The following is a 69,961-nucleotide window of genomic DNA, read 5'->3' as shown; positions in this document are numbered from 1 at the left end:
CAGACAATTTGCCACTCATTCTCCTAGCAATTCTCAACACTATGAAGGAAGATTTGCAGAGCACACCTGCAGAATTAGTTTTTGGTTCAGCACTGATTTTACTGGGACAATTCTGCAAAAACAATACAGGCATTTCCCCAACGACAACGTTTGTAATGGATTTAAAACATAAAATGTCACTATTAAAATTCACCCCAACCAAAAAGCCAGACACGAACATTTTCATTCCAAGCAATATTCACACCTGTAAATACGTTTTTATCAAGAACGATGCAGTCAAAACATCACTCTGTCCAAATTATTCCGGACTTTATCTAGTTCTCGACAGAAGTGAAAAGTACTTTACCATTTTAAAAAGAGATAAAAAGACACTATTACAATAGACAGACTTAAACCTGCATTCATAGACGAACAATTACACATTTCTCCTACTCCAATACAAGAACACACACTCACAAACTGACAAAGAAATTATAAAAAACAACACACCACAAACAACAACAATAACAGGTCGAAAAGTTCATTGGCAAAAACATTTCAAACAATACATAACTTATTAAAAAAAAAAACATATATACATAAAAGAAACAAGAATGAAATACGTTTCTCTTGTATATATATATATATTTTTTTCTCCTCAGGAGGGGAAGTTTTGTTCGAACATGCTTTTTACCTCACATACACACACTCACATGTACGCACGCACATATGCACAGACACGCACATATATTCACGTTCACGTATATACACTCACATTCATGTGCGTACACACACACACACACTAACATGCACACGTACGCACACATGGGCAACGTCACTTCCCTTTAAAGGAAATCCAGACATGCGCAGTCAGAACACTGACCCCAGTATAAAAGCCAACAACAACGTTCAACTTCCTCTTTCTTCCCTTTTGCCTTGCTTTGTCAACCAGACAATTTCGCGTCCACAGCTTGTGGCCTGAAGACACTTCCAAGTGGCTGACTGCTACCATGCACGTGCGGCTTTACTGAGGTCAGCCCTCTTTCTTTTTCTACATGCTGGACTGTCATTTCTCTTTCCCCTACTTTATTCCTTTTTTCCATGCATGTAATCGTCAACAATTGAACTGAACACGTCTTCCACCTAAACCATTTGTTTTCAACAGAAAATAAACGACATGTTTATTTTATTCAGCAATTGAGTTTATTTCCTTCTTTCTATTCATTTCATTATTTTCTTTTGTAGTGAGTTAGGATTATTATCGGGTACAATTGAATACGCGTTTCAAACAAATATGATGGAAATAAAATAATAGCATATATAACGTAAAATAATAGCATATATAACGTAAAATAATAGCATATATAACGTAAAATAATAGCCTATATAACGTAAAAGGTGAAAAGCGGAAAAACTGAAAAGGAAATGTGCAGTTGTGAGTACAGCTTTGGGAAAGAATTTAAGTCATATTCACCGTAAGGATTTGTTGAAATAAGTTTAACCGCCGTGAAGGAAAACCATCAATAAATTAACGAATGGTAGAGTTTCAGGTTTAATTCAATAAATCTAATAATTTATATGTTTTTTTTTTTTTAAATATATGCAATAATTGGAATTGGACATGCAATAAGTCTGGATTTATAACACGGTGGAAATGATTTTGAAATAAAGTTTTCATGTCCTCTAAATAAATTAGCATAATTTCTTCTTTTTTTTACCGAGTTTGTCTTTACTATAGCATTGACTTATTATTTAAGTGAGATGGGATTGTAAACTGCGAAAGTGTCTATTTAAGTGGAGAAAAATTATCGGTTACAATATGCCTGGAAATGTAAAGAATATTTGCTCTAATTACATGCGAAACAGTTAAGGATTTTACTTAGCTTTGTTTTTTTTCTTGGACACTCGAGGCTACACCCCATCCCCCTAAACTGGACACAGTGGGGTGCTTCAGTGCCATATATGTCGGTGCAGTTGGACTGGGCTGGCTTTGCCTAACGGATTGAGGGTACCGGATTGACAGTTCCTGGCTGCTGTTTCCGACTGATAGTACAGGAGCCCTAACTCTTTGGTAGTGCTTAAAGCGGCTGCTCCATCAACAGTTGTAAAATATCGAGATGTTTGTAGTGCCATGTCGCGCATGGAAAGAGACCCTGCACTCATCCCCGGTGGGCTTTCCTGAGGCCACAATCCTGTGAGTGAGGACAGCTGATGGTCTACTTGTATTGCATGTCTGGTATTCTGCACAACTACTTGTCCAGCACCCCCTCACTCACTCACCCTAACTGAAACTTTTAAATAAAATAAAATGAAATGACAGCTCAAGCAAAAGTTACGTTTAAACCAGGACCAAACTTAAAGAAAACCAACCTGCCTCCTCCCTTGAGGCTTGCATTTACTAATATCCGCGGGCTTAGAACTAACTTAGATGATGTTGAGTCATTTCTCCTTGTAAACACCCCGGATATCTTAGCATTAAGTGAAACTAAGCTTCATTCCTCCATTCCCTCTAACCACTTTAACATGCCTGGTTATCTCCCACTTTACCGTAAGGACTCGGACAGACATATGCATGGACTTGGAGTTTATATTCGTAACACCCTCCCCCTGACTAGAGAAATAAAACTAGAACCAGAGGACCAGGCCTTTATGTGCTTCAGATTAAATATGCAACACAATATTAGCTACTTTTATTTTCTCTACCGCTCTCCCTCAAACCAAGACTGTACCCTAATAAACAAAGTCTCAGACAGCATAGATATAGCACTCTCCCTCGATACTAGCGCACAAATACATGTATTTGGTGACTTCAATGTCCACCACAGTAACTGGCTAGGATTCTCTAATCACACAGACGTAGCTGGTAGCGCAACACATAGCTTCTCTATATCCCATTCCCTATCTCAGTTGGTTACATTTCCGACACGTTTCCCAGACCAGCAAGATCAATATGCCTCACTTCTAGATCTCTTTCTGACAACGGTTCCCAATGACTGTACAACAAATGCCCACAGCCCACTCGGGAATGCTGATCACGCTGTGATAATGGTAGAAATCAGCCTAAATTCTCGCCCTAAAACTGAAGACCCACTACTCAAAACAACGAGGTATTATAAAAAGACTGATTGGGAAGCCATCAGCGAAACAGTGTGCAAATGAGACAACTGAATGGTTCAAAACTGCTATTGAAGCACATGTTCCGCACGGAAATTCTATAGCAAGCCCCGCTCTCCCCAATCATTTACTTCTGCTTGTGCAGCTGCCATTTGTCAAAGGCAGCATGCGTTCTGCAGATTCAACCGACATAAGTCCAGCTCAAATAAACAGAAGTTTATAAAAGCTAGAAATAATTGTAAGAGAGTGATAGAGACAGCTAAGACAGATTACTCTGAAACCACCAGAAAACGCATCGAAGCACAGAAATTAGGAACCCAGGATTTTTGGAAAATCTACAACAGCGTAGTAAATAATGGACAGTCAACTATTCCCCCACTATCAAACAATCATGAGGTTGCTTGTACGGCAACTGACAAGGCTAATCTGCTTGCCAGTCGGTTTGCCTCAAACTCCACACTGAACTCGGTACACCACTCACTCCCTGATTTTCCTCTGCGAACAGACGCCACACTAGACGATTTGAAAATCACCCCTTCTCAGGTATATGCTATTATAAAAAACCTAGACACCTCAAAAGCATGTGGACCAGATCTCATCCCGGCTGTGCTATTAAAAAAATGGTCTGCCGAGGTTGCTCCAGTTCTGTCCAAACTTTACAATAAATGCCTTAACGAATCTTGTTTTCCCGACTGCTGGAAAACCGCCTCTGTGGTACCAGTCTTCAAGAATTCTGGTGAAAGAACTGACCCACTAAATTATCGCCCCATTAGCCTCCTCCCGCTTTTCACCAAAATATTTGAGTCCTTAGTTAATCAAGCCCTAGTCCAGCACCTAACAGCTGCTAAACTCCTGACTGACAAACAATATGGATTCAGGCAAGCCCGTTCAACAGCAGATATCTTAACTGTAGTTTCTGAATGTATATACCGTTCATTGGATAAAACAGGGGAGGGTAGAGCGGTGGCCCTTGATATATCTAAGGCTTTTGACAGGGTATGGCACGATGGTCTTCTAAGGAAAATTAGATCATACGGAATCACTGGAAGAATTCATAATGTAATTAAGTCCTTCTTAAGTAAGAGAAAAATCCAAGTTGTCCTCGACGGTCGTACATCTAAACAATAAGATATAAATGCGGGAGTACCTCAGGGGTCTATCCTTGGACCTCTATTATTCCTGAGATTCATAAACGACCTCCCTGATAAAATTGTTTCGGAGATGGGTATATTTGCCGATGACACCACTCTCTATAACAGATATGAGGGGAAAACAAATGAACACATATCCAAGGAAATGGCAGAAACACTAGAGGATGACCTCCAATCCGTAGTGGAATGGGGACAAAAATGGTTGGTCACATTCAATGCTGCTAAGACTAAGCTTGTTTCCTTCAATAACTACAAGAAACCTTCTCTACCACCAATAGCAATGGCCAAGAACACATTGTCTGAAAGTACTTCTTTTAAACTCCTCGGCCTAACGTTTACAGGGAATATGAACTAGAATAGATACATTGAGAGCATTGCCAAGGTTGCTGCAAGGAAGGTTGGCTCCCTCTACCGTGCTAGAAAACTACTTACGCCTGCCAGTATCCTATACCTCTATAAGGCAACCATTCGCCCATGTATGGAGTACTTTTGTCACATCTGGGCTGGTGCATCTGCTGCTTGTCTCTCGCTCCTGGACAGGGTTCAAAAGAGAGTCGCCAACCTGATAGGTCCTGAACTGTCATCTAGGCTTCAGCCTCTGTCCTATCGACGAGATGTTGCATCCCTTTGCCTGTTCTACAAATACTTTAATGGTGAATGCTCTGACGAACTGCAAACACTTGTACCTCCCCGACGTAACTACCCCCGACAAACCCGACAAGCTACTAAGTCTCATCCCTTTACAGTAGAGATCCCTAAGTGCAAGAAAGCCTTTTACTCCAATAGTTTCTTCCCCAGAACTGCAGGTCTTTGGAACTCCCTTCCGGGATTCTGCTTTCCCAACTGCAATGATATGCAGAAGTTCAAGTGTAATGTTAAAAAACATCTTTCTACTCATCTCCCTTCATAATGACCACGCTAATTAAGTCCCTGATAGTAGCCCCCTGCTTCAAAGTGGCACTGTGCCTTGTTTGGGGTGAAAATTGAATTAAAAAAAAAAAAAAAAAAAATTATTATGTTCTGGTCTGCAACAGTCTCACCAGTAGCCCCACTCCTCTTTTCTAGTTTAATCTTTTATCTTTTAGTCTTTCTTTCAAAATATGATGTAAGAATTGCAATTATTTCATATCATTGAAAAATGTAAAATCTCTGTGAAAACTTTAGTCATCAGGTCACCAATTGAATTTACCGTCTAGCCGTATGATAATTTGTGCAATTGAAGATTTCTATTCAATGTTATTCAACCATTGCCAATGAAAAGGAGGTGATTTGAGAAAAGTGCTGCAGACTGATCATCAAATAGATGCGTCCTCATAATAATAGTTTCCAAACTGAAAGTCAAAAACGTGGTTACCACATAGGAAAAGTCGGCACTTCTGCAATACTATCACATTTTAAATGGAAAGTAAGAATTTGGAACCGGGTCAAACGTTCGGTTTCCAAGAACAACAGTATTTTGTTTGATAAATAAACTACAGGGTTTATTAGACCTATCTGTCTTTTTTACCATTCTAAGTTTAACTTATAGTAATATCATAGTTAGATATTAATAATGTAAAGTTCTGGTGTAGGATGATTTTAGAATACGTTGTAAAAAGAGAACAGTGCGCAAATGAGACCACTGAATGGTTCAAAACAGCAATTGAAGCACATGTTCCCACACGGAAGTTTTATAGCAAGCCCCACTCTCCCCAATGGTTTACTTCCACTTGTGCAGCTGCCATCGCGCAAAGGCAGCATGTGTACCACAGATTTAACTGACATAAATTCAAACAGACAGAAGTATATAGAAGCCAGAAATAACTGTAAGAAAGAAATAGCGACAACTAAGAGAGAATTTACTGAAACCACCAAAAAACGCATCAAAGCACAGAAATTAGGAACCCGTGACTTCCCTTTCAAGTTTTCTTCAGAGATTTTATCATTATGTTTCTTTGGCATGGTAATCTCCATTATTTTGCCAGCTGCTCTATATCGTGCAATTTTACAACCTCTTCTTAAGGTAACCGTCTGATTGGTGTTGTTCATAATTAAAAGCGGGAAACTTTTTGACCCTTTAATTTTTACTACGTTATTTGCTACTGAAATACCACTAAGATCACTAAGAAATCCTTTATCTATTTGTTCTACCTCATACTCCAGTCCCTGCCCGTTTTAAATACCTGCACGAGCCGTGCACGTATGCAGGTGCTGGGGTTTAATGTTATTTTTCTCCCTAGCCTTACTATTGCATCTTCCTCTAACGCTTCAATTCATTGCCTATTTTTATCGACCCTAAGTCGAAGTACATGCTCACCCCATTTTGTCTAAGCCAGTCCCGGCCTAGTATTATATTCCTATTGAAGTTTTTCGCAACAAAGAAATCATGTGAAGAAAATTTATTATCCACTTCTTCCCGTGGAAGTTAATTCTTCTTAATCAATTAGTCGTTACTACTAAACTCTGAAACATCAAGGAAGAAAACAAACAAAAAGAGAAAAAATAGGAGAAATAGAATTTATTAAATATGATAAAAGGAAAAGTTCGTGACCTCTATGGGCTGCCAAAAATGTCCATCTGGCTTACAAGTAATCTTGTAGTAGTAACCGAAAAGGGGAGAGAGTGAAGGGAAAGAGAAGGAAAGAGAGATAGAGAAGGAGGAAGAAATAAAGAAAAAAGGGGGAGCAGTTACTGGAAGCTTCTGGGCGCCCTTTTTCGAATGGAACATTTAGAAAGTTCGTTTGTTGGGGCTTTTACTTTCTGAGTTTGTGTTGTTTAAAAAGTTATTTTTGTCAGTCCCTTTCCTGGAAATTCGTTTCCGTAGTCCTTTTAGCAAAGGTTGAAATTTCATGGAGGCAGAATATTTTTGAGTTTTCAAGTATCTTAGAAACTTCCCAGCGGCGAATTTTCTTCTCTTGGTTCTTTTTTTTTTTTTTCAACGACTTTAATGTCTCGTCAAGACAGAGTTGTACAATGCCTTAGTAATTTCCTGGCGTCCCTTTTTATCCGAGACCTTAAGGGAATACTTTCGATACTTGTCTCGACGACGCCTTTTCCACAACTGTCGAATTAACTCAAAAATATCACACACGAGCTTCAATTTAGCACGAAAACGTCTCATCCAATCAACGGGCATAAGGGAGTCAGGTGACATAAAAAAGGGGGGAAGCTAGGGAAGGGGACAGGAAAAGGGTTAAGAAGAAAGGAAGGAAGAACAGAAACAGCAGAAAGAAGGAAAGAAAAAGGAAAGAAAGATGGTGGAAGATAATTTCCACACATGGTGGATGAATGGACTCCCTATCCTAATCCTTAATCGGGCGATATCTTCCACAATTAATGGGGCTGTCCTTAAATTAATTGATTTACTATGTAGCTCGAGTCTGTATAAATGTTTTAAAAACGCTACTTTTTATGACAGAAACCTCTGCACCTGTATCTACTAAAGCCCTGAATCAGTTTGTATCTATTCTAATAGAAACGGAATTCGCAGCGCCCATGTTACCGATTACATGCGTCGATATGCCTTTATTCCGTCCGTCGGGCGTTGTACGAACGGTGCGCCTCCGTTTCCCTGACTGCGGTGTCTACAATCTCTCCACTCCACATGTAGCCCACCTTACCACAATGGAAACACCTTATAACCTGCCTAGTTTTTTCCTTTTTTTTATATTTATATACTAGACCCCTATTCGCTAATCTATTTCCTCTTTTCCTTCTATCATCTTGTTTTGGGAAATTTGCTGGACCTACGGCTTCGACTTTAACCTGCCATTTCGCATGACAAACCTCCATGGGTTCGTCTTCTTATTCAAAGCGGGCATAAGGCAGTCACATGACGTAAAAAGGGGAGGGGGAGGGCATGAAAGCTAGGGAAGGGGTAGGAAGGAAGGAAAGAAAGAGCAAAAGAAAGAAAGAAAGAAACAAAGATGGTGGAAATAATTTCCACACTTCGCCTCTTCTACTGCTTCTTTTCTTTCCTTTTTATATTCTTTCTTTTTTCATTTTTCTTTGTTTTTCATTTTCCCTTTTATTGTTTTCTCGTTTTTCTTTTTTCCTCTTCATTTCTATTATTTTCTATATTTTAATTCTTATTTTGACTTTTTATTTTATTTTCTACGTATTATTTTTATTTTATGTTATATTTATTTCTGTGTTTTTATTTTATTTTTATTATTTTATTTTTATTTTTATTTTTACCTCATTTTTTGTCCCACTGTATTTAAATTTATTCAACTTTATATTTTCTTATTATATTTTAATTTCTATTTTTATTATATCCGTTATTTCTCTATTTTTTATCTGTTATTTAATCACATATTTTGTTCTACAATTCTGGCCTTTTCTTTTTTGCCCTACCTTACATGTTGAGCTTTTTTTACATCTTGATTAATCTTCATTATTATATACAAAAGTGTGTCTGTGTGCAAAAAAAAAAAAAAAAAAAAAATAGCAAACCAAACGAACATGTAAGACGAAATTCGTAAAACAAACAAAAATAGAAACTACTTACAAAAATAAAACAAAACAAAAAAAAAATCGCATCAATTTTCTTCTTCCTATTTTTTTGCATTATCTTTTGCATTTCTCGCATAATTTTTTTTTCTATCGCTTTAGTTGACAAAACACAAGAAAATTTACATAAATAAGGAAGCGCAACAGTTTATGGAAATTACATCCAGAACATAAATAATAGCTCTGTTATAAAATTTACCATATCTCATAAAGGGAAACTGCGATTTATTTATATTTTGCTGGGTTTCTTGATTGCCGATTGTTTGAATGTTTTCTATTTTTCAGGTGACATCATAGTATATTTGTAATTGTATATCTTGTATATTCCATTACAATAGGACATGGAAAAGCTCCAACTAGCAAGGAGAAAGAAATTATCATCAAAAAATTTGCTAAAGGCACCTCTCCTGATGTTATTGCTGAGAAAGTAAGACGCCATACTGACACAGTAAGAAGATTCTTGAAGGACTCTTCAACACGGAAAAAAAGATCAGATGCTGGGCGTTCAAAAACTCTTACTGCTAGAGATATGAGAAATGTGGTCCATTAGCTACGTAAAAAACTAGGGCAAGCAAATAAATCAATTTTTACCACCACTAGGTTTATTGAAATGCCTAAGACCACAAGAAATTACATCATTCGCTCCATTGCTTCTATCAAGTTCCCTCTGAAATTGCCTCCTCTGACCCCAAGATGTAAAATTTTGAGGATCGAATGAGCAGGGAAATGCGTTAAGATCAACATGAATAATGTTATTTTTACTGACAAGACCCGGACAATCCTCAATGGAGCTGGCAGTTAGAATAAGGTCTGGGTGTTTTCTGGAACTGACCGTCATCAACGTTTAAAACTTCAACAACAGGGATAAGGCATTATGGGCTGATATCATAGGGGATAAACTTGTAGGTCCTGCAGAGTATCTGATTGGCGTGAAAATTACATCTGCATCATATTGTGACATGTTAAATGAGGCCTTGGATTCATGGCTGGACAACATATCTCTTTCTTTGGTGAAAAATTGGATTTTCATGCATGACAACGCACCTTTCACTCTGCTTGTACTACCGCAGCATTTTTGTCCTCTTTGGATTTCCATGGAGAGAAACTAATGGTATGACCACCGAGCTCTCCAGATTTAAACCCAATTGAAAACTTTTCGACCATTCTCAACAAGAACATATACACAGAAGGAAGGCAGTGCACTTCAAAAGCTGCCTTGTGGGATGCTGTTGTTGCTGCAGCAAGGGAAATTCCACATTTTACAATAAAGAAACTTACTAGTTTGATGGATTCTAGGATGATTGAAGTTGTTAAACGTCATGTAGGCAAATAAGTCACATTTTTCGTTAATTGTAAACTTTTAATGATATATTTCTTGCTCAATACATATTTTTCTCATTTCCGTTGTTTAATTTCATTCCATTGGTAATAAAAACAGTAAATTAAAAAGCTATTATCACCGTTCATTCAAAATATGTAAAATTTACATAAATTTTAATTTCTCAAAAACTAAAACGAATATTCGTTTTAAATTTCACAGACATTATTAGCATTATAAGTTAATTCCTGTGTATTATTGAAATCCATAGTCAAATAGTCGAGATATGATCAATTTTGTAATAAAGCTATTATTTCCATTCTGTGTGTATTGATGAAAAACGAATAAGCCCTTGCTGAAGCATGTGGTTAAATTCAGCCTACCATGCTTTTAGAGAGGGACAATGAGAGTGAAAAAAAAAAGCAGGGCAGCTGTCGAGTGAGCAGGCTGGGTTATTTTAAAATTCAAATCAGTAAAATTCTGAAAGGAATTCAGAAAAGACTAATAGGGATCATCAGTTAAGGCCAAAAAAAATAAGAAAAAAAATCCAGAGCTAGTGAGTGGTTCAGAGATTTTTATACCAGATATTCATTATTTATTATTAAAATCCATCAAAATTGTCTGCATAAGTTGAAATGGCGGAGAAAAGATGCACCTAACATAGGGCAGGATATGTTCACAATGATGAAGTTCCATGTAAAATCTCGATGTAGTTGCAGTACTAATTATGGTTGAGTACAATACATGTGATGGCCTGTTGGAAGAAGTAGTATGTATACAAGTGAATATTGATTTTGAACTGTTCATAAATATAAATGTGCATACTCGGAAAACAGAAATAATTTTCATTATTAATTTCATTAAACTCCATTCTTAACTTGTGTTCTATTCTTTAAATTGTTTATTTTAACTATTTCCATGTTTATACTATGTTTTTTTTTTTTTTTTTTTTTTTTTGCCATTTTCATTATGTGTGTTTTACTTTAGATATTACAGAATTCAGGGAACATAACTCCAAGCCAAGTTCCAGCAAAATATAATAATTAAATTGTGTTCGGTATTAATAGTAGCCATTACAATGTGTGTATAACAATAAGTGAGCTACTGGCAGACTGCTAGGAATCTTGTGCCTGTCCCTTCTCTTCTCTCTCACTTGTCTCTTCTCTACTGTTTATCTGTAAGAAGAAAAATATGAAAAATGTCTACTTTCGTCAATCAGTATGCAAGCAAAGAAATCGATATAGATACGATAATCGTTCCAAAAATAAAGTTTACTATTTTTTTAACTAAAAAAACTAAAACGTATAAGAACTACGAAGATGGGAGTGGGAGTCCATTAAAACAAGCAACCTTTTGTGCATTAGAATTTATTTTTCTACATAGTCACTGCCATTCTCAATGCACTTTTGCTGGTCGATTTTGATGCTTCAATCGTAAAAGTTTGGAATCCGCTTTGTCGCTCACATCTCTGTTGCCACTCTGAAATCGACGAACCTATCTCCTAACTATGCTGACATCACTTGCATCGACTTTGTAAGCGTTCAAAAGACGCAGCTGAATGTTGATTGGTTCAATTTTTCTGCATGGAGGAATTCAGTGACGCATCTCAACTTCTGACGTTCATTCATGACAGGGTTGCTTTCTTAGAGTCTCACACCATCAATATCTGCAAAAGAGAGATGAAAAAAACTTTAAGGTTATGAATGCAGTTTAGTCATTATAATAATGCAATCCCCTTGTTTTATTCGGGCAGAATAAAAATATAAAAGCCATTACTTTTCAAATGTCCCTCATAGATTAATATCTATATCGATTCCTCTTGCTTACGTAATAATTGACGTGAATAGACATTATTAGGATGTTACTTGTTTTATCGTTGCATCATGTGAGAGGTGACGCTTTCAAAGTCAAATCCATCTCACGTGCTCATTTGATTCACCAGTTGATATTCTTGATCAGGACTTCTTACGTTTGAAATTTATTTTTTTCTACCATTTTAAAATCCACTATGAGTGACTTAGAACCCATTTTGGGAATTAGAGTTAAATTCAGTTAAAATGCTGTTGACTAGGCTAAACGCTCCAACGTATGAGCCTAATATTTTTATGGTCTAAATTTTCTAGTGGAAAATACTCTGAGCGATCGTGGATTGAGTAACATCATTTTTTAGAAACTCACTTCATTCTTATCATGTTGATAATAACTACCCCTCACTGTGTGAGATCCTGAACAGTTATATTGGAATGTTATGCACGTTGCTATTACTAAGTTAGCAAACAGAAGCCACTGCTTCGAATCAATTAAACCCAGTAATGTTAACAAAAAGCTTTCAATGTTGCAAAACTTCTCTTTTCCACTATACGTTCAATTTTTGCCAAAGGAGTAAACAGCCAGTACCCAACAAAGGCCATGAGTACACTTCAAAAACACACTTTGCACCAAGCTGAAAATTACATAAGCACGACTGTTCTCTCTACAATTATGTCTAACCAAAAAAGATAAACATAGTCGTTACACACAAAATGAAACTTTGAAACAAGCATATTTCTAACACTAATTTTTTTTTCTAATTTCTTTTTTCTCACTTATAAACATACCTACAAACGCAAGAACTTTCAACTTTTATGACAAACTATTTACTTACTCGAAATATTTTTCACATCATTGGATATTTATATTCATATACAGGCGGCAAAAAGGAAATTACAAGTGCGGACTTTCTTTTTGCCGGCACTGTATATATAAATATTTTGTTTTGGAGAATTTAACATTTGCTAAATAGTGCCCTTTCTAATCTTAATCATTCATAACTTCATTAACATCCATTTTTTTCATTTGTCATATTAATTGTTGGCGTGCTTCTTGATACATTGCAAATATGCAACCATCACATACATCCTATACAAGCTAGGATCCATGCTACAGATAGAAGAGCTCCACTTTACAAAACCATTGCTTGAATGTCTACCATTCCGATTCAGTGAAGACATAAGTGGATACAAATACTGGTTGTAGATAAGTGATACAAAAGTGGAAACTCTAGAAAATCATCACTCTGCAATCAAAATCCATTTTACAACATTATCAGTTTATAAACAGCATTCAATTCAAGATCATCGCTCTGAAATCAAGGTTCAATTACAAATTCAGCAATACAGAATATTGACCTTCATAACGTCAACAATGTTCAATCAGTGTTCACATTTAATCTCATCAATCTGCACTCAGTCTATTTTACATGATCATAATAACTGCAGTCAAAATCCATTTAACAAGAGCATCATTCTACAGAATCAGATTAAGGTCATTATTCTGTAGAGTTCAATTTATATGGTCATCAGCTTAAAGTCAGTGTTCACATTTAAGCTCATCACGCTAGGGTCAGAGTTCATATTACAAGATCATTCATCTGTAACCAGTCTTGATAGGAGGATCACTTGTAATATGTGTTCAATTCTAAACTCATTATCATGAAGATCATCACTGTGATGTCAGTGAAATTTCTGAAATTTTACAACTGAAATCTTGACTCAAGTCTTGAATAGAATTCTCAACCCTAAGTATCAGACCACAGTTTGACAGTTGTAAGCGTTTCATGATCTAAGAACATAATGTCAATCAGAACTAAGGATGGAATATAAACAACAACAGTACATTTATTTGTTTATATATAAATATACGAGGGTCGTTCTAAAAGTAAAGTATTTTTTCTTACAAAAAGTTGAAGAGCTACAAAGATGGGAGTGATGTCATTAAAATGTTCTCTAGAATTTATTTTTCTACATAATCATCATCGTTCTGAATGCACTTTTGTCAAGAATTCAATGATGTATCTCTGCTACTGATGAACGTTTATAACAGGAATTGCTTTCTTAGAGTTTCACACCGTCAATATCTAAAGCAGAGACATAAAACTTTCAGGCCATAAATACATAATTTCAGTCATGATAACAATGCAATTTACAACTCCTTCTTTGAACTATTAGGGCGGAATAAAAAATAGGAAGCATTACTATTGAAATGCCCTTGTACAATAATTAAATATAATAACACATATTTATTGTATCTGTTTATTTGAAAAAAGTCTTTGAAAAAACAATTTAGATTGTTAATTTAAAACAATTTTCGACAAAGGATTGATTGTGAAATTAACATTATATAGAGTTTTCCGAGATGATTGTCTTGAGAGGCAGCTTATGCAGTGGCAAATGGACGTTATTACTGATTGAAAAGATTGCAAGCAAAAGGACTGTAGGGAGGAAGATGTTGGGATCGCCATTTTTTAGCCTGGGTATTGCATTGGATATGAAGAAAATGGGTTACCAAGTTTTGGTTAAGAGGACAAATTTCTTCATCTATAATTCATTAACACACCATCGTTTGGAAAGATTTACGAAAAACAGGAATACAAAGTATGTTGAGTGCGTAAACATGTATATACCATAAAAGTAAGATTAAGTTCAGTTTTTTATTTATTTCGCCTCTCACCCAAATCATGGAGAGAGGCGAGAAAGCGAATATGGCATTTTGTCAAAGTCTAACTGTTCTTAAATCGTGGGAAAAGGTTTGGGCAAAAGATATAAAAGTGTTTTAGCCAAAGAATTCATTAATCACTCCGCGAGTCAGCACCTGCAAGTGCAAGAGAAAATAGATCGTATTTACGTTATTGTTACATTATATCTTTGTTACATTATATCTTTTGTTACATTATATCTTTGTTACATTATATCTTTGTTACATTATATCTTTTGTTACATTATATCTTTGTTACATTATATCTTTGTTACATTATATCTTTGTTACATTATATCTTGTTACATTATATCTTTGTTACATTATATCTTGTTACATTATATCTTGTTACATTATATCTTTGTTACATTATATCTTTGTTACATTATATCTTTGTTACATTATATCTTTTTTAGGGAACGAATACCATGAGCGCACGCATATGTGTGCGAGGGGGTTTAATTCCTTTTGTTCCTACTTGAGAATAATCCGGGGGTGGGGGTAATATCAATATTGTTAGCGACTTTTAACTTTGAAATAGGCCCTTTTAATCCACATTAAAAACGACATTTGGCTAAACTAGCTCCCGTGAAGACCTCTGTTTTGTAGCTTTTATTTTCCTCTATTATGCATATTTTGGAGATAATCGTGTTTTGTATAATGTCAGCTTCCACGGGTAGGAAAACAATACCGTCCCACGGGAATAACATTTCTATTTCTTACCTAAATAATACGCATGATGTACTGCGACCTGAAACAAACAAGAGTAATGATAAAAATAAAAAGCAGAAATATGACATGAGTAAAAATAAAATAATAATAAAAAAGACCCCTTATTGTGTTTTCGCCTTCCAACACAGAATCTGCAAGTCCATATGGCCTCTCAACGCAACATGAAATCTAGATGTTTTCAATTTTCTGTATCTTTTTGTTTATTTCTTGAAAAAAAAGGCTTTTTGCAGAATTTCAAGTCTCTGACTGATTCGCTATGTTTATCAACCAGAAGTTGTTTTCTTGGCGGAGTCGTAATTCGATGTATTTAGTAACACGACTTCAGGGTGGTCTTTCGACGTCTATCGGTGGAAAAGAATTTTAATTTTAACGTTTGCTTTTTGGAGAAAAAGTTAAAAATAAAATGATTTTTTTCCCCTTAGAAACATCCCACCCATCTCAAACCTTGACTTTATCTGAAGAAACAAACATAAAAATAATGTTGTTTTGGGGGCAGTGGGATTCCTAGAAAGTGAAGGGAGTTATTTGGGGGGGGGGCGGTGGGTGTCTTGGCGAGGGGGAAGTTTGAAACGCATGTGACAAGAACATTATTTTATACTTTCACACGTATAATGCAACTCACACACACACGCACACAAACACACACAGAGAGAGAGAGAGAGAGAGAGAGAGAGAGAAAGAGAGAGAGAGAAGATTGGTATACACAAAGAGGGAAATATGATCGTAAAAGCGTATTTTCTCAACACACACATGACGACGGTTGTAGGTTCGATCCACGGCTGGGTATATATATATATATATATATATATATATATTTTCATCCACATACAGTACTGTTTCGTTGTAACTCATCAGTGCAGCTAGACATACACCTTTTCCTCAGCCGTGAATCGAACCTACAACCGTCGCCACAAATCAGTGCCGCAAATATTTCTCCTAAATTTCTGTTAAATTCACACCAGCCCGTAGCATAAGTGCTCAAACCATCAGTTTGTTTACAACTAAATTAATAGTGAGCTTCGCTTATACGCATAGACACAAAGTGCCTTTCATGTGTGTGTGTGTGTGTGTGTGTGTGTGTGTGTGTGTGTGTGTGTGTGTGTGTGTGTGTGTCTAGTCCGTTCCCTATGGACCGATTTTTCTGAAATTTCACATAAATGTACTTTATGTATCTGGCAGTGTTCTTAGATAGGTTTCATATCGGAATGTCTCGGTACTGACCACTCTGATGCAGTCTAACATCACAAGTGCATTTTAGAAGTTTTATCACCACACAACTAGAAGGATCTGGTGTATGAAATTAAGTTCTTTGATTAAACAAGAGCACTTCGAAATGAATGTCTGTGTAGAGCACAATTGAACCATGATACTTAACATTTTGCATTTTAAACTTTAATTCAAGCCATCATCAAAAAATAATTTTATAAAATCAATAATAGATTCTTTACAGTGCAATGTAGACTACAATGTATTCTGGGCTAAGTAACTGTGAGAGGCATGTGAAGCTTCATTCTGGTGCATTGTGGCGAGTGTCTGACTAGAGTGTCTGACAAGAGTGTCTAACTAGAGTGTCTGATTAGAGTGTCTGACAAGAGTGTTTAACTAAAGTGTCTAACTAGAGTGTTTAACTACAGTGTCTGACTAGGGTGTCTAACTAGAGTGTCTGACTAGAATGTCTTACTAGAGTGATTAGAGTGTTTAACTAGAGTGTCTGACTAGAGTGTCTGACGAGAGTGTCTAACTAGAATGTCTGACTAGAGTGGCTAACTAGAGTGTCTAACTAGAGTGTAAAACTAGAGTGTCTGACTACAGTGTCTAACTAGAGTGTCTGGCTAGAGTGTCTAACTAGAGTGTCTAACTAGTGCCTGACAAGAGTGTCTAACTAGAGTGTCTAACAAGAGTGTCTGACAAGAGTGTCTGACTAAACTGTCTAACTAGAATATCTGACTAGAATGTCTGACTAGAGTGTCTGACTAGAGTGTCTGCTAGAGTGTCTAACTAGAGTGTCTAACTAGAGTGTGTGACTAGAGTGACTGACTAGTATGTCTTACTATAGTGTCTAACTAGTGTCTGACTAGAGTGCCTTACTATAGTGTCTTACTAGAGTGTCTGACTAGAGTGTCTGACAAGTGTCTGTAGAGTGTCTGACTAGAGTATCTGACCAGAATGTCTGACTAGAGTGTCTGACTAGAGTGTCTGACAAGGGTGTCTGTAGAGTGTCTGACTAGAGTATCTGACCAGAATGTCTGACTGTAGTCAGAGATTCTGGTCAGATGTCAGACATTCTGGTCAGAGTGTCTGACTAGAGTGTCTGACTAGAGTGTCTGACTAGAGAATTTGACTAGAGTGTCTAACTAGAGTGTCTGACAAGAGTGTCTGACTAGAGTGTCTAACTAGAGTGTCTAACTAGTGTCTGACAAGAGTGTCTAACTAGAGTGTCTGAAAAGAGTGTCTGACTAGACTGTCTAACTAGAATATCTGACTAGAATGTCTTACTAGAGTGTCTGACTAGAGTGTCTGCTAGAGTGTCTAAATAGAGTATCTGACTAGAGTGTCTGACTAGAGTGTCTAACTAGAGTGTCTAACTAGAGTGTGTGACTAGAGTGTCTGACTAGTATGTCTAACTATAGTGTCTAACTAGTGTCTGACTAGAGTGCCTTACTATAGTGTCTTACTAGAGTGTCTGACTAGAGTGTCTGACAAGTGTCTGTAGAGTGTCTGATTAGAGTATCTGACCAGAATGTCTGACTAAAGTTTCTGACTAGAGCGTCTGACAAGAGTGTCTGTAGAGTGTCTGACTAGAGTATCTGACCAGAATGTCTGACTGTAGTCAGACATTCTGGTCAGATGTCTGACATTCTGGTCAGATGTCTGACATTCTGGTCAGAGTGTCTGACTAGAGTGTCTGACTAGAGTGTCTGGCTAGAGTGTCTAACTAGAGAATTTGACTAGAGTGTCTAACTAGAGTGTCTGACAAGAGTGTCTGACTAGAGTGTCTAACTAGAGTGTCTAACTAGTGTCTGACAAGAGTGTCTAACTAGAGTGTCTAACTAGAGTGTCTGGCAAGAGTGTCTGACTAGAATGTCTAACTAGAATATCTGACTAGAATGTCTGACTAGAGTGTCTGACTAGAGTGTCTGCTAGAGTGTCTAAATAGCGTATCTGACTAGAGTGTCTGACTAGAGTGTCTGATTAGAATTCTTGTATAGATCGTCATCAGAAATTAGTCACAGATAATAACTAGTGGTTTTTCCTGAAGTTTGGGTAGCAAGTTTTCTCAGATTTCTAATACACTATACCTGTTTTTATAATCTTTGCAACAACTGCTAACCATTGATTTCTCACTGGCAACGTTGGGTCTTTGTGCTAAGATTTTTATGGATACATAATTTTATAAAATCTTTGAATAAACCGAACGTTGTGCCATTATTAATTGTTGAGTGTTTTTTTTCGCCTATAGTTTAAATATAAACGATTAAATAAGAAAATTTCAAAAGGAAAACCAAAATAAACTTCTAAAGTAAATTTCTCCTAAGCTCTAATTGTATGTTTAACAAACATAAATTAGATAAAAATTTTCTTTTTTTACCCTCGCTAATAATTTATGGTCTTTTGACCACCTTTTTAAACGGTGTTTCCTCCCCTGTTGCCAACGTTAATCTTGAAAAGGGTTGGCTGGAAGACGTCTCGATAGGTTTTTTTTCTGCCCCACCCCTTATTTACCCCTTTTATCTAATTTATGTTTGTTAAACATAAAATTAGAGCTTAGGAGAAATATACTTTAGAAGTTTATTTTGGTTTTCTTTTTGAAATTTTCTTCTTTAATAGTTTATGTTCAAACTATAGGCGAAAAAAACGTAAAACCAAAACAAAAAAAACCCTCAATAATTAATAATGGCACTACGTTCGGTGTTATTCAAATGTTTTATAAAATTATGTAGCATAAAAATCGTTTTATATATTTGAGGAAAAGGTACAATAAAACCACTGCATTTATATTTGCCTTCTATCGCCCCCACAACAGCGGAGTTACTATCTTTAAGAGTATATCTGAGAAAATAGACCACATCCTATCCGCGCATCCTTCGGCTAACATTCACATTTGCAGTGATTTCAATGTCCATAACGTGGAATGGCTGACCTACTCAAATAAGACAGATGGTGAGAGGGGGTTCTGTCATTATTTTCCCATTGCTTATGACCTCACTCAGATTGTTCGTGAGCCCACCCATGTGCCTGATACTATCGATCAGTATGCAAGCCTTCTAGACCTTTTTCTCACAACTTCCCCTGAGCTATGTTCATGTTCCGTTCTATCCTCTAGGATTCTCCGATCACTGTTGTATCAGTTGAGATAAAAATGAAATGAAATAAGTCCCCAGACATACCTCTCCACCGTACTGTATATTGATACTCTATGGCTGACTGGGATAGCTTCTGTACATTTATATCTGATCTACCTCTGTATTCCATGTTTAAAAAGGATGTGTCCTCTATAGTATCAGACCTGACCGAATGGTTAATTGTAGGCATAGACCGATTCATATCATCCAAAAAATTCCAACAAAAATCTAACAGCAAGCTATGGTTCTCTCCAGAATGTTCTCCTCAGACATCGCGCACAGAAATCACTTTTTCCATAGCTACCAACATAATAGAGGCACTGAGACTAAAGCTGCTTTCAGGACCGCCAGCAACCACTGTAAAAGAGTAATAAAAAATGCAAGAGAGCTATATGCTCAGTCTGTTAAATCCAAAGTAGCAGATCAGCGGCTTGGTTCCCACCAGTTTTGGCAAATAACAAATAGGATCCAAAACAGAAGCGTGTGTTCTATCCCAATCATTATCAATGGTCCAGAGGTCATCTTGTCAGCATCAGACAAGGCCAAACTATTTGCCAAGAACTTTGCAGCTAATTCTACCCAATGCAATGAAGGCCATCAACTCCCCATATTTCCTCCTATAACACACAACACATTAGGTAACATACCAATATCTGTACGTGAGGTCGCCAAGCTAATCAAGAACCTTGATTCCAGTAAAGCAACTGGCCCTGACGGCATCTCAATTATAGTGTTAAAAAAGCTTCAACCAGAACTTGCTCCTATACTTACAAAACTGTTTAAGCATTGCCTTAAGGAGAAGTGCTTTCCAACACCCAGGAAAACTCATCAGTATGCCCTGTATTTAAGAATTCAGGTGATAAGTCATCTCCCTCTCAGTACAGGCCAATAAGTCTCCTGTGTGTTATGAGTAAGTTGCTGTAAATAGAGAAGTAGTCAACCACCTCAACAAAAACAACCTTCTTAGTGACACGCAATATGGTTTCCATTCTGCAAGATCACCAGCAGATGTGCTAAAGGTTATATCTCATAGGATTAGTGAATCTCTTGACAAAGGCTTCCTTCCCAGGGCAATTGCTCTTGACATATCAAAGGCCTTCGATAAGGTATAGCATAAAGACCTACTCCACAAGATTTCCAGCTACGGTATAACTGGAAATATTTTCTCAATCATTAAATCATTTCTCTCTGATAGGCTCATAAGAGTAGTGGTTGATGGACAAAAATCAGAGGCCCGCAGTATTAATGCTGGAGTCCCTCAGAGGTCCATCCTGGGCCCAACTCTCTTCCTGATCTACATCAATGATCTCCCAAAACACATACCTAAATCATTCGTTGACATCTATGCTGATGACACGACCATCTACGGCAACACATCAAAGACCGTAAATGATTCTCTTTGATTATATCTTCTCTGATCTCAGGCATATGGTACAGTGGGGGAGGAGGTGGCTGGTTACCTTTAATGCATCCAAAACCAAGCTCCTATATTTACATCATCAACGTTCTGATCCCCATCTGGCATCAATTGAAATGGATGGCTCTCGTCTAGAGGAGGCCTCATGTTTTGACAAGCTTCTGGGCTTGACCTTTACTCCTGATCTGAAATGGAACACGTACATCAAGTCTGTTGTCAAGGTCGCTGGAAAAATGGTGGGATTCTTCTACCGCTCCAGAAGATATCTCACTACTGACGCAATTCTCTATCTATATAAAAGCCAAGTACGTTCAAGGATGGAATACTGCTACCATATCTGGGCAGGATCTGCTAAAAACAGCCTATCTTGCCTTGAGAGAGTACAAAATAGACTTCATGGCTTAGTGGGGGATGCCCTTTTCTCTTCCCTGCAACCTCTCTCCCACAGAAGAGACGTTGCGAGCCTATCTTTGTTTTATCGTTATGTCCATGGCAGGTGCTCGTCTGAGCTCCAATCTCTGGTCCTCTCCTCGCCAATCTTTCACGATAAACACCCGTCTAGCTGAAACCACCGTCAAAAATTTTCCTCACTCTTTATCTGTGCCTAAATCAAAAGATTCCATGAACAAAGCTTCTTTCGTAGAACTGCATGCCTGTGGAACTCTTTACCATTTGCCTGTTTCTCTCCTGACTTCAACATGGATGTCTTCAAATCCAACATAAACAAATTCCTGCTGAACCGCCCCCCCCCCTAAGTAATGACACATTATCAAATCTCCAATATTAATGAATACTACCACACTATCCTATTGATTACTGTACACAAAATGACCCTTATCCCCGAGTGGCTCCTGGGCCTTGATAAGTGGTGACCTTCATGTGAAAAAAAACCAAAAAAACAGAAAATCAATAAAAGTATCATAAAGAAATTAAATGAAATCATTAGATTAAAGACTAAGATTACTTCAGTTCAATCCAAAATATTTTTTCTCCGATCTTGTTTGCTTAATCACGTCTCACCGGGTAATATTTCCAGGTTTGTTTTGAAGGTTAAAGCGAGAAACGCGTTAAATGCCGAACGAGCTTTTTTTTAAAAGATGAAATTGTACATTTATCTGAAGTTTTGGTTTCTACCAAAGGCAAATATCGCCGGATATGGAGTCTTGGCTGGTCGAATTTGTCATCTCTTGACAAAACAGTCATATTTCTGCTGGTGATATTTTACGCAAAGAAAAACTTACTTCGAAAATTCAAAGCTTTCTGAGTTTTCTTATTAATAGAAAGTTTGTTCGGGTCAGACAAGTGAAGGGAATATTTTTAATTTTTCTAAATATTTATTGTCTGACATCGAAAAAGTTGTCCTCTCACATGGCCTTGATTTTGGCATACCTCCCTTATATATTAACAAGAGGAGGTATTTGCTGAATTTGAAATGCTGTATCTACAACTGAAGAAACACGCTCCCTCTTCATCTGAGGATCTATCCTGCTTAAAAGCACGTCTTGTTGATCTTGCTCACAGTTTCGTTAGTAGTACTATTGACTCGAAATCTTTTGTGTTGCAAGCCAACCATTTTAAGGCCATTAAGTCTTTGAAGTCCTATCAACACATTTATATTACAAAACCAGATAAAGTTTCTGGAGTCGTCATTCTCGACCAAATCGTTTATATCGAGAAAATGATGGTGATACTTGGCGATGCTACAAGATTTGAATATTTAGGCAACGTCAGTATAAATGATAGGACATTCAATACAGAAACCAAACTACAATCTCGCTTTCTTAGGCTTTATAGAAGTGGGTGGCTTTCCAAAGAAATTTATGATCGTATTCGTCCTGTGGGTTCGCAACGTCCAAGGATGTACGGTTTACCCAAAGTCCATAAGGAAAATATTCCTATGAGACCTATTTTTTCAATGTTAGCTTCCACCCAGTGGTGTAGCATCAGCTATTTGCCCCCCCCCCCACCGGTATATAATTACCTGTACCTGTTCCCCCCTGACATATAATTACCTGTCTCCCCCTGGCATATAATTACCTGTTTTGTCATCCCCCCCCCGCTGGCATATAATTACATGTTTTGTCCCCCAGGCATATGATTACCTGTTTTGCACCCTCCCCGCTGGTACATGATTACCTGTTTTGCCCCTCCCCACTGCTGGCATATGATGACCTGTTAAAACCTTCAAAATTCTGTACAGCCCTCAAAATATTTATTTTCATTGAACTAATGTTTACACAATTCCCTTCAGATTAATGTTTTCACAATTCCTCCTTTTTTTTAAATTTTAATTTAATTAATTTAACAATTTCTTTTCAATAATTTGAATAATAAAAAATATGTAAACATTAATCTGAAGGGGATTATGCACACGTTAATACGAAACAAAAAAAACAACAAATATTTCTTTTTCAAAACAAAAACGTATAATTCAAATGATAAAAAATCTTAAATTAAATTAATTGGCTACACAAACAAATATCTAAATGAGAACATTTGGACACCTGAAAATGTTATGAAATGATAAAACCATTTTTATTTATTTTTTTGTTGTTATTAAAGCTCGAATTTTCGCCAAATAGCATGGCTGTATCAACGAGAGAATAGTCCGATGTAGTTTTCTTTTCGTTTTCTTCATAATGTTTATATTAAGAGATCGAGCCCCTCGAAGAGTAAAAAAAAAACGTCTTGTATTGCCGTTTTTTGAAATCCTTGTGTGTAATCGCTCAGTTTAAGCGCAAAATTTAAGAAATGGAAAATCACACGTTTTAGAAAACATTTTTTTAAATAAATTTTAAATGAGAATATTTGAAATTTGAATTTATAAATTTAAATGAGAACATTTGAAAACATGAAATGGTTAAGAAATGATAAAATCATTTTTATTTACTTTTTTATTGTTGTTATTTCCAAATTTTCACAAAAAACATGGCTGTATCAAGGAGACGATAGTCCGATGTAGTTTTCTTTTCTTTTTCTTCATAATGTTATTATTAAGAGGTCGAGCCTCCTGAAGAGAAAAAAAAACGTCTTGTATCCGCGCGTTTTTTTTTTAAATCCGTGTGTGTAATCGCTCGGTTTAAGCGCGAAATTTAATAATTTTTCAATCCTTTTTAAAATAGTATACATATTTTTTAAATAAACGTATTTAGGAATTGAAAATAAAGCTATAAATTCATTTTTTGTGCGAGAACTATTGCAAGGCATCAAGTCAGTTTAAAATTTACAAATATACTTTTCACGCTTTTTTTTGGCAAAGTTATCAATAACTATCAAAATTCACACTATCGACAAGTTCCCTCTCTATGGAGAGGATTGCCAAGTCTGTAAGCCTTGTCTGGCTCATTTTTGATCGAAGGTAGTTTTTATGAGCTTCAATTTTGAGAAAGAGCGCTCACAGCTGGCAACGCTAATAGCTTGGGTAAGGATAATGTGCAGCAAAATTACAATATTAGGGACGGAATCCCCAAGGTAGTATCTCTGTATAAAGTTCAAGAGGTTCATTGATTTGGTCTTTCTCTGAAGCTTTCACAAAATACTGTAATCTCTTCCTTTCGGCAAAGAATTTATATTTTTCTATATCTTCGTTAACTTCACACAGCTGACAATCGTAGTTATCATCAAGCAGATTTGATGGTGTAAGAAAAGCGTATTTACTTGCAAGATTGTGAACTTGTTGAAATTTGCAAGATATTTCTTCAGACAACCTGTCTATGCCAGACAGCATTTCCCGTCTCAACTCAGTATGAAACCCCAGTGCCACATCAGTCAATCGTTCACCACCCATTCATTTCTTTTTGTGGATACGATGCTCTGTGCTTATTCCCATTTGAGAGCAGAGTTTTTTGACTGGTCTATTGTAGTGTCCACCATCTTTTCTCTATTTTGAAGAAGGCAATCTCTCAACGCCGTCAGCCTGACGGAACTTTGTTGTAGATCCATCATCTTTTCTTGAAGATACTTCTAGGCATCATTGATTTCTGGGAGAATAGTTTTCCAAAGGCTCAGAAATATAAGAAACGGAAACGACAGTACCGAGCTGAGAATTAAAGATGTATCTGATCTTGTGGCTGCATTTTCTCCTTCTTCTGTGAGCTGTTCCAATAATTTTTTTACCACATCATTTACAGCATCTGCTCGACTACTCCATCTGTTTTCCACAGTCCGCTTGATACTTAGACCGATCAACTGAATCAAGACATCCTGGCGATGTGTATATGCAGAAAAGAACGAGAATAACCGGTCCAGTATGCAAAAAAATGTAACAGAGTCAACCGCTACAGAAGTGGCATGTACACAAGCCAGATTTAATGAATGGCACAAATAGAGCTTTTGGGTTGATTTCGGAGATTCGTTTCTGATCACCCGATCGGTGGCTTGTCATAATAACAGCTTTGTCAAATGCCTGGCCAATACAGTCACCAATCCCATGGGGCACCAGTTCTCTCAAAATCAGTTTAGAAATGTCCTCCGCACTTTTACCTTTTGCCTCGATGAAGCGGAGAAACGACTTCTCCACTGTCACTTTATTTTCGCCAATTTTTACGTAGCGCAACACCTCACTCATCTGGTCCTTGTGAGATACATCAGGAGTCCTATCAAAAATTATGCAAAAATATTCGATTTCCTTGATCTGATCGATGATTTTCTTTCTCACCTGCTTTGCCAAAATGCTCGCAAATTCATTTTGAATTTTTGGTGACAGATAAGAAGTAGCGATTTTCTTTCCCAGGTTCACTTTCACCAAATGTCCACGGAACACAGAGTCATACTTGGCCAATAAATTTACCAATTCTAAAAAAAATTCCCTTTGTTTTCTTGATCTCTTTCATCATTATGGAGGTCTTCCCGGTGACCCCGTAGTGCCAGATTCTGCTTGGCGAGAGACCTGATGATGCCTAGCAATCTAGCTAGAATTTCCCGCCACTTCTTAGTTTCCTTCTCAATAAGATATTGCTCTACTTTGTCAAATGCCTTTCCTTCAGCAAGTCGGATCTCTAGATCCTCCCAGTTGAGAAACGCTTGAGCATGAGATGTGCTAACTTCATGTTCATATACTTTTTGGTTTAATTTACTCTAATTCGTAAAACTCACATCAGCAGAACAACTCGACAGTCCAGTTGAAAACAGTCTGCAGTAGAAGCAAAATAAGGCAATTCCCGATAGAACCATTTTTTAGTTAGCTTTCTAACGTCGCCTTTTGTTTTTGTTCCTGGTCGGACTAATTCCAAGGTGCTGCACAGCGGCAGATCCCTGTCGAACAAGCATAGCGCGAATTTTACGATTAATCTCAATTGGCCATAAGCCAACATTTGTAAAATCGGTTGCAGTGTATTTTTTCGCGCCAACTAGTGATTGCATTTCCAATTCTTCAACTTCATCATGATTGACAGTTTTTGATACATCAACACTGTCAATGTCGACTTCCGAAGTAACAGTATCAACGTTGGTAATATCAACTTCATCTTCGGTTTCAGTATGATTTTCTACTTTCGTTTCGGCCATTTCGGACATAGAAGTTTTTTCCATGAATTTCAACAGCGTACCTTTATTATTTTTTGCTTCCTCTTTGTTTTTCACCTTTTACGGAATGCCGCACTACGCACCACTCTCCTTCATTCTCTTCATTACCGTATCTCCTTTGAAAATTCACACAAATATTCCGAAAAAGATTTTTTAAATTCTATTTGTAAAAATAGCACGGCATTTCTCTGCATATGCACCTTCTTGTATTGTTCCGTACTAGTACCACAAAAGGTGAGATATCCCTCATAAAATCATTTTTCTGAGATACTTAACCCTAAAAAAATATATATGCATATATATAGAGAGAGACCCGTCACTACTCCCCGCCCCCCAAAACAAGAAACTTACGAGGAAAGAGTCTTTCATTTGATTTTCTATTTTGAATGTTATGTTTTTGACCACTTTTCCATTCTGTTGAGTATTTTATTTTCTATTTTTGAACGGCACATTTTTGAAACATGTGCGCGAAAACAAATCTGAAAACAAAAGCTCCTCGCTCCTCACGAAGACGAAGAGGGGAGCATGTTTCGCCTTTTTGAATTCTTACGACTCTTAAAAAGTTAATATTTAAGGTGAAATAAAGAGCGTTTAAAATTACTTTAAAACACCAATAAATGATCCAGGTAGAATGCAAAGCAACTTTTATAGCCAAAGGGAACATTTATTTATTTGTATATTTGATTTTTTTACCACTTTTTCGAATCTCTCTACATTGTAAAGCAAATCAAAAAAAAAAAAAAAAATTAAATACTTTTCAAAGGATTTCCTTATTTAAGAAAATGTTATAGAAAATACAAGGAATGGGCAATCTTGACTAAAGTTGTACGCAAAATGACGGCCGCGAACGTATGTAAAATATGGAATGAAACGCAAATTTTAGTGAAACGAAATCAGCGAGTTGATTGTACAGTGTACAGTCTAGCAAGAAAATAAATAACATCAAGAACTCGACTGCGGATGGCAAAAACTAATAATAAGCGTGTTTTAATTTTTAAATACTTGTTTTTAACTTTAATATGTTAATAATGAAATAAATTAACGAAGAAATGTTTTTGTTTCAACTAGACTGTAAGTTGCACATAACATTTCAGTAAACAAAAGATACCGCAAAAATTGAATTTCATGGTCGTTTTTCTACATAATGACCAAAACAAAACCATGAAATAAAAAATTAAAAAGAAAGTAATGAAATGAAATAACTAAAAAATAATGTAATCTTCCAGAATATCAAACAAAGCAATTTTAATGTCTTTATTAGTTCAGAATAAAAATAGTATTAGAAAATGTAAATAAATAAATTAAGACGCAAACAAGAAAATTTTTTAGTTAGGTAAAAAAGTAACTTAGCTTGCCTTTGGTAACATTTGTTTTTGTTTATTTCTTGTTTCAGTCATTTTGGGGAAAAACGACAGAAATGTTTTATTTTTTTTCATTTCATTGTTTTGTTTTGATTCTTATGCAGAAAAAGGACGATGAAATTCAATTTTTATGGTATCTTTTGTTTACTGAAATGTTATGTTAAACTTACAGTCTAGTTGAAACAAAAAAAAACTATCTTCGTTGATTCATTTCACTATTAACATATTCATAACAAGTACAGATTAGTTAAAAATTACGCTTATTATTAGTTGTTGTTATCAGCTGTCGGGTTGTTGTTTCGTTTTTCTTGCTAGGCTGTACTTGCTAATTTCGTTTCGCTAAAATTTGCGTTCGTTCCATTTTTTGATTGCCAGAAGATTCTTCCACGGACGAATCCTCTATTTTTGCTGAGTCGGAAAATTGGTATTTTATTGAATAAATACCGATTGAAAATACATTTTATGACCGTTCTGGAAGGAGATATTGTTTTAAAAACAGACTGCCTCCTATAATATTATTTTTCTTAGCTATTTACTGTTGCTTTTAAACAGATGTTTTAAACTGTTTGCTTTCTACGTATCTGGATAAGTTTTTTTGTGTTTTTACTGCTTAAACTAAAGAGACGCCTTTCCAATTTTAATCAGGGCTTCTCGAGTCAGTATGGATGTTATAAAGTACGGGTTGGCTGTAAAGTGTTATTTTAACGATTACAAACATTGTAAAGGATATATATTATTATTTTTCGATAATCTATTTTATTATCTATGTTTTAAAAGTTTTTTGTGATTGTTTTACAATCCAAAGAGATTCGAAAAAGTGCCCCCCCCCCAAAAAAAAAACAAATATACAAAAATATGATAGTAAAGAATACATTCACATCCATTCTTAAGTTAAGAATTGTTTTCTATATAGTAACTATGTTATTTAGAAACTCATGTTTAAAATGGAGAGGGGAGTTTGTTAACTATTCTGTTCCTATAGCGTTTTATTTTGCATAACAATCGTTAATTATTTTCAATTGTTTATGAAATATTCAAATAGCATTTTGCCAACTAATGACAAATGCAAAGCGGCTTTGTTTTAAAAGAGAAATGCCTCTTTATTTGTTTCATTATTTTCAATCAATTAAAAGGAAAACATTCGAGAAATATATTTATAACCTCCCCCTCCGTATATTTATTATATGTCCCTCCCACTCACATTCACACACTAAGTGCATTTTTGTTTGCGAAAATATATGCAGACATGAAAAGGTTTTAGAGTAATTCGTAAAAAAAAAAAAGACAAAAACAAATCACTAATTAAATATTTAGAAATTTAAAAAAGAATCTGAATCTGAATCGGGAATCGTATCGGATCGGGAATTCAAGGCAGAATCGGTAATTGAATCGGAATCGGGAAATAATTTGGAATCGTACCATCAGTAGTACATACATACATACATACATACATATATATATATATATATAGTGTGTATGTATATATATATATATATATAATTATATATATTATATAGTTATGTCTCGGAAGTAGAGTGAAAAGCACATCTTATTTTTCTTTTATTAATATTATTTTTTTCCTTGTACACATGTTTGTGAATTATTCCATGGATTTCTGCCTTTGGATTATTATGGACTATCTTCTTCCAATTACGGGATGTCTTTGGATTTAACTTGTACAAATGGAAATTCTTTTAACTTTCTTGAAGTTTTACATTTGGATTTTACCGTCACTGGATTTTTTTAACTTCCACTAGACTATCCATTCATGTGTAATCACTTTTTTCTTTACCATATTCCCTCTGCTTAACTTATTTTGTTTTCAAGTAAGATCTTTGACTTACTTGTTGTTTCATCAAATACTTCTGCATGCAAAATCCGATCCTGTATTTTGCTAATTCCTACCCTCTGATGAGAAGGAGAGTATTTCTTCTAAACTCCGCGGATCAAGGACTATCCATTTATCTAGTGTTTCCTTTTCAGATTAAATATGTTTTTAACTCATTTCAAAGTGTTTTTTTAACATATTTTATTAACTGTTTGCTCATATATATATATATATATATATATATATATATATATATATATATATATATATATATATATATATATACGTAGGTGATCGGACAAAAGGACACCGGACAAAACCCACCAGCTAATTAAAGCAGAAACAGATAAAATCTCAAATCAATCAAAAACTTTAAAAATCACTTTTTATATTTTTATTTTAATTTAATTAAATTTAGAAAAATTAAACACCGGGGAACTAATTTTGGTAAGGTATGAAAATTAAGCATCTACGGAATAAATGTCAATTGAAGATAGAGTTTAAGACCATTCTTAAAAACGATATAGTTTTAAATAGGATTCAAGTGCCTCTCACAGAAATATACATATTTTTAAATATTTACTCTTGTTTGAAAGCAAGTAAGTCGATTTTTCTAAGTTAGGTACAAGTTCTAAGGAGATTTTTCTTGTATTATCTTTCACAATTATTATATCAATAAAAAATAAGTAAAAAATTAAAATCCTATTACCAGAATTAATTCATCATAATAATTTTCGGTTTAATCATAAATATGTCAGTGATTATAAAATTTTGTTAATACTTTGAAAAAAAATTAATTACTCCGTGATTGTTCGAAACTTGACAGAAATTCGGCGATATTTAAACTATCGAATAGAAAGTAATTTAAATAGTATTTGAAGTGTAGCACTTAATTCCCATTTAAAATTATATTCCCTAATATTACGATCATAAAATCTGTTTACAGTCGATTTTTATTCCGTACTTGCTTAATGTTTCTACAATTCCAAAATTACGTCATTTTCTGTTGCTAATTTTCCGTTGTATCATTTAATTATCAGTAATGTTTGAAATTATTTTCCTTGACAAAAATATTTTGTTTAATTTTTCCACATTTTTTGAACATGTAAATCAACTGCTTTCTTTGAAAGGTTACTTAGAGAATTTATGCAAATTTTATTAAAACTTCGTTTTACAAATAAAATAAATTTACATCGTATTTTGATGTTATTATCATTTTAGTTTTAGTGATAATTTAAAAAAAATAAATATTATCATTAGTACCAATAATGAATAATTAAATTAAAAATTTAAAACAATCGGTTTTTGGGATCATAAATTAGGGGCACATTCTTTCGATACCTCCAAAAGTTCCGGCATTTCGGTATAAAATTTCAGATTTTTTGTTAAGTTTTATTTATTTTTTCTATTTTCTATTTTTACTTTCCTAATATGCCGCCCCTGACACGTGCCGCTCGTAAAATAAGGACACATTTTTCCGATTCCGATACCTTCGAAAGTTCCGATTTTTTACAAACTTTTCGGTATAAAATTTCTAAATTTTTGTTAGTTTTTATTTATTTTGATTTTTTCTATTTTCTATTTTTAACCTCTCAAAAATGCCGCCCTGACGTATACCGCGCATTAAATAGGGACACATTTTTTTGATTCCGATATCTCTAAAATTCCCGATATTTTATAACCTTTTCGGCATAAAATTTCAGATTTTTTTTGATAGCTTTCATTTATTTTTATTAATTTTTTTACCCTCTCAAAATGCTGCCCGCTGGCACGTGCCGCCTGGAGTGGACCGCACGCCCCCCCCCCCCGTCTTGCTACGCTACTGCTTCCACCCAACATGAATTGGGTAAATGGTTAGCCAAGATCCTAAAACCTGTTTTGGAAATATATTCTGGATTCTGCATTCCTGATTCTTTTCGGTTTGCAGAATTTATTCGTGATGTAAATGGTTCATCGAATACTGAATATTTATGTCCCTATGAGATATCCTGTTTGTTCACCAACGTGCCTTTAGATGAAACAATTGGGATTTGTGCCGATAGTCTTTATCGTGGTTCCCTAACTAAAGCCTCCTTTCCTCATCATATATTTCTTGAGCTCATGGATTTAGCTACTAAATCAGTTGAATTTAGTTTTGACGGGAACATGTATCGTCAAGTTGATGGGGTAGCAATGAGAAGACTTTTGTGTCCCATATTGGCCAATATTTTTGTTGGATTTCAGGAAAAACTGCTTTTTGATCGTTTTCCTAAACAGATGTGATATTTCCGTGGATGACATTTTTCTTCTTGTATGGAAGTTGAGGAGTTGTTGGAACGATTAAACTTACTTTACCCTGCATTGACGTTTACTATGGAGGGTGAAGTTAATGACTCATTACCATTCTTAGATGTTCTCATTGAAAGATTTGGTATGAGTTTTACTGCCAGCATATATAGAAAACCTACATTTGCAGGACAATACATTAGTTGGGGTTCATTCTCCCCTAAAATCAGAAAATTAAATCGGATTAAAACTTTAGTGCTCTAGTACTAAAATAGATGTGGAACTCCAAAGCATAACTGAGATCCTTTTGGATAATGTTTTTTTTTTTTTTTTACATTTTCACCCCAAACAAGGCACATTGCCACTTTGTTGTAGGGGGCTACTATTAGGGGCAACAACTATTGGGGTTCTATGTAAGGATTTTGGCAGCAAGATGTCGGTTCACGTTACATTTGAACTTCTGCACATCAGTACAGTTGGAGAAGCAGGGACCTGGAAGGGAATTCCAAAGTCTAGCGGTTCTGGAGAAGAAACTACTGGAGCAGAAAGATCTTTTACATCTAGGTATCTCTACTGTGTGGGTGTGGGATTTAGCTGCCTGTCGGGTTTGTCGAGGGTGATTACGTCAGGGGGCACAAGTGCTTGCAGTTCGTCAGAGCATTCACCATTAAAATACTTGTAGAACAGACAGAGGGATGCAACATTTCCTCGATGGGACAGAGGCTGAATCTTAGATGCCAGTTCAGGACCTATCAGATTGGCCACTCTCCTTTGAATCTTGTCTAGGAGCGAGAGACTAGTAGCAGATGCATTAGCCCAAATATGACAACAATACTCCATACATGGGCGAATGGTGGCCTTATAGAGGTACAGGATACTTTCGGGTGCTAGTAGTTATCTAGCATGGTAGATAGAGCCTACCTTCTTTGCAGCGGCTCTGGCAATGCCCTCGATGTAATTGTTCCAACTCATGTTTTCTGTGAACGTTAGGCCAAGGAGCTTGAAAGACGTACTCTCAGATAAAGAGTCGTTGGCCATTGCTATAGGTGGTAAAGAAGGTTTCTTGTAGTTATTGAAGGAAACAAGTTTAGTCTTGGCGGCATTGAACGTGACTATCCATTTTTGTCCCCATTCCACTACAGATTGGAGGTCATCCTCTAGTGTTTCTGCCATTTCTTTAGATATGTGTTCATTTGTTTACCTGTCGTACCTGTTATAGAGTGTGGTGTCATCAGCATATATGCCCATCTCGGCCCTGTCGGTGGGGCATTAGAATACGCTGACTGCCCCCCCCCTGCAGAGAGTAAAAGTCCCTCAATAGGGATCCTGGATATGACCTTAAACTGTATCCAGTGGTGAGGCCCCAGCTTGTGGGCTTTGGAGAGTGTGGAGCCACCCTTTAATTACCATTGCTCCCAGGTCCACTCTGACCCGGAGTGGTAGTACCTGTTAGGGTCCCAACTATGGGTTGAATAGAAACCGACGTGAAAACAACAAATATATTCTATAAAAAAAATTTTTCTTCAAAATCTTTGGATTCGGCATTAAATAACCCGAAAAGGGTTGATATCCCGTAAAACAAAAACCAACCAACCAACCATACCCATCTCAGAGGCAATTTTGTCAGGGAAGTCATTAATAAATATTAGGAACAATAGAGGTCCAAGGATAGACCCCTGAGGCACTCCCGCATTTATATCATATTGTTTAGATGTACGACCATCGAGGACAACCTGGATTTTTCTCTTATCTAAGAAGGATCTAATTATGTTAAGTATTCTAACAGTGATACCGTATGATCTGATTTTCCTGAGGAGACCCTCATGCCATACCCTGTCAAAAGCCTTAGATATATCTACAGCTATCGCTCTGCCCCCCCCGCTTTGTCCAGTGAATGGTATATACGTTCAGAGATTATAGTTAGGATGTCTGTTGTGGAACGGGCTTGTCTAAATCCATATTGTTTGTCAGTCAGAAGTTTAGCACCTGTAAGGTGACATACTAGAGCATGGTTAATTAAGGTCTCAAATATTCTGGCAAAAAGTGGGAGGAGGCTAATGGGGCGATAATTTACTGGGTCAGTTCTTTCGTCAGAATTCTTGAATACTGGTACCACAGAAACAGTTTTTCAACAGCCCGGAAAGCAAGATTCATTAAGGCATTTGTTGTAGAGTTTGGAGAGAATTTGAGCTACTTCGGCTAAGCACTTTTTTAATAGCACAGCTAGGATAAGATCGGGTTCACATGCTTTTGAAGTGTCAACGTTTTTTATGATAGCATGCACCTGAGCAAGGGTGATTTAGGAAAGTCAGGTAGGGGGTGGTTGAAAGGGTTCAGTGTGGAGTTTGAGGCAAACCGACTGGCAAGCATGTTAGCCTTCTCGGTTGCTAAGCAAACAACCTCATGATTGTTTAATAGTGGGGGAAATTGTTGATTGCCTATTATTTACTACACTGTTGTAGATTTTCCAGAAGTCATGAGTTCCTAATTTTTGTGCTTCGATGCGTTTTTAGTGGTTTCAGTAAATTCTCTCTTAGCCGTCTTTCTTTCTTAACGTTATTTCTAGCTTCTATATACTTCTGTCTTTTTGAACTGGACTTATGTCGGTTAAATCTGCGGTATGCATGCTACCTTTGAGCAAATACAGTTGCACAAGTAGAAGTAAACCATTGGGGAGAGTGGGAATTCAAAAATGTATAAGGGATAAAATCTTGGAGTTCAAAGGTGGAACGTTTGTGAGCCCTCAAAAACGTCCCATATATATGAAGCTCCCGTGGGTTGGTGCCAAAAGCCAGAAGTTTTCACATAAAACTGCAACAGCCGCTTCACGTTGCTATTTTGCAACAAAGGTTCGATTGGTGTTTGCAACGAGAAATGCCCCCCGCTTTCGAAAGGATGGTATCCCTACCACTCAATATAATATGGTTGTTTATCGGTTTAATAGTCAGTGTGAAGCTGACTATATGGGCCATACCATTCTATAAGGCCACCATTCGCCCATGTATGGAGTATTGTTGTCATATTTGGGCTGGTGCCTCTGCCACTAGTCTCTCGCTCCTAGACAAGGTTCAAAAGATAGTCGCCAATCTGATAGGTCCTGAACTTCAGCCTTTGTCACATCGAAGAAATGTTGCATCCCTCTGCCTGTTCTACAAGTACTTTAACGGTGAATGCTCTAACGAACTGCAAGCACTTATGTCCCCTCGACGTAAATACGCCCGACAAATCTGACAAGCAGCTAAATCCCACCCCTTCACAGCAGAGATCCCTAGATGCAAAAGAGCCTTCTATTCCAGTAGTTTCTTCCCCAGAACAGCTAGACATTGGAATTCCCTTCCGGGTCCCTGCTTCCCCGACTGTACTGACATGCAGAAGTTCAAATTTAACGTGAACCGACATCTTGCTGCCCAACTTTCTACACAGTACCCCTGATGCTTATGTCCCTGATAGTAGCCCCCTTCAACAAAGTGGCAATGTGCCTTGTTTGGGGGTGAAAATGCAATTAAAAAATTTTTTTAAAAATCAACGTTTTGAGGTTAGAATTTTCCAACATGTTCCCCCTTCGATACGTAGCCACAAAAAACTGGCCAACATCCCCGTTGCCAACGTTAATCTTGAAAAGGTTTGGCTGAAAGATGTTGCAATAGGCTTTTTTTCTGTCCCACCCCTTATTTACCCCTTTTATCTAATTTATATTTTTTAAACATAAAATTACAATTTAGAAGAAATATACTTTAGAAGTGTATTTTGGTTTTCTTTTTGAAATTTTCTTCTTTAATGGTTTATGTTTAAACTATAGGCGAAAAAACAAGACCCCCCTCAATAATTAATAATTAATATATATATATATATATATATATATATATATATATATATATATATATATATATATATATATATATATATATATATATTGTGACCTAATCTTTAAATTGGATTGTGTATTTAAATAAAAATTTAAATATTTAAGTTTAGGCTGACGAGATATATCGTTTTTTTTTTGTTTTTATATTTTGTCGCCGAGGCAAAATAAACATGATTTCCAGAAGAGAAGCCAAACAATAGTAGTTATTTTGAACTGAGTGAAAGCCTACTAATCTATCCTTCCATTAAAATTTGCAGAGATGTTCATCGGCTAGAGATTTCGTCAAGTCCATTTTTAGATCGGATTGTGAAGCAGAGAGGAAGACGGAGGACCGGAAGTGTTCTCGCCTCCCCTTTCCCTTTTTAAGGGACACTAGCAGAAGTCGCGCTCTTTTCGGTTTGGTCGCCGACCTGCTAAGAAATCTCTCTCTTCGTGAGAGGAGGGGGGTGACTTCTTCCCGTCGTGTGAAAAGAGATATAGATACGCGAAATGTGGATGACGGGACCTTCTTCCTTTCATGCGAGAGAATGCGACTGCTTTACCCTTCATGAAAGAGATGACGATTTCTTTCCCTCATGCGAAAGAGATGTTGATATGCGAACGCGGATGATATAACCTCTTATCCCTCATGAAAGAGATAGATGTATAAAACGCGGACGATGGGAAAGGTGAACATGTGAATTTGCTATTCAAATATTTTCTCCACCAAAAGACATATCTTGGATTAACTGGGTCATTGACGAGTTATGAAACCTACAAGCAAAAGAAACAAAAAAAGGGAAACAACAGAGACCTGTAACTCCCCCCCAAAGACTTTCACTCATTTCAACACGCGCAGATATCCTTCAGATTCCATAACTTTGAATACATTTATTTTTCTTTCGTTAAACTCTCCCTTTTTATCTTAAATAAATCTATTTTTGTATTATTTGGAATCATGTTCGTTCTTGTGTCTCAATCCATTTATTTATTTTTTTTTTACCCGTGTCACATGTGCGATAAAATACTTGGGTTTTGCGCTCCCCTAAACTCCCTTATACCCCCCCCACATTTTGGCAACGTGTTACAAAGCTAATGATTTATTTGCTTTTATCGTAAATTTCCGTCCATACCCCTACGTTATAAATTGCCTTACCATCCTGTTTGTTGCATAATTAGGTATGTGCATATGTTTATATATTTGTATTAACAGAGTGGTGTCTCCATTGAGATTTGAGTGGAAATAAGCCTCCCCAAGGCCTTAGTCCTCTTAACACCCTTTCAATAAAGGTCTGATTAGTGCTTTCCCTCCTTGCTTCTTTCTTGATTATCCACAGTAAAAGAAGAAAATCAAGTCGAGGTTGGTTTAACAAACGAAGTGTATTAACATCACAGGTACAAAGGTAGGAATACAGGTATAACTGACTAGCGCTCAGCTAGGCAATGGAGTACTGTCGCTCCTTCTCACCTGTGTAGACATTACTGGCACTATATATATAGTGAAAACTGGTGTAATTTCCCTTATGCATAGAAAGGCCGGTATAAAACCCCCTTTTGAAAATATCCCGTTTCTGTTTTGGGTTTACCCTAATCAACTCAGTTGATTTCCGTTTTCTTTTGACCTCCTATTCTCAGGAGCTGTCTCTGGTATGGGCAGTATCAAACACTGTGTCCATGATGTCCTCCTCGGGCAATCTGGTCACCTCACTGTTCGAGTATCTTTTCCACATTTGATTAGTATGACGTTTGTGCACTTAATCTGGTCCCTTAATCATATAAACCATGTTGCCTATTTGTTTTCCAAGAATGCCAGACTCCCAAAAGTCCTATTATTTTTGTGAATCTTGTAGAAGACTCTTTCGCCAACTTCATACCGTTTTTTTTTGTTTGTTTGTTATCGTTTTTTTATTTTTTTTTTATTTTGACCTATCCTGGTTTGGTAACAACTTGTGGAAAATCGATCCAACCTTGCCCCGAATATGACCTCAGCAGGTGTCTTCGACATTTCGATGTTTGCATTCAACGCGACCCTGTAAACTTGTAAAAACTGTTGGATTGACTTATCCGTCGGTAATACACTAGCTTTTTTCAGAGCTCTCTTGAATGTATCAACGAACCTCTTCGCTTTCCCGTTACTTTTCGGATGGTATAGTGGAATGGTTATATGCTCGATTAAATGATCCGCACAAAAATGTTTAAATTCAGTAGACGTGAATTGTGTTCCATTGTCTGTAACACTGCAGTCTACTACCCCAAACCTAGCGAATAGTTCATACAGGAAGTTAATAGTTGCCTCGGATGTGGGGTTCTTGCATTTTAGTACTTCCGGCCACTTAGGCTATCTACAACAATGATATAATAGAAGCCCTCTAGCGGTCCCGCAAAGTCCAAGTGAATTCTCGACCAGGGTCGGTCCAGTTTTGCCCACAATCCGAATTGAGTCGGAGGAGCTTTCATAGATAATGTGCATCCTCTACACTCCCTGACTTTTCTTCTATATTCTTATTCATGTTTGGCAAAAAAATGAAAGAGTGCATAAGGCTTTTCATTCTTGATATACCTGGATGTCATACATGGAATTTCTTGAGCATTCTTTTCTGTAATGCCGCAGGAATTACCACCCTGTCGCTATATAACAGAACGTTATCGCAAATTAAATAAATTCCTTCTTCCAGTTGGTTATTGTTGATTTTTCTTTCGTGCTTATAATAAATTTGTCCACCTCTGCCCAACTCTTAATCTCATCAAGCGTTACTGGAAGTTCTCTTATCGTGTCACAAAGTATTTTTACCTCAACTTTCGCTTGAATAGCTGCTATTACCATATCCTTCAATGGTTTTGTCTGCTTAGGTATTAACCTTGATAACCCGTCTGCAGGACTAAGTTTTTTAGATGGTACATACTCCATTGGAAAATTGTAGTTCAGAAGCATGGTACCCCATCTTTGGCGCCTATTTGCCGTATGCTGTGGTAGTCTCTTTTTCGATCCAAAAACCGTTAATAATGGTCTGTGATCTGTTTGTAACAGAAACTGCCTACCAAGCGATGAAATTTCTTTACCGCGAATATAATGGCAGCGCTTCTTTCTCAATTTGCGAGTAATTTTTTTCAGCTGGCAAAAGTGTCCGGGATTTTACTTTTCCATCATCCATTTTGTGTAATATGCATGCTCCTATACCATAGGCGCTGGCATCTCTTGCAATTACAATATCACACTTGCGATTATAGTGTGCCAGAAACAAGTCAGACGTTAATATATCTTTGCTTTTCTGAAATGCTTCTTCGAACTCTTGCGTCAAGACCCATTTTGGTCCGTCCTTTACAGTTCATTTAAGGGTGATCTTAATTTATGCATATTTGGCACAAATACATTGTAGTAATTCGCCAACCCAAGAAACTTTATAGAGACGCAATATTTTCTATCTGGATCCGGCCTTCTTTCATGTTCATCGATGATTTGCCCCAAGTATTTTATTTCCCTCATGAAAAACGTACATTTTTCCTGTTTTAGTTTAAATCCATACTCCTGGATGCTTTTCAAATATTTCGTGTACATGTTCCTTGTGTTGTTCTTTGCTAGCGTTGTTCATTAACACATCGTCCAGGTACCCTACTGCGAAATCCAACCCATTTAACATAATGTCCATAGTTTGCTGAATAATCGCAGGGGCGACTTTGACCCCAAAAGGAAGTCTGTTAAACTTATCCAATCCCTTATGGGTATTGATACATAGCAGCTTTGAACACTCCTCATCGACTGGAACTTGCAAATACACGTCACTGAGGTCGATTTTAGAAAAATATTTCCCTCCACTCAGTTTCGCAAATATTTCTTCAGGGCTCGGAAGCGGATAATGGTGCTCTTGTAATTTATTCTATTTAAGCCGGACGAGAAGTCGGCACAAACCCGAATCTCTTTGCTCTTCTTTTTAATGTAAAATTGTTGGTGCAGCCCACTCACTATGATCAATTTTTTCAATGACACCCATGTTTTCGAGTCTTTCTAATCACCGTATATATGTTCTATAGCGGCGCATGGAACGTTCCTTTTCTTTCTGAACACTGCCTGTTCATTTGCTTTGACTTCAAATTTTGCTACTGCTTTTATACACCTTCCAAGACCGCCTGAAAATACGTCTGGAAACTTCTTTTTTAACTCCCTCTTAAGTTTTTCTGCCTCCACATTCGAATCCTCAACCTTTTGGCAAAAAGATCTTAAAGGCAGATCCCATAGTCTAAACTTTCGAATAGATCAGTTCCAAAGAGGTTATTGAATTTCCGCAAGACAAAAATGTTTGCTTTTTCGGTCTTATTCTGAAAAGGAATATTCGTCAATAATTCTCCTTCGAAAATGATTTTTTCACCACTGACTCTTCTCGCCGTTTTATGTGATTTAATCATAGCAGGTCTCCAAAGCTTCTTTCATGTATGTACATTAATAATGGAAATGCCAGACCCACTATCAAGCTGTAGTCTTGCTTTCTTTTTAAACATTTCCGGATATTTCGTTCTTCAAGTTCAATTTTTGTAAGTTTAATCGCTGTCCAGATTTTTTCATACAATGTGATGCCATGTCCTTTCTGGTAGCATATGTCACATTTTTTAAATTTATAGGGACACTCATTATACCAATGTTTATCTCCACGCCTCCAACACGGTCCAGGTAGGTCCTTTCCCTGTTTTTTCCTTTATTTATTTTTTTAAGTTAATTTTTTTTTGTCGGATGGATCTTTTTAACATTTGTCAACAACAAAAAAAATCTTTTTTTTTTTTTTTTTTTATTTGTACGTGGTTTTACGTAGCAAACAATAAAATCCTTCGCTTTTTAGCTAGTCGGCTTTTTTGTATGGGAAAATTATTTATTTTATTTTTAACCTTTGTGTTTTGCACAATTTGATTTGATTATTTAACAGGTCTTTTATGAGCACTGATGCTTACGAATATATATTTTTTCTTTCTTTCACAGCCCATTTCTTCTTCTCTTGTCAAATTTGATGGTCGTTTTACTAATAAATAGTCAAACGTGTTTGTTCAAATATCAGAAATAACGACTCGAATTTGTGGTAGTTAATCTGAACAAGTCATTTGAAGAAAAAGACTCTTATTGTGAAAAAACTGGTTTCTTGTGCAAAAAACAAAACAAAAAAACAAAAAAGGTGAACCCTTTTTTTTTTTTTTTCGAAAAACTCGTGTCAGTCTGTTCAATTATTTGAATAATTGACCATATTATTCGCGTTCTCTCGCTGTAGGTTTTTGATAGCAAAATTTTTTACAATTACTTTCTCGTTGCAAAATCGTGGACAACACAAGGATTTTGCAACGAGAAAGTAATTGTAAAAAATTAAAAATACTTGAAGCACTATATATAAAAACCCAGCACCCATCTATAAATAGCATTAATTTTGAAAGTAGCAATAATGTGCTGAAATGTTTAGCATAACCAGTATACGACTGGTTTTACTAACATTGCTTTTTATCATCCTAATTTTTAATCGAGTTTTTTTATCACTCGTAAATGTATATTTTAATTGACTTTTCATTGACTCTTTTTATCATTCGTAACTATACATTTCACTTCTATTTTAATATTTTATCTCCACCTGATGATGATTCAAGAAAGAATCGAAAGCGCTCGTGTGAACCATGGAACATTTGTAAATACCTTCCATCTTGAAGTTAAAAAATCTTACGAAAGATCGAAAAAATGAAAAAAAAAGAATCATTAAGCAAGGTATCTCTGTTGTTTTTAATAATGTTTGCCTGAATATATATATATATATATATATATATATATATATATATATATATATATATATATATATATATATATTTGGTAAAACTGGTAATTAGTAAAAACCTGAAGAGAGTGCTCAATACTATTGCAGAGCAAATATGTGTTTTATTTTTTGATTACCGTTTTATCTGTTTGGTTACATATGTTTCGGATGTTGGACTGTATTTACGATCTAACAACCTCGTCAGCCCCTACAGAAACATGTTTTTGTAAGGTCTGACGAGGCTGTTAGATCGTAAACACGGTCCAACATCCGAAACATATCTAACCAAACAGATAAAACGGTAATTAAAAAAATAAAACACACACACACACACACACACACACACACACACACATATATAGAGATATATAGATATATATATATATATATTAGTTTTTATATATATAGATTAGTTTTATATATATATATATATATATAGTTTTTTATTCATTTATTATTTATTTCATTTTATTATTTATTTTAATATATATATATATATAAAGATAAAGTATATATATATATATATATATATATATATATAAAGATAAAGTGTCTTGTAGTTTCAGTTGTGTTGTTTTAGTTTTCTTGTGGCTGGTTAGTGTTCAGTGTTCATAGTTTATGTCAGTTGGTTGTTGTATTCACAGATATTCCTTAAGATTACAGGCGTTTTAAGTATTGCCGTTTACTGTGGAGTCTCGATCTTTCTTTTGACTACTACTACTACTACTACTACTACGACTACTACTACTACTACTACTACTACTACTACTACTACTAGCAGGATCTGTGAAAATCCGACAGCGGACTTTGTCCTATGTATTGATGTTGGCATTCCGTGGATGTTCAGCGTAAATGTAGACGCCCTGATATTATTGCAGTTCTTTTATTAAAACTGCAAAAGTATTTATCTAATCTGAGAGGGACTTTCCGCGTAGCCAGGTCGTAAAATACGTCTAAATATGTTTGTATATATTATTATCAAGTCAATTCGATTTTTATATATTATAAAGCCGTGAATTAAAAAAAAAAAATACATATATCAGTATGACTTGGGTTTATCGGCTTGGATCAAAACCGAAACCACAACTTATGAAGAAAAACAAATATATATATATATATATATATATATATATATATATATATATATATATATATATATATATATATATATATATATATATATATATAATAAATGAATAAAAAAAGTCATCATTGTAAAGATATAATGTGTAAACTAAGGTTGGATGTTCGCCATCACGTAAGGGTCACCATTGTAAAGATATGATGTGTCAACTAACGTTGCATGTTCGCCATCACGTCAGGGTCACCATTGTAAAGATATAATGCGTTAAGTAACGTTGCATGTTCGCCATCACGTCAGTGTCACCATTGTAAAGATATGATGTGTCAACTTACGTTGCATGTTCGCCATCACGTCAGTGTCATCATTGTAAAGATATAATGCATTAAGTAACGTTGCATGTTCGCCATCACGTCAGAGTCACCATTGTAAAGATATGATGCATCAACTAACGTTGGATATAGGCCATCACGTCAGGGTCACCATTTTAAACACATGTGCCAACTAACGTTGCATGTTCGCTATCACGTCAGGGTCACCATTGAAAAGATATGCTGTGTCAACTTACGTTACATGTTCGCCATCACCTCAGTGCCACCATTGTAAAGATATGAGGTATAAACTAACGTTGATCGCCATCACGTCAGAGTCACAATTGTAAAGAGATAATGTGTCAACTAACGTTGCATGTTCGCCATCACGTCAGGGTCACCATTGTAAAGATATGATGTGTCAACTTATCTTGCCTGTTCGCGATCACGTCAAGGTCACCATTGTAAGGATATGATGTGTCAACTAACGTTGCATGTTTGCCATCACGTCAGAGTCACCATTGTAAAGATATCTTTTTTTCAGATGTCTAGTTTGACATGTTTCTCGTACTTTCCTACGAAACAATGAAAGATTTACTTATTCAGTTAAATACTTGAAGAAATGCTATGGAAAATAAATGTCTGAGAGTGAATGTCATCCAGACCAAAGTGGTGATCAGTGGTTGTAGTGTTGGAAAAACTCTCAAAAAAAAAAAAAAAGAAGAAGAAAAAAAGAGTTTCCCTGCTCAGTTTATGGAAAGGGGGTCGAGTGCAACTCAATTTTTGTGGAACATGCAAGGATTGGTTGCACAAGAAGTGCATTGGAATTACTGATTGTAAGATAATGAATACGGATATGAAGAAAGTATATTTGGATGGCGAATTGGAGCACAGGGGGGAACGTATGCTAGTTTGATTGCAAGAGTTTCCAGTGGATGGAGTAAGTTTAGTCCATGTGTACATAGTGTAATGATGGCCAGTGAGGGTTGAGGACATGTGTTGCATAGAAAGAGAAATGATATGAGAATGATACGATAGCATTGTAAAGTGTTAATAGTCAGTCTTAGATCTGATGACCTCAGTGGAAAATTAAATATGGGATGTATAGGAAGATATGCCCGGAACAGGAGACTTTGCTGGTATAGCCATATTGAAAGAATAACTGTTAGAAAATGTATAACAGTTGAAATGGCAGGTTCAGTTCACAGGTGAAGGTCAAGGAAAAACTTGGGAAGAAGTGATAAGAATAGACGTGAGAGAAAGAGGGGCAAATAAAGACCTGGACAGAGATAGGTTCATTTGGAAGTCAATTTTAACAAGCTGTCTCACACATGCCATTAAACTGAATATGATGATGATGATGATGATGATGATGATGATGATGATGATCTAGTTTACCGAGAGAGTGGCAATCGTAAAGTATTCCACAATGCACCCATATAATGGTGAAGGATAAATTACAAGTTAAAATTTTTCTCAAATCCGATGGAATTTGAACTCCTTATCTTCTATTCCAACGTCTGTAATAGAAATCATTCAGCCAACTAGTCCCCCACCCCTGCGACATAAAAGAATAAATGTAAAGTTAAATAAATAAAGAAAAAAAAAGGCGACTTATTTTAATCCAAACATGCTTCGTTTTGTTTATTTATTTGCATGCGTCTGAGTCTGAAATTGAGAATGACAAAAAATGAACCATTTTTAAAAATATTTTATTTGATTCTTGACATTTTTGTAACTTTATTTTCGATTTTCTCTTTGTTTTTCAATTCTATTCTTCCTTCTCTTCATATTTCATTTTCTATTTTCTTTCTTGTGCCTGTCTACTTGAACATGACATTCCCATTCACCCAACCCCGGATTGAAGCCATTTTTTCATGTCCCTTTTTTCTAAATTCCTTTCTCTTTGCCCTCCAAATAACTTCCCCCCTCTCCTGCCAAAGTGCATGTGCGTATGTGTGTGTATGTGTGTATATGTATGTATGTGTTTGTGTGTGTGAGTAAGAGGGGGGGGGGGGCAGTCAACAACCGCGTCACTTGTTTTGCATAAATTAACGTCGCTTTTCATTGACCGTCCCAGACGTTAGACATCAGTCATCAGACAGACAACTCTTCTTTGCAAGTAAGTAAACAACAATTCTTTGCAAGTAAGTAAACAGCAATTCTTCGTATTTTCTTCTCATTTTTAAAGCTACCCCCCACCCCACTCAAGCTTCTTTGGCTTGTTGCGATCAACTTCTCATCAGTAATTCACACTAAATTTGCACCGTTTTATTCAAACAGAAAATAGATATAAATTGTATTACTTTTCCTAAAACGATAACATCAATAAAATCGTCGATTCTTTTTGGGAGACAGATTTTCAAACCAAACATTTACTAACGAATCTATAAAATTATTTATATCAGTTCAGGGTGAGCATGTCGCCATGGTTCAAGGACATCTGATTTATAGTCAAGTCCTTTAATTTGCGCTAGATGCTCTTCTTGATATGAAGGAGGCGGCACACAAAAGTAGGTTCACAATTTCATCAACAACTAAAGTCTATTTCAATTAATGATCATCTAAAAATGACAATATCTATGAGAGCTCATCAATACTAATGCATAGCTTACCTGTTGTCAAAAATGCGTGTAAACAATGACTTTGCAGTTGACCCTTCAAGTCCGATCAGCATAATAGTAACAGCAACCACTGATATTACAAGTGAGGAAAAGGGTTTGTGCAAAATAGTATCAGGCCAAGCTGACTACAATATGGTTGTGTTCAAGTCTAACGTAAATAAGTTCTTGATGAGCCGTTCCATATAAGTTATCAAATTTACCAAATTTTCATTACTAATGATTACTATATTGTCCAATTTCTACTGTACACTCTTTAACCCTTATCCTTGAGTGGCCTCTTCGCCTTGATAATGTGGTGATGCCTATGTAAAAAAAAACACCTTCATACCAATCATCATTAATTCATTCGCGTGATAGCCTGACACATTCTGTTATTTTCGTTTCATCGATTCATAAAAGTTCAGCGTTTGTTTTCTTGTGCATACAAAAAGTGATAGCGTTGTGGTTAGTAGATGTAGAACAGTTGTGGTAGCAAGGTCAGTTGGCAGAGAAAAGAAAAAAAAACATGGATAAGGATGGATTTGAGAGAAAGAAAGATAAAAATCTAGCCAGAAATGGATTAGTTTGAAAGTCAATTTTTAAAAACCGCGGAACACCTGCCAGCATGTGAAATAGATGTAAAACTGTATTTGATGATAAATAATATATTTAAACTTGTTGTAATTTTTGTTTAACTGAATTTTTAATACAAAAATAATATTTATCTTTGCAATGTCATTTATATATATATATATACTATACTATGTTGTTGTTGCTGTTGTTGATGATGGTGGTGGTGGTGTTATTTTTTAGCGATATTTTATATATATATATATATATATATATATATATATATATATATATATATATATATATACACGATCGCGACTCATGTCTTGGCAGTTTCCTAGGAAAATTGGGGAAACGAAAAATTCCCCAGAAGTAAAAATTTATCAGAAAGGATCGAGAAAAGCTCTTTTCACTCAAAACGTTAATTCTCTATCGACGCTATAAAAATTCTCTATCGACGCTATAAAAATTCTCTATCGACGCTATAAAAATTCTCTATCGACGCTATAAAAATATGCATGTGTTCTAATAAAATGAAACCGAAATCATTGAATTAAAAAAAAAAAAAACAATAAGAAAGAAAAGCGAATTAATAAAATGTAAAGTAATATGCAAATTAATTAAGACGTTGATCGAACACACGTGATCAGTACGCTAGGAAAATTTTATTCGGAATATGAAAATGGCGTTTTAATCCTACTGCTAGTGGGATAAATGATCTAATTTTATAATTAAAAGAATTAGAGAACGATTGGAGATATATATATATATATATATATATATATATATATATATATATATATATATATATATATATATATATATAGAGAGAGAGAGAGAGAGAGAGAGAGAGAGAGAGAAAGAAAGAAAGAGTGGGAGAAAGGGAGAGCATTTGCTGGTTAAAAATGATGCATTTCTTCATTGTGACGAATAAAAATAACCGTAGGGAAATCATGAAGGCATATAAATTATTGGTGTTATAATTTATAGTTTTAATATTTCGGACAGTCCTCTGTCCTTTATCAAAAACTATTTTTTGATAAAAATTGATTCATGAAAAAAATGGATATTTTAAACATTGTATAACACTCATTTTCAATGTTCTTAGATAATGTTCCTTTGTATTAATACATATGCTTTGTCAGACCCGTGTGAAATTGTCTTTTATCAAAAATTATATGTTTTTATGAAAAATTAATTAAATATGTAACTTTTATGAAAATATTTTTAACTTTGTAGAGCACTCATTACAAATGTACAAATTAAATAATGCTTGTTTGTCAGCTCCATGTTAAATTGTACATTTAAACGGCAAAGATTATTTCTCTTCTTTGTTCATATCAACAACGTCTGTTCTTATTACCATTAAATATGAATTTTCACTTAATATGTCATGAATAGATTTTTTTTTAAGTTTGGAAAAAACATATCAAAGTTCAGATTAGTGTGCGTTTCGTTTTAAAATTCGATTTTTGTTTACATGCCTATGTGGATGGACAGGAATTTAGTGTCTATTATAATATGTTTGATGTTTATTTTAGTGTTCGGTTTTGTTAAAGTATTTGGTTATTTGGAAGTAAGTTGCTTTTTGGTGACTATTACATTTGAATCCATCATATCCTATCATTATATATATATATATATATATATATATATATATATATATATATATATATATATATATATATATATATATATATATATTATGTGCCATGGTATGTTGAAAAGAAATCAATAACGTGCTTGATCATGAGAATGTGAAAGCTAAAATGCAAATCATTTGGTGTTATCTTAGTGCATGCTCAGTTTGGTTAAAGTATTTGGTTATTTGGAAAAGTTTTGTTTTTCAAGGAAATCACCACTTATCAAGGCTCGAAGGCCACTCGAGAATAAGGGTTAATGAATGTGAGGTAATCGTTAATGGCATAGATTGGGTAGAATTTGATTATTTAAGGAGACGACTCAACAAGAACTTGTTTACATTGGGCTAGAAGGTTACCATATTGTAGTCAGCCGAGAAGCAGGCCAGTGGAACAGTGTTCCACAGGCGAACAGTTCTAGGAAAGAAGCTTTGTTCATAGAAGCTACGTTTAGATTTAGGTACAGATAGAGAGTGGGGAAATTGTTGATAGTGGTTGTAGCTAGTCGAGTGTTCTTTGTGAAAGTTTGACAGGGAGGGACCATAAACTGGAGCTCTGACGAGCACCTGCCTTGAAATTAACGATAGAGTAGAGACAGGCTCGCAATATCTCTTCTGTAGGGGAAAAAAGGTTGCAGGGAAGAAAAAAGGGCATAACCTGCTAAGTTTCGAAGCCGGTTTGAACTCCATCAAGGCAGAATAGGGTTAGGCTGTTTTGTTTTTTTATCTGCATAATAGTTATGTGAAACCAATCATTCAATAAGAAAACGGAAAAAAAGAAACAAATACTGAACGCGAGTTGTTTTTTTTTAAGGAATATGCAAATGACTTATTCGTTCTGTAGTCGTTCATATATCCATGGCTGAGTATATTAGGAACTTTTTTTTTTTTTTTACTTTTTAGATATTTTAATATCAATGCCAGTGAGACTAATAATTCAACTTTAAATGTATAAAGAAGAGATATGCAAAAAACGTTTACGTCATTATCATAGGTTTACAAAATTTAAGGTTGGTAATGGCCGTAGTTTTAAGAATACACTGAAGTTTATTTCTGTTATATTATTCAGAATATTAAAAGTAAATGGATTTTCTTTTGTTTCCACTGTTATTGCAGAGATTTCTCCAGAGTTCTGAATTTTACTTCTACCAATTGTCATCATGGTGCCTTCCCCACGCGGTATGTCTATGTGGTCAATTGTGGTATTTCTATCTTTATCTGGTCTTCCTAAACGTAATGGAGGCCAATATGACGTCGCACATGGCTTACCGGCTCAATTATATTCGGATAGGATGGGAATAAGCCGTTTCAGATCAACGCAAAGTTCACCTGAGATCAATGGCATTAATCCAACCATTCCAGGTGATTATGGTAAGTCAACGTTTTCACAATTTCCGTCAATTCTAATTGGAAAATATTTCTGATTCTTATCCTTAATTGAGAATCAAAACTGGCACAAGGTTAAGAAGATGTATGGCATGCAAAGAAATGATAAGATGGATGTGTAATGTGAGTGTTAAAAACAGGTTTAGATCTGATGACCTCAGAGGAAATCTATACATTATAGGAAGATGTGTGCAGAACTTTGATGGTGTATGGCCACGTTGAAAAATCGAGGAGATTCTTGTGGTAGCAGATGTAGAGCAGCTGAAGTACAAAGTTATTTGACAAGGTAAAGTTATTTGACAAGGTAAAGTTATTTGACAAGGTAAAGTTATTTGACAAGGTAAGGCCAAGAAAAACATGGATGGAAGTGATAAGGATAGATTTTAAAGAAATTGAGATAATGATCTGACTAAAGACAAGTTAGTTTGGAATTCGATTTCTAAACAATCGTCCAACAAATGCCAGCATGTAAAACGGATGTTAAGCTGATGATGATGATGATGATGATGATGATGATTAGTGGAGGAGGAGGAGGAAGAGGAGGAGGAGGAGGAGGAGGAGGAGGAGGAGGAGGAGGATTTCTACAGTTAAACTTGAGGCTTCATTATCATAATCATCTATGAAACCTATGCATAAATATCTGATTACTCAAATTAAATAAAACCCAAGATTCGTTTGTTAATAAAGAGAATCTGTGATCTCTACGAACATTCCAAACAGGGTTTCTGTTGGCAGAGATGAATTTTGCATCTTCAATTTTATCCATAACTAATTTGTTTGCATGCATGAATTTTTTAAATGTGAATTTGTTTTTATGGTTGACTTTTCCAAAAATGTATATTCCTTAATGATTGCAGTCGATAGTTAAATGTCGTTTTTGAAAGATAAAAAAAAAATATTCGTAAAGTAAAATGAAAGTGAAAAAAAAACACAGATTAAATAGACGCAGGTTTGAAATGAACATCACTTGAGACAATTTTGACAATTCAAACTAGTATTCTAATTTTGTTTGTTATTTTCACAACGTTTCGGTCGATGTAACCATCAACCTTCTTAAAGCGCATCTTTTCAAACAGCATCAGTTAAATTAATGTCATGGACTTTTTCGGTCATTAATATTCGTGGCCTTTTGGTTAAGAGCAAAGCGTGATATCTAATATTTCATCTTCTATGCTTTCGTTTCATCCTTCTATGCTGAGGCAATTTACATTTTTGCCTCAATCCAAGGTGGCCCTTTTTAGGAGTTCGATATTTCCTACTTTAAAAACTGGTCTTGGATCTAAATCAGTCCTCGTGACAATAGGGACTCTTTTTGTTATTACCTTGTTTAGTGTCATAAATAATTAATAATAATACGAAAGCACTAACCCAGGCAATGGCTGAAAGAATCAAAGTCATTAGTTTTGCTGATAATGTTCAAAACGATAGACTTGAAGAAGGTGACATCGACCGAAACGTTTGTAAAAGAGTAGTAGCAACGAAAATAAAAATAGTAGTCTGAATAATGCAGATGTCCAAATTATCACTCCTCATCTAAAAATGTTCTGAAACATTTAAGAAAAAGTTTTGGATTCATCTTTTATTTCAGATTTGAAACGTTTCCTTCTAAGTAAATTGCGCCAAAGTTACATGATTTTATCCGAGAAGCCTTTGCCAGGTTTGAAGTCACAAAGTAAGTTATTGTTTTTTAAGTTATTGTTTTTTAAGTTATTGTTTTTTAAGTTATTGTTTTTTAAGTTATTGTTTTTAAGTTATTGCTTTTAAGTTATTGTTTTTAAGTTATTGTTTTTTAAGTTATTGTTTTTAAGTTATTGTTTTTTAAGTTATTGTTTTTTAAGTTATTGGTTTTTAAGTTATTGTTTTTAAGTTATTGTTTTTTAAGTTATTGTTTTTTAAGTTATTGTTTTTAAGTTATTGTTTTTAAGTTATTGTTTTTTAAGTTATTGTTTTTTAAGTTATTGTTTTTAAGTTATTGTTTTTTAAGTTATTGTTTTTTAAGTTATTGGTTTTTAAGTTATTGTTTTTTAAGTTATTGTTTTTTAAGTTATTGGTTTTTAAGTTATTGTTTTTAAGTTATTGTTTTTTAAGTTATTGTTTTTTAAGTTATTGTTTTTAAGTTATTGTTTTTTAAGTTATTGTTTTTTAAGTTATTGGTTTTTAAGTTATTGTTTTTAGAGAAATTTATTACAATTAGTTGTGCATGCCACAAGAGAAAATGATGACTTCCTTAAATGAAACGATTTCTCGACTACCAGACCAGCTTGAAAGTAACCCTTGCCTTATACTCGTTAGTTCAGTCAGGTTCAGGATCATGGAACAAGTTTTATTCTTATGGAAATTTATTAAAGTGTTGTGGTCTCGTAAGGATCTGGAAGAAAGATATAATTCTATATAATTAGTAGCGCCAAATATACTGAACAGAAAAGCAAATAGAACAAATAAAGAGAGTGGGTATACGTCAGTCCGACTACAAAGTGTACATGACATAACCTACGAACAACGCCGAGAAACATATTCTCTCGGTTCTTATAGTAAATGGAAGAGTTTATTATTATCCGTAGAGTGGACATACTAAAACAGTAAGTCTGGTATTAAGTGTGGCAGAAAGATTGTATAGCAGCAATCTTTTAAGTGTGTGTGTAAGGGTGAAAGTGTGTAAGTGTGAAAGTGTGCAAAGCTCAAACATAAATACTCTTTAAAGACGTAACAAGTAAAGATTCATATTTTCACGAAACAATTTCAGTTCCTATTTACAATGCCTCCCCACGGGACAGAGTTAGACACCAGGGTCGTTTTTTAATGTGGAGAAAAGAAACAAAAATAAAAATTGTCTCAGTCGCGAAGGATTTCTTCTCCACTGACAGAGAGCAAGAAATTGAAGTGCAGCATGTGAAGAACAGATACTACACTTTGATCTTGTCCAGTTGGACCGATGCCAAAAACTATCATTTTTTCGTACTCTATGTTAAACAACATACAAATGTATTTATGTTTTCAACAGCCTTGAACTTGGGGGCAAAATATGTTTCATTAACGTGGATGGCAATAGAACAAAAGACAACACGTGCAGAGTATCCGGCTTCTTTATTCAGAAGCACAACTGACACCGCTAAATGCAATGTGACCCTAATTAGTTCATCATGCAACAAAATAGACATGAGTGAAATATTTTAAAAGTAACACAAACTAATTATGCTTGTAATTGTTCTTTGCTTAAAAACCAAGTTGTCCCCATTTTTTTTATATTTATTTTTTACTCTTTATCGTTTTAAATTGCCGCATAAATACTTCACTTTTTTTTTTAACTTTTAAATTTAAAAATAATAAGAGCCAGAGTGACCAAATCAGTAAATAGTCCTATAGGATACTGGTTATACGACGAATGCAGGGTAGGGAGGATAAAATGGCTATTTAGTGTTAGCCTTCTGTGCGAAGGGTAAGAAGAGAGTGAATGCTACTGAAGTTTGAAATAGGATTTTTTTAAAAGTCCGTTTTGGTTTACGCTATTACATTTTTTTTTTTCAATAAATATTCGATTGAAAGCAAAACACAACAAAAAATCTAATGTTTAATTATCAAAGTTACATTGATGCGGGAAACGCATACACACACGTGAAATTTTCTCATAATTTTATTAATATAGATTTAGTGGGTGATTTGAAAATAAATAAAAAATTGCTGGTATTTGATCTCCAATCAATTGTTGCAAGCAGACGGTACAATGCGAATAAAAAAAAAGGTATCAAATGAAAATCAAATAAAACAAAGAGATGAATAAGACACCTTTTCTTTCCTTCTTCTTCTTCTTCTTCTTCTTCTTCTTCTTCTTCTTCTTCTTCTTCTTTTTCATTTGTTTCAGTCCCCTCTCTTCATTTTAAAAACGATTTGAATTAGCCGACCACTTTGCAGACGATCATGCATTCAAACACATTTTGTTTCATCTTTTTTTTTTCTTTCTAGTGCACAAACGTCAGACGAATGAGAAAGAACTGATAAAGCAACTTTTAATCATTCTGCAGCGACTTCAGAATCAACGAGTAGAGAACCCCATTTTAACAATGCCAAGCCTCCGTTTCCGATAGAACATAAACGTACCAGATTTTCGATTGGCCGTCAAAAATTAAAAAATAAAACTTGTCAACTGTCCATATTTTTTTTTCACTAACAAAGAGGTGGGAGTCTATACAACATAAAATACAGCCACTCTTTCATGGGTATCGATATCTTTAGAAGTAGACTGGAACACTGAAACAGTAAAACTAAAATTAGTTGGATTAATGTCTTCAATGTTTTAGTTTATCTCATAACACAAGCTCATCTCTTGGTTAACATATTTACTGGATGATTCAATTCATATTTGTAGTTTTTTGTTTGTTTTTAATGCATTAACCTGCAAAATTTATTATACATTTTGCAAAACTCTTTCCTCTGATGAGAAGAACTGCATTTTTCGAAACTCCGCGTTATAAGGTCTTTCAAGTTTATTTGTAACTCTTTGTTGGGTGATTAAAACTGTATACCTTCTTTACAGGTTTATAATGTTTTTTCTTTTTTTGAATACTTGATTTAATTTTCAATAAGATTTTTCTATCATATATATATATATATATATATATATATATATATATATAGTCATCCACATATAGTACTGTTTCGTTGTATCACAGTTCATCAGTGTGGCTAGACTAGCACCTTACCTTTCCCTAGCCGGGGATGGAACCTACAACTATCGCGTTGATAGTCGGTAGTTCTACCCACCGGACCATGGGATCGGTGCTCGCAAATGACCTCAACAAATTTCCATTTATATAAACACTCGCCCACAGCTTTTACAGTGCTCAAGCTGCTTGTTTATTTACAAACAATATATATGTGCGTGTGTGTGTGTGTGTGTGTGTGTGTGTGTGTGTGACCCAACTTTCGGATCACCCATCGAGCTTTATTTAGACTGTTTGAATAAGAAAAAAATGCCAGTTAAATATACAAAATAAAAAGACAAAATCTAAAATTAGATTCATTCTGCTCGCCGAAGCATTGAAACCATGATCTCTCTTTTTCATTCTCTAACTACGGGTTAAATAGTATTATTATCTGTTTTGTTATTCTTTTTTGTTATTAATGGATTATTCCAATATGTTATTTTTTATTTTTGTATTATCTTTGATTGCTAATAAAGCGAGTGCGCGCGCGCGCGCGCGAGAGAGAGAGAGAGAGAGAGAGAGAGAGAGAGAGAGAGAGAGAGAGAGAAGTTTTACTTGATTATTCTTAAAGTGCATTTTATTGCAAATTTTTGAAAAGCAAAAGCTTAGATTGAATGCGAATTATTAATGATTTTGCCGTAAAATATGTTTAATCTTCTTACAGAGCTTTGTGATAAATAAAATAAAGTAAAACGTTGTTTTTTTTTTTTTTCTGTTTATGCATGCAGGCCGTTTCAACATAATTGTAAAACGTCATGATATCAAATGATATAAACGTCATGATATAAAATGATATAAAATGAATACCAACATTTAACTGCAATAACAGCGAGACGGATAGATGCCATGAATATATAGATTCTTGGGTGGGGGGGGGGAATGAAACATTATGTTAAAAATAACAAAAATAAAGAGTGGGTAAGTGAATTAAACGATAACACTTCAATTAATTGTCAATATTTCCACCAAATAAAAACTTGGGCAAACTGACAATGAACAACTTATGAGAAATAAAAGACTATGAGAATTTAACGTCCATTACTCTCGGTTGGTCACAACTTAAATGAAATACTCTTTAAAGGCGAACAAAACCCTTCATGTAGATGTTGGTCTTTTTTGCTTTTCTGATTATTCAATTGTAAACGAATTTTGAATAAAAATTTTTTAAAAGATGTTTTTGTTTTAATTTCTTTGCATAAGCATCTTTATCTTAGTTATTTTGATTGCATAGCATGATTGAGTTTCAGAGCAAAACAGCTGAAATAACGTAACGAAAAGAAACTCGGGATGAAGAGAATGCTCAGCTGAAAATTGAAAAGAACAAAACAAGAAGCAAAGATGAAGACTGCGCCCCCCCAAAAAAAAATGAATTTGTTATATTTTAAGGTTCATTTTGTTTATGAAATTGTTAGGTGAAAGTATAGAATGGTCACATAAAAATTAATTAAATTTATCGTTATTTTATGTTTCAAATGTAATTCTCGCCCCCACAAAAAAAAAAAAATAAATAAATAATAAATTGTATTTGTCACGTTTCCCCCCTCCTCTCAATTGTCATACTTGAAAAAATGCTATAAGTGACATGTCTCGTTGAACGCTTAGTTGCCAAAAAGTGGGTGCTCATTTTATTTTAAATTCATATAGAAAAGTGATCCCCCACTCTAAAATGTAATATTTTGTTTTTAACATTTCTTTTTTCATATTATTTATAAAGGCTGTTTAAACGTATTAGGCAAAAAAAAAAAAAAAAAAAAAAAAAGAAAAGAAAAGAAAGAAGATCTATTTTTAGGGGTTAAACGACGCTGGGTCACGTCGTAAAAATTTACCGATTCTGTATAGCCTAAACGAATAATCAAAACAAACAAATAAAATCTTTTCAGTTTATTCGTATGTGTGTGTGTGTGTGTGTGTGTGTGTGTGTGTGTGTGTGTGTGTGTGTGTGTGTGTGTTTGTCTGAATATTAAAAGAAAAAAAACAAACAAACATTTTTCTATCTAAACGGAACTATTTTTCAAGCTAGAAACTTATTAAGATTACCAAATTATTTTATTTGGTGAAGATTTTTTTTGTTTCGAAGTTTCTAGGGGAAGATAACTTTAGACCAGTTTTTAAAAAAGTCGATATTAAAAATAATAATTCCAAATCAATAAAATAAAATATATATTATCAATATAATTGTTGCTTAACGTTTATTAAATAACAATTTCAAATAGGATACTTAAAACAATTCTTTCGCTAGAAACATTAACTTATACCGCCATTTAATAAAATTGATTTTTCTTAATGAGGTGGCTTCTTAATTGTATATTTTGCAAGAATCATATATATAGAAATAAATAAAGAGTAAAGTAAGGAAACTTTTGTATATATTAATCAAATTGTAAACAAACAAACAGACAAGAATACGAATATAAAGATTACAAAGATAAATATTATCTTTATAATACATTTATCAATTAAGAAACAAAAAAAAATTGATGATTAAAATAAATAAAATAAAAATTTAATAAATTACAAAACTTATTTAAAATTTATTAATCCATCAAAAATTCAAACAAAACATTTGATGGATTAATACATTTTGTAATTTTTAATTTGTCTTAAGGAAATGTTATGCATCAATATATATATATATATATATATATATATATATATATATATATATATATATATATATATATATATGTGTGTGTGTGTCATGTCATGTCATATGCTACTGGTACCATGTAACCCAGTACTACCTGCCTCATAGTCGGGTCACTGGCGACTAAACTGGTTCCCCCACCAGACTTATTTGGTGAGGAGGGTGGCTAGTCTCCCTGAAGGATTAAAAACAAGACCTTCCAAAGGGCGAATGAACCCTTTTTCGGGGTCAACGGCCAACAAGCACCGTGTGTGTTTGTGTGTATGTATGTGTGTGTTGGGGTGGAGAGGGCTCCCGTAAGCCGTGGTGAAGGCAACCTTTCTAGGAGAAGCAAATCTCTGATTTAAAAAAACCATAAAGCGGGAGACCAGTACCTGCATTAAGCTGGTCTGCAGTTTAACTTGTTGCTGGATATCTTGCTTTTGCTTGTTGCTGGATCTCAACATTTTGAACCGAGAGAGAGAGAGAGACTTAGCTGTCGTACAAAGCTAAGACTCTGTAACATCATCTGTGTACAGATACTCCCTCAGGCATTTGTCTATTAAAATGGTCCTGTGGCGATGGAAGTCATTTTTTGGGCTCATGGACTTTAAGTGTCTGAGAGAGTGGCACTCGTTTGACAAGACGTTGCAATCATCATATATATATATATATATATATATATATATATATATATATATATATATATATATATAGTGCAATGACTCGAATATTAAACTAAGTAGGCTTAAAACTTTTTAAAAAATCCTATTTTATTCTTGACAGCTCAATTTATCTCACTTCCAGATTTGTGTTTACGATATTTTTCATTTTTTACGACATTCTTTTGGTTTCTTTCTTTTGAAAAAGAGACAATGTTCTCGAAATATTAAAACATCTACCTATCCCGGTTGTATCAAACAGTAAGCCTATATTTACAGATTTGTATTTGTGAGTTTTTTTTTTAAATAAATAGATACATGGAGATAAGGAAAGTCTACATGAGTTCATTTGTATATTTTTGTTCATACGTCACATCACTTCAACACCCAGCTTCCTGTATTCCTTCTTATACTCTTACATATTTGCTTATCAGCAATGCTTCAATCTTTCCCTTATAAATATATTTATGTTATTTGTATATATTGATGTGTAATGCTTTCTTATTTATTATTATTATTATTATTATTATTATTATTATTATTATTATTATTTACCCACTAGGAGTAGTCACACAGGCCATCATAAAAGATTTCTTTTTGAGAAAACATGTGATGTTCTCTGGAGTCTAAGTGACAACAAGTCTCCCAGATTTCTAGTACGCTCCACCACCTTCGATAACCTTTGCAGTTGAATTTGCGTGATCGCAACAGCTGCCTACCATTGATTTCTTGTTGGCAGTGACCATCGGCCTTCACTGAAAATTGTGTGGCAATAAGCCTCCCCAAGGTCCCAGTCCTCTTTGCAATCATCCAGTGGAGGTCTAGTTAGTGCTTTCTCTTCTTGGTTTTTCCATCCTCCTTGATCCTCTTAACCTACTTGGTGTGCATCAGTTTATGGTGACACACACACACACACACACACACACACACACACACACACAAAAGGGGGGAGGCAGGAGGAAGGAGCGCAGGGGATTTAACTTACAATTACACAGCTTCAGCTTTCATGATTCCATGTGATGTATTTGTGTTTTACATCTGTATTAATTTCTGCATTCAAGTCTTTTCCGTAATATTTCAGCCATTTTCGTGATTGTTATCTGTTGTATCTTTCTCATCCCTCTGATTTCAATCCATCCCATTCTTTTTTGAAAAGTTTTTTTTTGGGGATTGTATCCAGTGCTTCTACTATTAGTGATGTTATCTTGACTTTCTTAATCTTCCATATTCCTTTGAGCTCTCTTGCCAGTTCCATGTATTTGCTCCACTACTTCATCTCCTGTGGTCTGCTGGGACAGCAAAATCTACAATCTGGCAGCACTTTTCCTTCTTGTAAACAATTATGATATCCAGTCTTTTTGTTTGGATGGGCTTATCCTTTTGTATATCCATGTCCCATAGGATTTTATGACTTTCATTTTTAAGTACTGCTGCTGGTTTGTGCTTTTACCATTTGTTTGGGTGTTTAACATGCAGTTGTTTGTATAATTCCCATGTACTGTCTTCTCCACTTGATCGTGTCTATTCTCATATTCTTTTTAAGCTACTTTATTATGTGGTGTATTGTTTCATCTCTTTGTACACAGAGTCTGCATCTGCAGTTTTCTTGTGTCTTGTCGATCCTTGCTTTGATGTGGTTGGTTCTAATTGTGTTATCTTGTGTGGCTGTTATTAGGGATTCTGTTTCTCTGTTTAGGTTTCCTTTTTGTAGTCATGTTCATGCGTTTTTGTTAGTCTCATCTTTTGTCATCCTTATGAATCGTCCATGTAGCTGTTTCTCGTCCCATTTTTTTTTTCTTACCTTATCCATTATCCCTCCTATTCCTGTCTTGTTTGTTTTTCAGTGTTTCTTACTGCAATAATTATTCTTTTGGTGTTTTGCATTATGTATTTTTCTAATTCTTTTTTGTATCATTTACAATCTTTCTATACAAACCAGTCCTCTTCCTTCATTTTTTTTTTTTTTTCATATAGAGTCGGCCAGTATCATCCTTTGGGTGTCGTGCATTGTGCATAGACATAAATTTCCTGGTCTTTTGGTCGAGAGACCTCAGTTCTTCTTACGTTCATCCTATAAACGATCCACTGTATCTTACTAGTGACATTGCCCATGTGTTTATACTTTTTATTAGGTTTCTACTATATAGTTTATATTCAAGAAGTTTTCTTGTCCTTCTGAAGTAATCCTTTTCAATGTTCTCTTTCTATTTCTGTTGCTTTGATAGTGTCTACTTCCAGAACTCCCAAATATTTGTAGGTGTCATATTCACTTAATGCCATCATCTCCATTGGGTTGGGTAGTTCCATGCCTTCCGTTGCTTCCAGTTTTCCCTCCACATAATCAGCAGTGTGCACTTTTCCACATCAAATTCCATTCAGATATTCTGACTGAAGATTCTGATTGTGTTTATTAGTGTCTCTAGTTCCTATTTGGGTTTTGCAAACAGTTTTAGGTCATCCATATACATTAGGTAGTTCATTCTTTCATCTTTACTAGTGAACGTGTATCTGGCTTGGCATTTTCTTAGTATAATGTTAAGGGCATCATAGCTATAATGAAAATTAGTGGTGATAGGTAATCACATTGGAAGATCCCTCTTTGTACTTTAATCTCAGTTATGTATTGTTCATCAGTTGTCAGTCCAAGTCTCCATGTTCTCATTACATTTTCTATCAAATTGATAATCTTGCTTGGTATTTTGTACATTTTCAAACTTTTTATTATCCATGCTGGAGGGATCCTATCGTACGCTTTCTTGTAGTTGATCCATGCCATGGCTATATTCCTGTTTCTACTTTTTACCTTCTTCAGGATTTTTTGGTTTATGTATATGTTTATGTTTATGTATATGTATATGTTTATGTATATTGTGTGTTCCGATTTTTCTTTTCTGGCATCCTTTCTGTTCTCCAGGAAGTAGTTAGCGATTATGAAGGGAATGATACATTTGTTATTATTATTATTATCATCATTATTATTATGATTACTCATTAGGATTTTTCACACAAGCTATCATCAAAGAATTCTCTTTGAAAACAACCTATAGTGCCCCTCGAGTCTGAGTGACAATATGTCTCCTTAGATATCCAGTACTCACCACTTCTTTTGATAAACTTTGCAAATTAGTTTACATTATCATAATAGTTGTTTACCATTAATTCCTCGTTTGTAGCGACCATTGGTCTTCACTGGAATTTGGGTGGCAATAAGCTTCCCCAAGGTTCCAGTCCTCTTTGCACGCATCCAATGGAGGTCTGATTAGTATTTTCTCTCTTTACATCCTCCTTGACCCTCCTCGATTATTTGGTGTGGTGCCAGTTTCTGCGGATATTGCAATAGTTTGAGTGGAGGGATAACTTAAAATTATATAGCTTCAGTTTTCATGATTTTATGTGGGATTTCTTTGTGTTTTACATCTGTAGCAGTTTCTATATGTCCGACTTATATGTATCAGTCTCTACATTCAAGGGGTTTTCTTAATATTTCAACTGTTTTCATTATTGTTATCTGTTGTATCTTTTCAGCCATCCCTCTGATTCCAATCTCTTCCATTCTCTTTTAAAAGTTTTTTCTGGATTGTTCCCAGTGCTCCTACTTGTGGTGTTTTTGCTCATCTTCCATACATTTTGAGTCCTCTAGCCAGTTCTGCGTATTTCCAGTATTTCCACCTCTTTGGATGAACTTTGCAAACGATTTTGCATTATCACAACAGTCGCTTGCTTTGGTCATCACTGGAATTTGGGTGGTAGTAATCCTTCCCAAAGTCCTAGTCCTCTTTGCACACGTCTATTCCCCTGGACCCATCAACTATTTGGTGTGATACTAGTCCATGCTGGCTCTACATTTTTTTTTCTTTGGGGGGGGGGGTTGTCAATTTACAATTTTGCGGTTTCAGTTTTCTTGGTTGCATCTTTTTGTTTTATTTTTAATGCAATTTCTATATGTCCAGTTAGCGGTTGTCGCTCATATGGATTAGTTTCTGCATCCAAGGGTTTTCCTTAAGATTTCCGCTGTTTTCAGCATTACTGTCTGTTGCATATTCTCAGTCCAATTTCTTCTAATCTTTGTTTTTTCAAATTCTTTGGGGATGTTCCTAGTGCTCCTATAATTATTGGTATTACATTGATTTTCTTCAGGTTCCATATTCCTTTCAGTTCTCTTTCAAGTTTTGCAGATTTGTTTCATTTTTCTGTCTTTTTGATCTTCACCATGTGTTTCAGTCTTCTCTTTCATTTCTGTAGATTTAATGGTTGCGTCCTAGATATTTGTAAGTCTCATTTTCATTAAGCGTTCTCATCTTCTCTTTTTTTTTTTTTTTTTTTTTTTTTTTACACAGTGATCACCACTTATCAAGGCCCGGAAGCCACTCAGGGATAAGGGTTATTGCAAGTACATTACGTTAGTGTGGAGATTTGATGAAGTGTTTACTTAAGGAGGCGGTTCATTAGGAATTTGTTAACGTTGGACTTGAAGACATCCAAGTTGTAGTCCGGTGGGAAGCAGGCAGACGGAACAGAGTTCCACAGGCGTGCAGTTCTAAGAAAGAAGCTTTGTTCATGGAATCCGCGTTTTGATTTAGGCACAGATATAGAGTGGGGGAAATTTTTCACAGTGGATTCAGCTAGATGGGTGTTTTTCGTGAAAGATTGGTGAGGGGGGACCAGAGATTGGAGTTCAGACGTGCACCTGCCATGGAAATAACGATAAAACAAGGATAGGCTCGCAACGTCTCTTCTGTGGGAGAGAAGTTGCAGGGTAGAGAAAAGGGCATCCCCCACTAAGCCACGAAGTCTATTTTGTACTCTGTCAAGGCAGGATAGGCTGTTTTTAGCAGCTCCTGCCCAGATATGGCAACAGTATTCCATCCTTGGACGTACTTGACTTTTATATAGATAGAGAATTGCATCAGTAGTGAGATATCTTCTGGAGCGGTAGAAGGATCCCACCATCTTTCCAGCGACCTTGTCAACAGACTTGATGTACGTGTTCCATTTCAGATCAGGAGTAAAGGTCAAACCCAGAAGCTTGTCAAAACTCTTGCACAGTTCTATATCTTCTTATGTCTCTAGTTTTGCATTTTTCATCTCTAATAATACACATTTCCCCATTCCAATGTCTGAATATTCTGATTGTGTTTATCAGCTCTTCCAGTTCCATTTTGCTTTAAGCAAACAGCTTCAGGTCGTACATCTACATGAGGTGGTTTATTCTTTGTTCTGAGTCTGTAAACTTGTATCCGGCATTATATTTTCTATGCATGTAAGTGAGTATCATCATGGCTATGATAAACAGTACTGGGTCTCCTTGGAAGATGTCTCTTTGTATTCTTATATCAGTTAGATGCTCTCCTCCAACTGTCAGTTCCAGTTTCCATTATTTTTATTTTTTTTAATAATATTAATAATCTTATCAGATATCTTGCATATTCTTAGACATTCAACTATGATTGTGAAATCCTGTCAGAGGCTTTTTGGTAATTAATCCATCCGATGGTTATGTCCTTTTTACTGCTTTGTACCTCTTTCAAGATTTTTTGATCTATGTATAATAAATTGTGTGTCCTTCTTATTTTTATTATCATTTTCACACTTATTTTCTTTCTTTATTTATCAACTTACTAGCCTGGGTGCCCGGCGTTGCCCAGGTGTTTGGAGGTGTGTGTTGAGAAAAAAAAGTGGTAGTAGGCAGGCAGGCAGGCAGGCTTGAACCTGTACCGCGAAGGAGAAAAAGAACATGAAAAAAAACAAAAAAACGTGACGTCTTTGTTACTGCGTCCATCGCCAAACCAGAAGTGGCGAAGGTTTAAATTAAGGCTAGTCGACTGAAAAGAGGGGATGACTTCCGAAAATAGCAGCGAAAATAGCGACCCCTCCTTGTAGAAAACTGCCCAAATTGAGGGTGAAGGAATTAATGTTTTTAGCCAATTTTTCGATATTTTTCGTCTAAAGGGTCGAATTTCAAAACGATACCGATCTCGTGAAAATCCGCCGCCTCTGTCAAAAATTTTAGGCATACATACATACATACATTTATACAGACAGGTGAGATTTATATTATAGATTATTTGGTTCAGTTTTAACAAATGATAAGATCAATAAGTATTTTATTCGGGTCAGAAGTAACAATGGGCAATGGCACTTGGTAACGCCACCCATGTGTTGTCATAGAAACAAAGTTAAGTGGGAAATATTGTCCTGTTTAAAATTTAATATTAAATTTATTTCAATCTTTCTATGAAGATTTTGTCCATATGTTGCTATTAAATCTGACGTGTTCTTTGTATATATTAATATATGTTTTCTTATTTTATTAATTTTATTTTATTTATTTATTTTTATATATTTATTATTTTTTTTAATTTATCAGGATTTTACTAGTAACTATATGAAGCAAGCTCTAATCAGCAGAGGCGTTGTCATGGGAACACTGCTGGACACTATTATAGTTTTGTTTATTTATGCATTATATTTTGTGTTTATTTATATAATTTACTTATTATGTTGTTTATCGTTAATAGGGTTTTGTATTATACATTATTTATTGTCATTCTTATTTTACTTTTTATATATTTATTTTTGCTTTGTGCATTTTACGCTGTAAATATATTTAGTATTAATCATCTGAAATATTACTGTATGTTATTATGTGTCTTAGTTTATGTATTATTTTGTTTTGATTTTATTTTGTTTATTTATTAGTATTGTTATTATGTGTCTTAGTTTATGTATTATTTTGTTTTGATTTTATTTTGTTTATTTATTAGTATTGTTATTATGTGTCTTAGTTTATGTATTATTTTGTTTTGATTTTATTTTGTTTATTTATTAGTATTGTTATTATGTGTCTTAGTTTATGTATTATTTTGTTTTGATTTTATTTTGTTTATTTATTAGTATTGTTATTATGTGTCTTAGTTTATGTATTATTTTGTTTTGATTTTATTTTGTTTATTTATTAGTATTGTTATTATGTGTCTTAGTTTATGTATTATTTTGTTTTGATTTTATTTTGTTTATTTATTAGTATTGTTATTATGTGTCTTAGTTTATGTATTATTTTGTTTTGATTTTATTTTGTTTATTTATTAGTATTGTTATTATGTGTCTTAGTTTATGTATTATTTTGTTTTGATTTTATTTTGTTTATTTATTAGTATTGTTATTATGTGTCTTAGTTTATGTATTATTTTGTTTTGATTTTATTTTGTTTATTTATTAGTATTGTTATTATGTGTCTTAGTTTATGTATTATTTTGTTTTGATTTTATTTTGTTTATTTATTAGTATTGTTATTATGTGTCTTAGTTTATGTATTATTTTGTTTTGATTTTATTTTGTTTATTTATTAGTATTGTTATTATGTGTCTTAGTTTATGTATTATTTTGTTTTGATTTTATTTTGTTTATTTATTAGTATTGTTATTATGTGTCTTAGTTTATGTATTATTTTGTTTTGATTTTATTTTGTTTATTTATTAGTATTGTTATTATGTGTCTTAGTTTATGTATTATTTTGTTTTGATTTTATTTTGTTTATTTATTAGTATTGTTATTATGTGTCTTAGTTTATGTATTATTTTGTTTTGATTTTATTTTGTTTATTTATTAGTATTGTTATTATGTGTCTTAGTTTATGTATTATTTTGTTTTGATTTTATTTTGTTTATTTATTAGTATTGTTATTATGTGTCTTAGTTTATGTATTATTTTGTTTTGATTTTATTTTGTTTATTTATTAGTATTGTTATTATGTGTCTTAGTTTATGTATTATTTTGTTTTGATTTTATTTTGTTTATTTATTAGTATTGTTATTATGTGTCTTAGTTTATGTATTATTTTGTTTTGATTTTATTTTGTTTATTTATTAGTATTGTTATTATGTGTCTTAGTTTATGTATTATTTTGTTTTGATTTTATTTTGTTTATTTATTAGTATTGTTATTATGTGTCTTAGTTTATGTATTATTTTGTTTTGATTTTATTTTGTTTATTTATTAGTATTGTTATTATGTGTCTTAGTTTATGTATTATTTTGTTTTGATTTTATTTTGTTTATTTATTAGTATTGTTATTATGTGTCTTAGTTTATGTATTATTTTGTTTTGATTTTATTTTGTTTATTTATTAGTATTGTTATTATGTGTCTTAGTTTATGTATTATTTTGTTTTGATTTTATTTTGTTTATTTATTAGTATTGTTATTATGTGTCTTAGTTTATGTATTATTTTGTTTTGATTTTATTTTGTTTATTTATTAGTATTGTTATTATGTGTCTTAGTTTATGTATTATTTTGTTTTGATTTTATTTTGTTTATTTATTAGTATTGTTATTATGTGTCTTAGTTTATGTATTATTTTGTTTTGATTTTATTTTGTTTATTTATTAGTATTGTTATTATGTGTCTTAGTTTATGTATTATTTTGTTTTGATTTTATTTTGTTTATTTATTAGTATTGTTATTATGTGTCTTAGTTTATGTATTATTTTGTTTTGATTTTATTTTGTTTATTTATTAGTATTGTTATTATGTGTCTTAGTTTATGTATTATTTTGTTTTGATTTTATTTTGTTTATTTATTAGTATTGTTATTATGTGTCTTAGTTTATGTATTATTTTGTTTTGATTTTATTTTGTTTATTTATTAGTATTGTTATTATGTGTCTTAGTTTATGTATTATTTTGTTTTGATTTTATTTTGTTTATTTATTAGTATTTATTTTTATTTATTTATTCTGTAATGCTTATTAATATGCTTATCTTTCCAATTTTAATTTCATTATTTACTTTAATTTCTTTTTCTACATTAGATTGTTCCTGATATAATCCAAAAAAGATTATGATGTGGCAATTGTATATAAAGTGTTATATGTGTAGATATATTATTTATTACGCCTCCTTGCCCATTTACTTAAACCCCAACTAAACACATTCGCTGCACATGTTAGCAGCTCTGACCAGGTATTAGATTATACAGACTGCAAGCGCAACAACTATGTCTGAACAATTATATTTTCAGCTTCAACGTTATCTCTCTCTACACCTCCATATCTGCACACTCTGTGATCGACCTTATGTCTGATCTCGTATCATATAATAACCTGTAATGTTTTGGAATTACCCCCACTGATATACACCCCCTCTGCATCATCGTCAACATCTATTCCACCTTCCTACAGCACACTTAAAAGAAAATCTCAGGTTTGCTCATGGGGTCTATCCTTTCTGGCAATCATAGCCATCTCTTACATAGACAGGCTTGAATGGTTAGCCCTCATCAACTGCAACACACATACTCTCTTCATTAGATATATTGACGACATTCTCATTCACTCCCAGGAATAGGCTGTTAATATTTACAACATTTTTGACAATCTAGACCCCATCTACAATTTACCATAGAACACTCTGACACTTCCGCTTAACTCTCCCAGCATATTTACTGTTTTATATTTGTGATTGTTTTTGAAATATAGATATACAAAGATCTTAAAATAAAAACAAACTGCAAGACCTTCGTTTGTTTGTTTATTTTTGTTCATCCATCACATCACTCATCCAGTTTACTGCATTGCTATAGCCTTCTTATACTTTTACACACACACACACACACACACATATATATGTATTAGGTGATCATGAAAGTTCTTGTAGAATTTTTAATTTTGATTTCAAATGATGTATTTTCAAATAAGTTTTCGTTATAATACCTTTACTTTATATATCATTTTAAAGAGTTTTTTTCGCACTGTCTAATCGTTTAAATTAATAATCGTTTTAAAACAATTATGTCTTATTCTCAGAACGTTGAATACAAGATGGGAAAAAAAAACAAATTTGCTCAATTTTCTTATTTCAATTCAAGCTAGGTTGAAAAGCTTCTAAAACAGTCTGCAATATAAATAAAGCATTTGCCCAGGAACCACTAATCATCTCAATAACTGTTTCACTCACAGAAAAAAGCAAAATTGGTCATGGACGTACGTCAGAAGCAGAAATGCGTCATTGAATTTCTAGCAAAAGTGCATTGACTATGTAGAAAAATAAATTCTGGAGAACAAAATCTCACTTGTTTTAATGGTACCATTCCCGTCATCATAGCGCTTCAACTTTTTAGTTAAAAAAATTCGGCTTTACTTTTGTAATGATCCTGGTACAATATTTTTTCCTAACTTGTCTTGATTAAACATTTCTTTTTAATTTTTTCCAGGTTTTTTTTCTTGCTTTTGAACTTCATACAAAGTTGCTTTTAGTGTGAGAGAAGAACATATCCCCCCCCCCCAAAAGGGGCATTACATTAGTACCCACAAAATGTCTCAGTCTAAAAAGATTTATATTCTTCAAAACATGGAGAAATAACCTACTAAGTGATTAAAATAACCTAAATTACTTTTTAAAAATTATTGTTTTTTTCAGAATTGTTATTTCGTTTCTTTTAAATCATTAATTTATATCTCCTCACTCCCGAGCAACGCCAGGACATGTATTCTGCTCATTCTTAACAATACTGAGACATTTAATTGATTGAATAATAGTTTACATATTCTCAACGGTATGTTGGGGGGGGGTAAGTTTATCTTTTATTACGATTTTTAAATAAAAAAAGTGAGAATAAAAATCCAAGGTAGAAAACTTGGGAATCTATAGCGACTTTGGCATGGGACCCTTTTTACTTAATCCATGGGATAAGCTTGTTCTCATTCTGTCAGCAATGACCCAGTAGAAGTGTAGCAAATGGATTTGCAACAAAAACAAGCAGGAGTGAATTCTTGTGGCTGGAGATTTTGAAATACGCTTTCTTACTGGCATATCCAATCAGAAGCCATCTCTCAGTCACATGACTGAGTTCATAAACATTAAGCCAGCAACACACATTCTCTTTTTCTTCCCAGATTTTGGATGGACAACAATTTTACATGGAACGGACCTGTCTTCTTTCTTGGACTCAAGTTGAGGCTGAGTGTTAACTTGTTGCCTATAAGCTTTGGGTTCGAGTATGATGGAATACAAACAAGCCAAAATGACTACCTCTGCACACGCACTTCCATAAGATACACAAACTTTCTCATTCAACAGACTTGTCTAATCTTTAATCTACGTCTCCACTCAGGAATACTTTCCACAATTAGCCAGTTTCCTTATTCTTATTAACAAAGATAACCAATAAAGCCATTATTATATGCTAGAATGAGATTGAATGCCTTTTATTACTACATTTTGGAAAAATGCGTTGTATAGAGAAAGGGTTAGTTATTGAAAGTGTTCCTGGGTGAAAACATAGATTAAAGATTAGACAAGTCTGCTGAATGAGAAAGAAAGTTTGTGTATCTTATGGAAGTGCGTGTGTAGAGGTAGTCATGTTAGCTTGTTTGTATTCTGTCATACTCGAACCCCAAGCCCATAGGCTGGGTGTTAACTTGTTGAGTTCAAGAAAGAAGTTGGGGCGACAGGTTCATTCCACATGGAGTTGTTGTCCATCCAAGATCTGGGAAGAAAAAGAGAATGTGTGTTGCTGGCTTAATCTATATATCTATAAAAGTGAAAGTGTCTGTGTGTATATATGTCTGTGTATATTTCCCTATGCAATAACCCTGTCAATTTTAAGTCTACAGACTCAAAATTTGATATACAGGGTATTGAGATTTTGGAAAATCTTTGTAATCCGTTTTTGGCCAGAAATTTGGCTGTTAAGGGAGTTAAAGTTCAACGATTTGATTTTTGAGAACTCTACCAAACTCCTCTACCAATTTTGGGTCTAAACATTTGAAATTTTAGATATAGGTTCCTTGGACATGGATCTAACTTAATAACTTGATTTGAGCCCAAAACAATAAATGTTAATAGGGGGTCAAAGTTAAAAAAAAATTTGACCTCTGCGGTCTCTACCAAATTACTCAGACAATTTCTGGTCTAAACATTTGAAATTTTACATAAAGGGTATTCAGAAATAGGGCAAGCTTTTTAATCGGTTTGGGTCGAAAATTTGAGCTACCAATATATAAATGTATGTATGTTTGCATGTCTGCCTAAAACTTTTGGCAGAGGCGACGAATTTTCACAAGATCTCTATCGTTTTTAAGCTCGACCCTTCAGACGACAAATATCGAAAAATTGACTAAAAACATTAATTTCTTCACCCTCAACTGGGCACTTTTCTACAGGGAGAGGTCGCTTTTTTTACTGATATTTTCGAAAGTCATCCCCTCTGTTCGATTGTCTAGCCTTAATTTAAACCTACGTCACTTCCGGTTTGGCGATGGTCGTAGCAGCAAAGACATCAGGTTTTTTTCCCCCATTCTGTTCCTCCTTTGCAGTACGGGTTCGAGTCTGCCTTCCTACTACCACCTTTTTTTTTTTTTTTTTTTTTGCTTAACACACACCTGAAATGCTAGTGTTTTATAAACTCGGTTATGTGACTGAAAGATGGCTTCTGATTGGACATGCCAGTAAGAAAGCGTCTTTCAAATCTCCAACCATGAGAATTTGCTCCTGCTTGTTTTTGTTGCAAATCCATTTGCTACAGAAGTCTTAAGTAATTCTTACTTGTATTCTTAGTATATTGCATGTGCTGAGGATTGAATGTTCAAGCACAAGTAAACTGTGACTTTGAATAGATTATATTTAACTCTTTTATCTGTTGTGTTACAAGTCCATATGGACAATTCTAGTACGAATTTTAAGAGCTTATTCTTGTTTTAAATATGTCATCTTGCTACCATATATAATCCAA

General features: G+C 34.4%; 1 protein-coding gene across 2 annotated transcripts; it reads left to right on the top strand.

The window, feature by feature from the left end:
* Positions 1-45,022: 45,022 nt before the first annotated feature.
* On the top strand, positions 45,023-55,117 carry LOC145286046 (uncharacterized). 2 transcript variants are annotated; one of them, XM_080134678.1, is made up of 4 exons: positions 45,023-45,169; positions 48,976-49,230; positions 50,834-50,917; positions 53,206-55,117. In XM_080134678.1, the coding sequence occupies exons 2-4, from the start codon at positions 49,020-49,022 to the stop codon at positions 53,325-53,327; spliced, it is 417 nt and encodes a 138-aa protein (XP_079990804.1). In that variant the 5' UTR covers positions 45,023-45,169; positions 48,976-49,019; the 3' UTR covers positions 53,328-55,117. The 2 variants fall into 2 exon arrangements, with proteins under 2 accessions (XP_079990804.1, XP_079990805.1); XM_080134679.1 differs by having other exon boundaries at positions 45,114-45,194.
* Positions 55,118-69,961: the final 14,844 nt, after the last annotated feature.

Source organism: Euprymna scolopes, chromosome 10, assembly GCF_053919585.1.
Source record: "Euprymna scolopes isolate OS-2025 chromosome 10, ASM5391958v1, whole genome shotgun sequence".
Lineage (NCBI taxonomy): Eukaryota > Metazoa > Mollusca > Cephalopoda > Sepiida > Sepiolidae > Euprymna > Euprymna scolopes.
This window is presented reverse-complemented; position numbering and strand designations above follow the sequence as displayed.

Bases quoted from the DNA above. Each gene is read 5' to 3' on its own strand.
- LOC145286046 (XM_080134678.1), top strand. From the start codon at position 49,020: ATGGTGCCTTCCCCACGCGGTATGTCTATGTGGTCAATTGTGGTATTT. The intron at 49,231-50,833 runs GTAAGTCAACGT...CTTTTATTTCAG, and splicing joins AACCATTCCAGGTGATTATG to ATTTGAAACGTTTCCTTCTA. The intron at 50,918-53,205 runs GTAAGTTATTGT...TTTTCTTTCTAG, and splicing joins GCCAGGTTTGAAGTCACAAA to TGCACAAACGTCAGACGAAT.